At 37.7% G+C, this 72,089-nt stretch overlaps 2 protein-coding genes and 1 pseudogene across 2 annotated transcripts; all 3 read left to right on the top strand.

The window, feature by feature from the left end:
• Positions 1-7,512: 7,512 nt before the first annotated feature.
• LOC114637269 (olfactory receptor 7A17-like) lies at positions 7,513-8,433 on the top strand. The gene has a single exon (XM_028785480.1). The coding sequence runs from the start codon at positions 7,513-7,515 to the stop codon at positions 8,431-8,433; it is 921 nt and encodes a 306-aa protein (XP_028641313.1).
• Positions 8,434-30,104: 21,671 nt separating this feature from the next.
• Positions 30,105-32,438, top strand: LOC114637278 (olfactory receptor 7A17-like). The gene is made up of 2 exons (XM_028785491.1): positions 30,105-31,015; positions 32,420-32,438. Exons 1-2 carry the CDS (start codon positions 30,105-30,107, stop codon positions 32,436-32,438), a joined length of 930 nt encoding a protein of 309 aa, XP_028641324.1.
• Positions 32,439-56,059: 23,621 nt separating this feature from the next.
• LOC114637295 lies at positions 56,060-56,558 on the top strand (annotated as a pseudogene).
• Positions 56,559-72,089: the final 15,531 nt, after the last annotated feature.

The following is a 72,089-nucleotide window of genomic DNA, read 5'->3' as shown; positions in this document are numbered from 1 at the left end:
CACTGGGTGACAGGGATATGTTACTCAACTATTCATACCAGCATCCTGAGAAAAATTCAACAACTAATACAAATGTGAAGCCAGTCTAGACTTACCGGGTCATCATACAGATGCTAGAGGTGGGTTGAGTCCTGGACTCACAGAAAAAAAAAATGGCCCACCTAAGCTTAGGAGTCCCGTCCACCACCCCGTACAAAAAGCCTGAGAGGGAGGGGTCACAAAAAACAACTTTGAGAGGGAAGTCACCCAAGGGTCAAAGTCCTATTTTGTGTGTCAGCTGAGAGTGATAAGGAGTCATACGGATTGTGGAAAGCCCACCTTCATAGAGGGTGGCTAAGACCTCTCTGGGAGAAGGAACCCTCCCTATTGACCAGAATAAAATCCTTACCAATTTGTTGATGCTTGTGCAAAGGTTTGGCTATCTGTAGGCAGAAAAGTGGGACTGTGCACTTGGTGTACCTGTCCAGGTCACCAGTGACCCCCAGTGATGTCTGTGGTCCTGGTGGTGCTGGAAGCAGAGTCGCAACCCACCTCGGCTGGTTGCTAAGGAATCCTCAGTTTCAACACCAAATGTTAGTTGGCAGGCAGCTTGTTTCTGAACAGATTACGCTAGGCTAGCACAATTCTCAGGAAAGGTTTTACTGAAGGGAATGATGTCATCGCTGGGTTTGGAGGCTGACTGTAAACCACTTCTGATGCTAACAGGGATCTTCTATAACTAAGATAGACAACCAAGTGAGCTTGAAGGCCTGATTTAAAGCACATTAGGGGAGTTTCGGGGTAGGTGACCTCTATCTTAATCTGTTGGGCCCATCTCTACAGACATTTCAGAGCCATTACTAAGGGTGGAAACTGTTTCTTGGGAAGTCTGGAAACTGCTGTTGACCCACTGTCTTTTCCTTAGGCCAGCTTCTGATAGCAGGGCAGTTTCTGACTAGCTGCCTGAAGCCTGGGTTTTTTCTAGTGACTGTCTTCCCTGGGGTTGCCTGGACTTGCCCAGTTCTTAGGCCAAGTCTCCTAAACTGCCAACTTGAAGCCTGTCATTATGAGCAAGAATCCTTTGGGTTTGTTCTTAGGAGCCAGTTTATGTGTTAGGATTACTTTTAGCTTTTTAAAAAATTTCCGCACTGAATTCCATACTGGCTCCACCAAAAGTAAGCATTCTCCCTTTCCCACATCTTCCAAGTGTTTGTTATCTGCTTTGTTGTTTATTTGTTTTGATTTGTTTTTGACCTTATTCATTCTGACCAGACTAACATGAAATTTCAAAGTAGTTTTAATTTGCACTTCTTTATCTGGAAGCCCTACTGGTAAGGTCAACATCTGACATCTCCAGTTATCGCTGAGCTCTGAGCTCAATGGAAAATGGCAGACTCCCTTTGTCAGAAGGGCTCCCTCTTCTCTAGGGGATCCCAGACCCCATGTTGCTTATCTGAGGAATGTCATGTAGTGTTGTACCTGAGATTCCTTGAATGCATCCCTGTGCTAATGAGGCATTTCAATGCCTTAGCCTCCAGCCAGGGAACTTTGCCCACTCTTGTTATTCTCACCCTCTTCCCCAAAACTATATAACCTTTGGTTCACCTCAAATACAGTGTATGTGTATAAGCCTACCCCAAATAAAGGTATATGTGCTTGCTAAGATTGTCTCAGAGCTATTTCATTGAAGGTCACTGAAGAAGGCCTTTACCTAAAAGAGCTGTGACACTAAGATCATTGGAGAAGGCCCTCCCCGGTCCCATTCCTGCACTGTCTCACAGCAGGACTGGAATCCTCCTCATTTGGCACACAGCCTGGTGTGCAGTGGCATCTGGACACCCTAAGAGAAACAGAGAGAGGACTCTAATTGTTAATATTTTAACTATTTTAAAGCTATTTTTATTTCTTCTGAGCCCATTTTCTTTCTTTCTTTCTTTCTTTCTTTCTTTCTTTCTTTCTTTCTTTCTTTCTTTCTTTCTTTCTAATGTTTATAAATTTTTTATTTACAATTTTTAAAATTAAAATATAAGTAAATAATTTTTCTTCTCCATTTCCTCTGTTCAACCCCTCTCATGTCCCTTATCACTTCCTCATTTCCTTTCAAATTCATACTTTCTTTTTTCTTTGATTATTAGTATATGTGTATACACAGTATTTATATATGTACATAAATATATAAATACAACCTGTCATTCCCTTTATTGTTGCTTGTATGTTTTCAGGATTGGTCACTTGGTACTGGATAACTAATTGGGGGAAGGAGGTCATCCCTGGGAAAGATTAATTCTACCTTTCTTAGCACTCATTAATTGACTAGGTCCTCATCTCTGAATGGGGCCCTATAAAATTTCCCCCTTATGCATTAACGTATCTATTGATGTCATCTTGTTTAGATCTTGTTTTGGCAGTCACAGTGTTCAGATTTCATGGATGTAGCTTCCCTGTCATTTCTAGAAGCCACAATCTCATAGCAGACTTTCTGGAGTCCTGGCTATTAAAATCATTTTGTCCCTTCTTCTGAGATGTTCCCTGAGTCTTAGGTGTGAGGATTGCATTATAGACATATCAATTTGGGTTGAGTAACCTACAATCAGTACTCTCTGAATTTTGACCAGTTGTATCTTTTTGTAATGATTGTCATCTTCTGCAAAAAGAGCACTCTTTGATGAAGGGTAAGAGATACACTTATTAGGCTGGGCTCTGGCACAAGGTGTAACAACAATCCATTGCCTAATTGTGTCATTTGTTTTCTTAATGCTACATGTTTTGTATGTTATATAGTCTTGATATTAATCCTCTTTCTGTGTAGCTGTCAAACATCCTGCCCCATGCAGTAGGCATCACCTGATTGATTCTTCTTTTTATCCTCCTCCTCCTCCTCCTCCTCCTCCTCCTCCTCCTCCTCTTCTCCTTCTCCTTCTCCTTCTCCTTCTCCTTCTCCTTCTCCTTCTCCTTCTCCTTCTCCTTCTCCTTCTCCTTCTTCTTCTTCTTGTTTTCTGTACAGAAGCTTTTTAATTTTATGAAGAGACATTTGTCAACTATTGACCTTTATTCCTGAGTGAATTGGATCCATTCAGAAAGTCCTTTATTGCACTTATATCATATGGGAAACTCCCTATTTAGTCTTTTTAATGTTTCAGCATTTCAGATTTGGAATTCAGATCTTTGATCTATTTGGAGTTGGTTTGTTGTTGATGTTTTTCTTGTATATTTGCTTTTGCAGGGTGAAAGACATAGATAGGTTCTATTTCATTCTTCTACATATGTACATCCAGTGTTGTCCCAACACCACTGATGCTGATGCTATCTTTTCTCCAATACGTACTTTTGATAGCTGTATTTATATACATTCATGTTTTGACTTATTTTCTTCCATTGGTCTACATGTCTGTTTATGTGGCAGTATTATGCTTTTAAAAATACTACTGCTCTGTAATACATCTTGAAATCTGGTATGATAAGCCCTTAAGCCTTGATCCTTTTAGTCAGATTTTCTTTGTCTCCCTAGAGTCTTTTGTATTTCTACGTAGATTTTAGAATATTTTTTATGTTTTAGTGGAAAATGTTATGGGGATTTTGGTATGGATTGCATTGAATCTGTAAATTGCTTTTGGGAGGCTCATCATTTTACAATTTAATTCTACCAATCCATGAGGATGTGAGGTCCTCATGTTTTATAGTGTCTTTACTCAAAATTTTATAGGTTTCTTTACAGAAGTTTTTAACTTCCTTGGTTATATTTATTCATAGATATATTTAAAGTTAATGTAAATGGGACTATTTCTATGATCCTTCTCTCAGCATGATTGTGATGGGAATATAGGAGCTACTGATTTTTGTAGCTTTATTTTTGTACTCTGCCCTCTGTATCTACTCTATTTGATGCGTCATCTTACATTATTTCTCTTTCTCCCTTTAAATGATTTCATTCTATTTTTCCATCCTTAAAAAACCTTCTCTCTTGAAAGCCTCCCTTCCCACAACCACTTATCTAATTTTCTGACCTCTCTGGGAATTCCCAATAAGACACACATCTAAAAATCCTAAGATAACATCCACAAACTGTAGAAAATATGTTACATTTATCTTTCTAAGTCTTAATTACTTCACTGAGGATGACTGTTTTTAGCTCCATCAATTTACCTCTGATTTTTATTACATTTTTCATGACCGGTGAATAATATTCCATTTCATCCATTGATAGACATCTATGATTTTTCCATTATCTGGATAATATGAATAGAGCAGCAATGAACATGGATGAGCAAATATCTCTGCAGTAGGATATAGAATCTTTTGGTATATGATCTCCACATGCAGGTTCGGAACTAACATATCACACTCCTATACAAATAAACAAATAAATGTACTAACTTATCTCTAATGTTCTAAGAATAAGTGATGTTGAATTGTTTACCCCAAATGGTACATCTATATCAAGGGATGTATCAAGGGATCATGGATTAGTTTGTTGTAGAAAAGAATACTAAAACATAGATTTATCAGTGGTTCTCTACCAAACATAAATGAAGTCTTTGGGGTACATGGGACCCAGTAAAGATATGTTCACTAATTAAAAACTGGAGAAAACTTTAACTGATGTCCCATGTGCTGGGTTAGAATTTTAGATCTCTGGACACTAGGAGAGTCCATGGAGAAGTAACAACATAAACAATGATTCACCTGACAATAATCAGGCATCTCAGGGAAAAGGGAATCTGCAGGAAGGAAATTGGTTTCTATGAAAAGCACACCCCATGGGGAAATGATTGGCTGAATTGTGGAATAATAAGACAGAAATGTACCTAATGAGAAGACGTGCAAAGTTGTAAGTACTGACCCTGCTATTGTTTCTTTGCATGTGTAGTTTTGATTTGCACAGGGTGTAGTTATTTCCTTTAACATACTCAGATTTCAGGGTGTGATAATTGACTCCCTGCCAATAATCACACCTTGCCTGTCTCTTCTGTCAGCCTTCCATGTAGCAGATTGTTCTTCCACACAGAAACCTTCTATTTAGACATCTCACCCAGGTAAGTCTGAAAGATGCTACAGCAAAGATTGTGGGGGGTAGAAGACTAGAGCACTTGATTAAAGTCAACTGAGAGCCAATCCAGTCCTGCAGATGTGCGGAATGATTGAGAGGTGCCTGTGGATGTTTTCTTGCTCCTTCTAGAAGATAGCCAATGTCCATATTAGATACAATAGAAGCAGAAGTGAACCTTCAAGTTGGCAATTAAACATTATTATTGACTGGAAGTGGGAGCAATGTGAGCCAATTAAAACAGAAATGGGGACTGGGGGTTGGGAAGCTTTTGTATAAGTAGAACACAAGTCAAATATCCTCACTCTTCACTGTGGAGGCAGGGGCAGGAGAAATACATTACGTCTGGTGAGTAGCATGAGTATGTTAGAGCGTTATTTATTTCTGAGTTGGAGTACCACTCTGAGTTGATTATTATTATCCTATAACTGTTTCCTACTTACATGAATATTAGCAAAATTTTTTTGTTCATTATTTATAAACTTTTGTATCTGCTACATATTTTGGCCATTCATATTAAAACAGTTTTCAGAGAATCACCTCTATCTAATTTCTTCTGAGTTTTTCATGTCAACCAGCCCACCTATGAACTTTAGCATATATTTAATTAGTCAAGTTTTTAAAACTCAACCAAAATAAGCTCTTGACATATGCTAAATGCTCAAGTAAATAAGGTCATTGCATAGTAACCAAGCTGCTTCAGTGGGCCCAAAGATTAGGGGATCATTGTTCATTGAGTATAGGTTATTTGACATATATGTCAAATATATATATATAACTTTTATTTAATTCTTGATGACCAATCCAAATCTTTAACATATGATTGTTTGAAACTTTTTACTTTGTAGCCCTTGTCATTATTTGTATACCATTATTTTTAATTTTCTTTTTATGTTTTTTTATGTTTTTGTAGTATATAATGCACACATATTCACTATCACCGTGAAAGTACAAAGATTAGCATGGCAGATTAGGTCTGCTCACACGGATCTTGCATCAAAATGTTCAGACACAGAACATGGTAATGATTGTACAATATGATGCCAGCGGTATTAACTACACACAGAATTGAATTCAATATAAAAGAGATGTTTTCTGGTGAATGAAGAATTTCAGAGAACATGCTCTGGGATGGAGAGTGCATGTTGGATGAAACAGAATACAGAACTGGAATATGCTTATTGGATTGAGCAAAGATTTTAAAGCTGAAAATTCTAGAATAACTCAAGGAAAATGTCTGTAGTGTGATAGGAGCAATAATTACATATTTGTTGGAAACCAAGAAGCATATGAAATCATGAAATCATGGTTTGTGACTTGTTTTCAAGAAGTGTGTGCGTTCATATATGTGTGTGCTTTATGTGTATGTGTTTGTCTGGTTTGTCTGTCTGTAGGGGCAAGAGCAGATATGATAGAACAAATTTGGCTCAATATTTTACAAAATAAAACACACATTACAGAAGCTGGGACAAAAAGTGACACATGTAAATAACAAATTGTGATTTCAGTTGACAAAATGCCTTTCAGCCTCATTAAGATGCAAATGAAATACTTCTGACTAGAGTCACTACTGTGGTATCTTCATGTTTCAGCATCATCAAGGGCTCTTTGTTTCTCATCGTTTTTCTCTTGCAACAAGTTCTGCACATTTGTACCTTTAAAGACTCTATTTTTCAAATTTATTTTTACAGTTTTATAGATTATATTGTGATCCTATTTTTCCCCTTCCAAATATCATCCCCCCCTACACACAAACTCATCTCCATGTTCTTTGCCTTCTTTCATACTTTTGGCCAGAAGGTTAGTATATCCTCCAGTGTCTTCCTTCTTTTTTCTAGTGTGTTATTTCTTCAGAGTCATAAGTCACCACATGTGCTGCAGAACATGTGGAATAACAAGAGGCTGAATCTTGGTTGCTTTGACTTCTTACCATCCTTGTTTAAGGACTTTCTGAGAACTTATTGGTAAAAACCATCTTCTTTAGAGATATTGAAAAGGTTTTAAATTCTGTTATGCCTTTGGGGCCAGAACTGCTAAGCTTCAGACATCTTTCTTATACTATAACCACCTGGTCAGAGAGGTACCACATATCTTACATGGAGTTGCCACACCCATATCGGTCACCAATCAAGAGAATGCACCACAAGGTTGTTCACAGGTCTTGTGGAGGCATTTGTCCAATCTTATGGAGGCTTTTTTTCCAGTTAATATTTTTCTTCCCATAAACATTTAGGTTTAGTGTTAAGTTGACAAAGCTCATTGAGACATGGGTTAGTGTTTAAATATGTCAATATATAACTTATTGAGAAAATTCTGAGAATTAGTGAAGATTTTCACATCATAAATTGGTAGGCAAAAATACTACGGTACTAGACTTACATGAAAAATCAAAGAATTTAGGTCTTAACTGTAGAATATCATAGTGTTTCTATATAATTTCATAATTACATTTTTCTGTTTTATTTTCAATTTTTAGTTATTTTAACCACATGGATGCAAAGAATTACACACAAATTTCACAATTTCTTCTCCTGGGAATTTCAGAGGACCCAAGTATACAACCTGTTTTCTTTGGACTATTCCTGGCCATGTACTTAGTTACAGTGCTTGGAAACTTGCTCATAATTTTGCTAACAATCTCAGACTCTCATCTGCACACACCCATGTATTTCTTCCTCTCCAACTTGTCACTTGTGGACATCTGTTTCTCATCCACCACTGTACCAAAGATGCTAGTGAATCTTCAATCACAATGTAAGTTCATAATGTATAAAAACTGCATCACCCAAATGCTTTCCTTCATATTCTTTTCAGGACTGGACATTTTTCTACTTACCATAATGGCTTATGACCGATATGTTGCCATTTGTAAGCCTTTGCATTACGCAGTGGTCATGAATCCCAGACTCTGTGTGTTAATGGTTCTGATATCCTGGGCAGTCAATGTTCTGCATGTCTCATCACAAGGCTTCATGGTTTTACAATTGTCCTTCTGCACAGATTTGAAAATTTATCACTTTTTCTGTGAGCTTAATCAGGTATTACAACTCGTCTGTTCAGATAACTTCCTTAAGGTTCTTGTCATGTATCTGTTACCTGTGTTGTTGGCAGCTGGATCTCTCATTGCTATCCTCTGTTCTTACTCTGAGATACTTTCCTGCATATGTGCCATCTCATCAGATCAAGGGAAGTACAAAGCATTTTCCACATGTGCATCTCACCTCTCAGTTGTCTCTTTATTTTATTGCACAGGAATAGGTTTATACCTGAGTTCTGTTGTAACAGAAAACTCAAAGTCTACTGCAAGAGCCTCAGTTTTATACAGTGTGGTCACTCCTATGCTGAACCCATTCATCTATTGTCTGAAGAATAAAGATATAAAAAATGCTGTGAAAAAGGTTTTGGCATAGAAACACAATCACACCTGTTGAGCTCCATGAAATCCCCATGAGTGCAGGATTCAGACCCCCATAGTGAGCTTTGAGATACTCTGACATGGTGGTGGAAGTAGAATATGCTCTTTCTATTATATTATTGGAAGTTCTCTTTCTCTAAGTTCAGCTTCACTATTCAATTGATAATCCTATTTATTTATACTTTATGATGAGTAAAGTACCCAACAATCTCCACTTTGTCATTTTCTATATTTTGTCCAGAAAAGCTTTAAAATTATAAGACCTCTACTACAATATTTAAGTGTAATTTAACTTTAAGTGGCATATATAACAAATACATTTTCTGTTCTTTAAAATAGTAATAAATGTTACCACTGTTAGGTAAAACTACACTCAGCATACAAAGCTCTGCATATACTTTTATAGTAAGGAAAAATCAGAAACTATAGTTTCTCCATATATATTCTTCATCTCATGTTATGGCATGAGCGTAACTGCCCTTTTGGATAATATATCTGGATAGTAATAATAATATAATCTAATGTTTCAAGTCTTAGCTATAACAATAAGACAAAAGAAAGTTTTAAAAGGGCAAACATGGTAAATAAAGAAGACAAACTATTCCTGTTTATAAATGAGATGATTTTATGCTTAATAGAATCCAAGAGTGTATCAGAAAACATCTTTTATGAATAATAAAATCATCAGTAAAGGGAGAGGATAAAAAAATTTCAGAGTAAAATTCAGTAGCTTCTATATATACCAATAATAAATTTCATTGAGAAACAAATTGGGGGAAGTACCATATTCACAATAACTTCAAAAATAAAGTGCCTAGGAATAATGATAATGAAAGGTATGGAAGACCTCTGCAATAAATCTTAAGACACTGTGAAATGAAACTAAAGAAAGTTTAGATGATGATGAGACTTTCCGCGGTCCAGGATTGGCAGAATTACTATTGTGAACATTGACAAAATTCTAATGTAATTCCCATCAAAATTCCAATACCATACTTCATAGAACTGTAAAAAAATCAAAAATTTTATGGAAACAGAAAATGTCACATAGACAAAGCTATTATAAGCAGAGTAAATAATGGTAAAAGCATGACAATACATAGCCTCAAACTATACTATAAAGCTATAGTGAAAAAGGCAGCATTGTACTGTCATAAAATAGACATGTAGACCAATGAAACGGTGGAGCAGTTTAAATGAAAACAACCCCCCATAAGTTCTGGCATTTGAATATCTGATTCTTAGCTAGTATTGTTGTTTGGAGACGCTTAGGAGATCTGAGCTTGCTGGAGAAAGCATATCATCAGGGCCAGGTTTTGAGGTTTAAAAGATTTGTGAGATTTTCTATTTGCTTTTATTGCCTCCTGCTTGTGGTTCAAGATGTGAGCATACAGCCTCTGTTCCTACCATAATGCCTTCCACTTGTTACCATCATGGAGTCTTAAACCCTCTAGAAGTATAAGGTAAATAAACTCTCCTTTCTCTAATTTGCCTTGATTGTGCTGTTTAACATGGCAATAGAAAAGTAGGTAACATAAACAGAATAGGGGACTCAGAAATGAACCCATATGGTTTTAGCAGGAGTATTTGGGCATTGACTTGTTTTAAAAGACAGCCTACTCTCACAACTACTGTGGTTCATATGTGAAACTTCTGATGCTATGCAGCAAACATCATCTTGTAGTCACAAACAGTTTCTGGATTTTATCATCTCTATACCCCTTCTTCTGTGATGATGTCTGGGCCTTAGGAGGGGGACATATGATATAGATGTCCCATTTAGAATTATTCTTAATTCTTTATTCTTCAGCCTCTTCATCTCTTCACTTGGCCAACTGAAGATCTCTGTGTTCATTGCCATCTACTGCAAAATATCCATGGATGTGTAATGAAGGTGGTGCAGATAAGGGTTGAATTTCTGAAGAGGGTTAATATGATCAAAATGTATCATATGAAATATTCCAAGAACTGTTTTTTTTATAAAAGAGAAAAAAGGCAAAGTCTACTCGACAAAGGGTACTAACAAATATGATATTCACTTGTAGAAGAATGAAATTAAATCTGTTTCTCCCCCTGTATAAGTTCAAACTGAAACAAAGACCTGAATTTCCAAGCTAAAATTATGAAAATTGAAATATAAAAATTTACAGAAAAAAAGGAAAAAGGCCAGGTAACATACAAAGGCAGACATATCAGAATTACAACAGACTTCTCAACAGAGATTCTACAAGCTAGAAAGCACTGGATAGATATCCTGTAACCGCTAAAGAACCATGGTGCCAACCTAGACTATTATACTCAGCAAAACTCTCAATCACAATAGATGGAGAATACAAGATATTTCAAGACAAATCCAAATTCAAACAATAGCTATGCACAAATCCAGTCCCACAGAAAATGGTAGAAAGAAAATTCCAACCCAAGAAGGATAACTTCATCCAAGAAAACACAGGAAATAATTAATTCCATACCAGCAAAAATAAGGAAAGCACACGTAAACAGACACACACACACACACACACTAACACTGTCAATATCAAAATAAAAGGAAATATCAATCAGTGGACTCAATTTCCCAATAAAAAGCCACAGGCTAAAAGAATGGATGCAAAAATAAAGACTCATCATTCCACTGCATACAAGAAGCACACCTCAACCATAAAGATAGATACTGCCTCAGAATAAAGGGGCTGAAAAAAAGTTTTGCAAGCAAACAGACCCAAACTGAAGTAGCCATCTTAATATCTAATAAAATAGACTTTCAACCAAAATTAATCAAAACAGACAGGGAAGGAATCTACCAGGATGATGTCTCAATTCTAAACATCTAATCCCCAAACACAGGGGCACAAACATATGTAAAAGAAAGAATAGCAAAAACCCAGGATAGCGAAAACTATTCTCAACAATAAAAAAACATCTGGAGGAATCACCATTCTTGATCTCAAGCTGTACTACAGAGCAGTAGTGATAAAAATTTTATGGTATTGGTACAGAGATAGGCAAGAAGATCAATAGAATAGAATGGAAGACCCAGATATGAGCCCACATACCTACAGTCACTTGGTCTTTGACAAAGAAGCTAAAACCACACAGTGGAAAAAAGACAGCATTTTCAACAGGTGGTGCTAGTTGAACTGGAAGTCAGCATGTAGTAAAATGCAAATCAATCCATTCTTATCTTCTTGTACAAAATCAAGTCCAAGTGGATCAAGGATCTCCATATAAAACCAGACACATTGAAACTAATAGAAGAGAAATTGGGGAAGAGACTTGAACATATGGGCACAGGGGAAAAATTCCTGAACAGAACACCAATGGTTTATGCTCTAAGATCAAGAATTGACAAATCGGACCTCATAAAATTGCAAAGCTTCTTCTGTAATACAAGGGACACTGCCAATAGGACAAAATGATCACCTACAGATTGGGCAAAGATCCTTACCAATCCTCCATCTGATAGAAGGCTAATATCCAAAATTTACAAAGAACTCAAGAAATTAGACTCCTGGTAATCAAATAACCCTATTAAAAATGGGGTACAGAGCTCAACGAAAAATTTTCAACTAAGGAATATTGAATGTCCATGAAACACCTAAAGAATTATTCAACATCTTTAGTCATCAGGGAAATACAAATCAAAACAATCCTGAGATTCCACCTCACACCAGTCAGAATGGCTAAGATTAAAAACTCAGATGACAGCAGATGCTGGTGATGATGTGGAGAAAGAGGATCACTTCTCCATTGTCGGTGCGATTGTAAGCTTGTACCACCACTCTGGAAATCAGTCTGGCGGTTCTTCAGAAGATTGGACATAATATTACCCGTGGATACAGTGATACCACTCCTGGGCATATAGCCAAAAGATGCTCCAACATATAACAAGGACACATGCTCCACTATGTTCATAGTAGCCTTATTTATAATAGCCAGAAGCTGGAAAGAACCCAGATGTCCTTAAACAGAGGAATGGATACAGAAAATGTGGTACATTTACACAATGGAATATTATTCAGCTATTAAAAACAATGAATTCATGGTATTCTTAGGCAAATGGATGGAACTAGAAAACATCACCTTGAGTGAGGTAACCCAATAAGAAAAGAACACACATGGTATGTACTCATTGATAAGTGGATATTAACCCCAAATCTCACAATACTCAAGACATAACTCACAAACCACATGGAGTCCAAGAAAAAAAAAAGACCAAAGAGGGGGTGCTTCAGTCATTCTTAGAATGAGTAACAAAATACTCACAGGAGCAAATATGAGACAATGTGTGGGGCAGAAACAGGAGGAGAGACTATGCAGAAACTGCCCCACCTGGAAATTCCTCCCAGATGCAATCACCATAAGCAAGCACTGTTGTGGATGTCCGGAAGTGCATGCTGACAGAAGCCTGATATACCTGTCTCCTGACATATACAGAGGCGGATGCACACAGCTAACCATCAAACTGACCACAGGGTTCCCAGTTGAGGAGTTAGAGAGAAGATTGAAGGAGTTGAAGGAGCCTGTAGCCCCATTGGGAGAGTGACAATACCAATCAACCAGAGCTCCCAGGGTTTAAGCAGCTATCCTGAGAACACAGACGGAGGGACTCATGTCTCCAGCTGTATTTGTAAAGGAGGATAGACTTGTCAGGCACCAGTGGGAGAGGAGGGCCTTGGTCCCTTGAAGGCTGGATGCCCCAGTGACGGTAAATTTGATGGAGGGGAGATGGGAGTGGCTGGGTAGGTGGGGGCACACCCTCATAGAAATAGGAGGAGGGAGAATGAGTTAAGGAGTTTCTGTGGGTGAGGAATGAGGAAAGGGGGTAACAGCTGAAATGTAGATAAATAAAGTACCCAAGAATAAAAAAAGAAAAAGAAAAACAAACAAGCAAACAAACAAACAAACAAAGCAACTGGCTATGGCAGAGGAACATTTGAGACTTTAGCAGCAATTTAACATTACCATACTTTTGAATAGGTGAAAGGGAAGGATCCACTTACTGGCATAAGGCATGATCCTGATCAGGTACTAAATATGGGGAAGAGGGCATGTTTGTATTTTTTTCTGCAGGGTGCTGAAGGAGCATGGTGGCCACCAGAATCATGGGTGAGACATGCTGATGCCAGGACAAAGAATGATGCTGACCTGAGTTCTTGCTGGGTGCCCTGACAATGGTGACTGGGAAGCTGTACTGGACATACATTCCCAACCCACCATTGCTTACCTATAACTCTGATGGAACAAGCTGCCTTGCCTCAAGTTCTTAGACCTGTGCAACAGAGAATCAAATAGAGAAGTTATAATGCCACTTGTATTGTTCTTAAATGTGACCAGTTATTCAAACTCAATTATGGACTGGTTTAGAAATTAATCCAATATTGGAAATAACAGTCTTCATTTGGAAGTGTGGTTCTGGACATTTTCAGAGACATATATGGAAATTAGCTGCAGTTCTCTATGATGTTATGTTAGCAAGAGATAAAGTTGGGGCATGATCTGGATTTCAAACAGGTGTTAGCACATGTGTTAAGGCTCTTTTAATTGTTAAGTTAAAAATACTTTTGTTCTTCTACAGTATTTAATGTAAGTTGCATTGATTGTACACCTTCTAATTGTGTTTGTGTTTTGAAATCCAGCATGTCAGTTATGGAGGTCTATCAATCAGCTTTTGTTTTAGTGCCCTGAGTACCACAGAATCTTGGTATTCTGCAAATAGCTTGCAAGTATTGGAAGAAATGACTCATGCTTTAAGCAGAAGCAAGAGCTTGTTGCTGGTATAATAGCTTTAATTACATTAATTGCTAGCACCACTGTTTCTGCAATTGCTTTGACACAAGAAGTTAAGACAGCTACTTTTTGTTAATCATTTAGTAAAAAATATTACTAATGTGTTGAATATATCAGAGGATTTAGACACACATTTGGAAGAATGGATTGATGCTCTTTATCCTTTCCACATTACTGGAAGGAGATTAAGAAATTAAGGGTAAGGAGCCATCTTGAGTGTCATGCCAAATACCATCGATTTCATGTTAGTTCTACAATTTACTGTGGTAGTCATTATAATTAGGAAGAAGTTTAATGACACTTGCAGTATATTTGGCATAATTCTAACACCCCTCTGGATGTTTTAACAATACATAGGGAGCTTATGAATTTTAAGAATGCTGCTCTACTGACCATTGATGAGGTAGAAACTCCAGATGAAATTACCTATAGCCTTAGATCAGTATTTCTATTTTGGTCAAGCTTAAATACTAGCATATATAGCTTGATCATGCTAGCCCCTTTTATTCCTGCCCATTGTGTTAAAGCTTTTCTTCAACAACATCAACATGTTGGCAGCCAAGTACATGACTTGAACCTGAAAATGGACCCCCAGACAGAGTTATTAAATTATCAGGCTGGCAAGCCAAGGACGGGTAAGATTCTGTACAGAGCTTTACCAACCTAAGACTTAAGTGCATTGCTTTTGATAATGCATATTCCATGATGGGTAAGGAAGGCATTATTGTCAGAATGACCTAAGGCATGCTCAGTCTTGTTAATGAAATAAAAAAGGGGGAGAGGCAGAGAGCATTTGTGGTTGCTTGGCAAGAATCTGACATGGGCCAAGGACAAGGAAATGGGCTGCTTGGTAGGAATATGATATTGGCCAAGGACAAGGAAGTAGGCTTCAGGCAGGAATTTGACATTAATCTAGAACATAGAGGTAATTTCAGGCAGGAATCTAAATCTTAGTCTAGAACAAAGAAGTAATCTCAGGCAAGAACCTAAATATTAGAATAGAACAAAGAAGTAATTTCAGACAGGGATCTAAATTTTAGGTTAGAACAAGGAAGTAGGCTTCAGACATGAAAATGACCTTGAGTTAGGACACGGAAGTAGGTTCAGATACTTTGGTCATCCTGATAAGCCCTTAGAAACAGCGATCATGGGAGTGCTCACTTAATTGAGTTTAATTCCTTGCTTTTTCTTTGACTATTTGTGTTTATTGTCTTGCTTGTTCCTTGACTATTTGTATCTATTGTATTGCTAGACCCTCAACATAGAAATGACTTTAATACATGCATGTAATCAAAATGATATAAAAGCATAAAGGAGGAGGTGGGATGGGATAAGACATTCTAGGGAGGGGAAATGTGGAAAGGGGATGACATATGTATTATAAATAAATAAAATATCCAATAAAAATAAATAAATAAAATTAACAATAATAATAAAGAAAATATTGCTAAATTTTAAATTGCACATAGAACTCCACATATTAATAGTGAGTGACTTCAACACTTTATAATTGACAGGTCATCCAGACAAAAACTAAACAGAGAAATTCTGAAACTAACAGATATTATTAATCAAGTGGACATAATAGATAACTATAGAATATTCTACCCAAACACAAAATGATATATCTTCTTCTCAGCAACTCACAGATGCTTTTCCAAAACTGACCATACGCCTGGTTACAAAGCAAGCCTTAACAGATAAAGAAATTGGAAATAACTCCATGTATCTTATCAGAATGCCATGGATTAAAGCTGGGCTTCAACAAAAACAGAAAACCTGGAAAGCCTACACACTAATGGAAATTGGAAAACTCTACTCAATGATCTCGAGATTAGGAAAGAAATAAATCACTGATTTTCTAGAACTAAATAAAAATGAAGATACAATACACCTAAAGTTATGGGACTCAAAGAAAACAGTTCCAAAGGGAAATTTTATAGTACTAAGTGGCTTTATAAAGAAATTAGAAAGTTCTCATATGAGCAATTTAAAAGTACACTTGAAAGATCTAGAAAAAAGAAGCAAGCACAATAAAGAGGACTAGAAGGAAATAATCAAAATCAGGGCTTAAATCAATCAGCTGGTATAATAACTGTGGAAATCAGTCTGGTGGTTCCTCAGAAAATTGGACATAGTTGCCTGAGGACCCAGATATACCACTCCTGGGCATATAGCCAAAAGATACTCCAACATATAACAAGGATACATATTCTACTATGTTTATAGCAGCCTTATTTATAATAGACAGAAGTTGGAAAGAACCCAGATGTCTTTTAACAGAGGAACTGATACACAAAATGTGGTACCTTTACACAATGTAATACTACTCAGCTATTAAAATCAACAAGATATATAAACCCCTAGCCACACTAAATAAAGGTCCCAGAGACAGTATCCACATTAACAAAATCAGAATTGAAAAGGGAGACATAATAACAGAAATGGAGGAAATTCAAAAAATCATCAGATCCTACTGCAAAGCCTATACTCAACAAAACGGGAAAATCTAGATGAAATGGATGGTTTTCGAGACCTATACTACATACCAAAGTTAAATCAAGAGCAGGTAAACTATATAACAGGCCCACATCCCATAAGGAAATAGAAGTCATTAAAAACTTCCCAATCAAAAAAGCCCAGGGTCAGATGGATTTAGTGCAGAATTCTACCAGACCTTCAAAGAAGGACTGATACCAATATTCCTCAAACTATTCCATAAAATAGAAACAGAAGGAACACTACCTAATTCTTTCTATGAAGCCACAGTTACTGTGACACCTAAACCACACATGGACCCAAACAAAAAGTAGAACTTCAGATTAATCTTGCTTTTGAATATCAATGCAAAAATGCTCAATAAAATTCTTGCAAAACGAATGCAAGAACACATCAAAACCATCATTCACCATGATCAAGTAGGCTTCATTCCAGGGAAGCAAGGTTGGAAGCAAAAATCCATTAACATAATAAACAATATAAACAAACACAAAGAAAAAAAATCACATGATCATCTCCTTAGATGCAGAAAAAGTGTTGGACACAATACAACACTCCTTCATGTTAAAAAGTATTGGAGAGATCAGAAATTCAATGCCCATACATAAACATAATAAAGGCAATATTCAGCCAACCAACAGTCAATATTAAATTAAATGGAGAGATATTTGAAGCAATTCCACTAAAATCGGGGACAAGACAAGGATGTCCATTCTTCCCATATCTATTCAATATAGTATTCAAAGTGCTAACTAGAACAGTAAGAAAACAGAGATCAAGTGGGTACAAATTGGCAAAGAAGAAATAAAGGTATCACTATTTGCAGATGATATGATACTATACATCAATGACCACAAAAGCGCTACCAGAGAACTTCTACAGCTGATAAACAACTGCAGCCAAGTGCAGATATAAAATTAACTCAAATAAATCAGTAGCCTTCCTTTACACAAATGATAAACAGGCTGAGAAAGAAATTAGGGAAACAACTTCCTTCACAATAGCCACAAATAATATAAAATATCTTGGAGTAATTCTAACCAAACAAGTTAAAGATCTTTATGACAATAACTTCAAGTCTCTCAAGAAGAAGTCGAAGGAAATCTCAGAAAATGGAGAGATCTCCCATGCTAACGGATTGGCAGAATTAACAAAGTAAAAATGGCCATCCTACCAAAAGCAATCTACAGATTCAATGCAATTCTTATCAAAATCCCAACACAATTCTTCAAATGCATGGAAGGAGCAATTCTCAAATTCATCTGGAAAGGCAAAAACAAAAAACAAACAAACCTTTGAATAGTGAAAACAATACTTTACAATAAAAGAATGGCTAGGGGAATCACCATCCCTGACCTCAAGATTTACTACAGAGAAATAGGAATAAAAATTGCACAGTATTGGTACAGAGACAGACACATTGACCAATGGAACAGAATTTAAGACCCAGAAATAAAACTACCCACTTATAGACAATTGATCTTTGGCAAAGAAGCCAAAGATATACAATGGGAAAAAGAAAGCATCTCCAACAAATTGTGCTGGTCTAACTGGCAGTCTGTATGTAAAAAAAATGAAAATAGACTTATATTTGTCACCTTGCACAAAAGCTCAAGTCCAAGTGGAACAAAGACCTCAACATAAAACCTGATATACTGAATGGAAAATGGGAAAGAGCTTTAAAATCATTGGCACAGGAGGAAATTTCCTAAACAGAACTCCAATGGCTCACACTCTAACATCAAAAATTGATAAATAGGATCTCATGAAACTGGAAAGTGTCTGTAAGGCAAAAGACATAGCCAATAAGATAACATGGGCAACCTATAGATTGAGAAAAAAATCTTCACTATTCTCATATCCAATAGAGGGCTAATATCCAAAATACATAAAGAACTCAAAAAGCTAATCACAAAAAACAAACAACCCAATTAAAATCTGGAGGTTCCTCAGAAAATTAGAAATAGATCTACCTGAAGACCCAGAAATACCACTCTTGGGAATATACCTAAAAGATGCCCCACCATGCTAGAGGGGCATGTGATCCACTATGTTCATAGCAGCCTTGTTTGTGATAGCCAGAAGCTAGGACCAACTCAAATGTCCCAGGACAGAAGAATGGATACCAAAAATGTGGTTCATTTATTCAGTGGAATACTACTCAGCTATTAAGAGCAAGATATCTTGAGTTCTGCAGGCAAATAGATGGAACTGGAAAATATCATTCTGAGTGATGTTACTCAGATACAAAAAGACATGCATGGTATATACTCACTAATAAGTGAATATTAGCCAAAAAACCCCACCATACAGAATACCCAAGATACAGCCCACAGAACTCAAAAAGATTAACAAGCTGACAGGCCCATGTGAGGACACCTCAATCCCATTTGAGAGGGAGAAGAATCCTATCACAAATGGGGAGGGAGGAAAGAATCTGGATGGTCTGGATGGGAAAGGAGACAGGAAAAGAAAGAGGGGAACATGGTCAGGTATTGGGTGGGGACAAAGGACTGAAACCCTGAGGGCCAGTAGAAAGAATGGAAACAGGCAACCTCAGGAGGTAGGAGATGGGGGGACTCTCCAGAATGTACCAGACACCTGGGTGGTGAGAGACTCTCAGGATTCAAAGGCACCTTAGATGAAATGACCTACAGTGGAAGAGGGAACTGTAGAGCCCACCTCCAGCAGAAAGACAGGGCATCAAGTGAGTGATGGGGTTGCCATTCCACAGTCAAATCTCTGCCCCATAATTGTTCCTGTCTGAAAGCACTGCAGGGGCAAAAATGGAGAAGAAAGCAAGAAAAAGGAGGTCCAATGACAGGCCCAAAGTAGGATCCAGCTCAAAGAGAAGCCCCAAGGCCTGACACTGTTACTGAGGCTATATAATGTTCACAAAAAGTGACCTATTATGTCTGCCCTCAGAAAGACCCAACAAGCAGCTGAAAGAGTCAGATGCAGTTATTTACACCCACCAATGGACAGAAGTTGCTGAGCTCTGTGGTTGAAGTACAGAAAAGCTGGAAGAAGCTGAGGAGGAGGGTGACTGTGTATGAGAACCAGCTGTCTCAATTAATCTGGCCCCCTGAGATTTCTCAAACACTGGACCACCAACCAGGTAGCATACACCAGCTGATATGAGGCCCCTAACACATGTACAGCAGAGGACTGCTGGATCTTGATTAAGTCAGAGGAGATGCACCTAACCTTCAAGAGACTGGAGGTCCCAGGGAGTGGGGAAGTCTGATAGGGTAGTGGTGGGGGTGTGTGTGGATAGCCTGTTGAAGATAGGGGAGAAAGTATGGGATAACAAATAGTCAAAAAGGTTGACCAGGAGTGGGATAAAATCTGGAGTGTAAAAAAAAAAGGTTAAAAAAGAACAAAATGAATCAGATGGAGGGGTGAACTGGGAAGGAGGGGCCATGATTAGGGGAATGGTTGTTTCAGGATCAGGTGTTGGGCAGGACAGAAAAGAAAGCTAGATGGCCATGAAAATGAATGGAAATCTGCAACTGATGGGAGTGAGGGGCCATTTCTGGGATAAAACAGAAGCATCCAAGGGAAGCATCCAAGAATCAGAGGAGGTGATCTTAGCTGTGACTTATTACATTGAGGATATGGAACTTGAATATGCCTTCTCCTGTAGCCAGAGAGGAACCTCAGTGGAGTGATACAGACACCAACCCACCCCCAAAGTTCAACCCAGTATTTATCCTGTCTACAAGAAATGCAGGCATGGGGAATGGAGCAGAGGCTGAGGGAATGGCCAACCAATAACAGGCACAATTTGAGGTGCATCCCATGAGCAACCACCAATCTCTAACAAAATCAATGATACTGTGTTATGCTTGCAGATGGGAGCATATTGTCCTCTGAGTCTCCACCCAGCAGCTGACTCAGACAGGTATAGCCAAACAGTGGATGGAGTTTGGTGACTCGTATAGAAGAATAGGATGAAGGATTGCAGGCCTTGAATAAGATAGGAATTCTACAGGAAGATCAACAGTGTCAACTAACATGATCCGTTGGGTCTATTAGAGTCTGAACCAGTAACTAAAGAACATGCCTCGGCTGGACCTTGTCCACCCCACATATATGTAGCAGATGTGCAGCTTGGTCTTCATGTGGGTACCTAATCACTGGAACATGGCCTATCCACAAAGCTATTGTCTGTATGTGGAGTATGTTCTGCTAGCTGGGCTGCCTTGTCTGGCCTCATGAGAAGGAAGTACCTAGCCTAGCACAGTCTTCAAGTGTCAGGATGGGAAGGATACCCAGGGGGCTCCACCTGCTCAGAGGAGAAGAGGAGGAATACTCAGCCCAGGTGGAAGGAGTGTGAGAGCGGAGGACTGGGGGCAGTGAGTGAGATGTAAAATGAATAAGAAAAAAAATAAATTAAAATTTTTTAAAAGAAAAAAGGACACCTACTTACTCCCTTTGAACTCAATTTCGGAAATAAAATTAAAGACTTTCCCCATTAAAAATAGTAGAATTGCTAAAGAAGTTACATTGTTGGATACAAAATGAACACAGGAAAATCAGTATCATTTTTTTTTGTATACAGCTAGTGAAATATCTAAAAAAAAATCAAGAAAGCAATATCTTTTTAAAATAGTTACTTCAAACTACTGTTGTAAATCTCTATTTTCTGAACTGTACTGTCTCATCTTCATGAGATCAACCATACTACTCACAAGAGACCATCATGATCAAGCTTATGGACTACTGACATTGCCCCCTAGAAATAGAGGGGAGGGAGGGTCATTGTACCCTTAAGTTTAATATCAGGCCTCTTCTTCTAGCCATATGTATTAAATTCTGCCATAATTATGTTTGGTCTTAGGACCTTTGGGAGTTGTTTGAGTTCTTGGGATGTAGAAAGTTAACTGAGAGGAGCTCTCCAGCCATAGGGAAACCTTTATCTATATTCTGTACAGATGATTTAGAGCCACCCACACTTTTATCCATAACTCGTTACCTATGTTTTATAAGTCAGCCTAATTTACTCATAGATTTTCATAGCAAACTAGAGTGGAATTGAACTTTGGTTTATCCTTGGCGTCTTAGGAGATGCTTACTATTGCCTGGCACTGCTAACCCATCAGGGATAAAGAATTCTTAAAATTGCCTAGAAATTAAGGTCTAGAAATAAATGTAGTCAGCAAATAGAATAATATCTACAGTGAAAACCACAAGACATTGAGTAAAGAAGCTAATGAAGCATTCCACATGCTAATGGATTAAAAACAGTAGTATTATTGCACTGCACAAAAATATCCTCACAGTCACTTCAATTTGCATCAAACTACCAAATCTGTGATATAAAGATGACAATGTTAAAATTCATATGAAGTATCAAATGATTTCAGATAACCAAAATAATTCTGAATCTAAAATAGAAAGCAAGGTACAAGAAAATATCTGAATTTTAAGTTATCACAAAGCTATAGCATCAAAAGAAGCATGGTACTGTCAAAAACTTGGACCCAAAGACTTCCGTGTAGAAATTACTTCAAATCCTTGCCATGGGTTGCTATCCCACCTTTCATTATTATATAAATTTTTTATGGCTAAGCTACTCTATGGCAGCTTCTTCTTCCTCCTGCATGTTCTTCTCTTCTTCTGACCCCAAACTTAAATTCTAGTTATGACTCCTCTGCTCAGTAATATTACGTGCATGTCCCCAAGACCTGGAGTCTGTACATAGCCCCTCTGATCCTGCCCCAAGTTATTACTGATTGGTGAATAAAGATGTCAACAGCTAGTAGCTGGGTTATACATAGGAAAATAGATTCTAACAGCATAAAGGGTAGGCATCTGCCTAGCTCTTGTGTTATTTAAGGCTTGTTGTAAATAAAGATTGTGTGAAGTAGAAACTAATTTCTTTGAAAAGTCAATTATATCAAATGATATTTTGCTGGAGCACACAGGTAAAAGGATGTCTTGCTAAGGCAGACATAGGAAAGAATGTTTTTCTGAAGCAGACACCAGTGAAAGGATGTTTAGCTATAGCAGGCATGTGAGAGGATGCTTGATGAATGGGTATAAATATGACCCCAGAGACAATGGGAGAAGAGCACTGAGTATTGATTTGGTTTGCTCCATGTTGCTGTTCTTCATTAATGATATATGTATATTAGTTTTGTTGAGCTCAACTTTCGGTAATGCCATCACTTAGAGACACTCATCCATGCACTGCTAGTGGGGTTCCTACAGCACTTGCCACCTCAGGCTGGTTGGAGAGCCTTGTGGTTTCTTCAGGATTGAACTACAGCTGATGTTTCATGCCTGGTATCTGCCTGCCTACAGGACTGTTTTGCAGCTGCTGGGTCATATTTGGTGTTTGCTATGAGACTGAACTGCTTCCAATGAAGATGGAGCTCACCCCCGAAGAACTATTGTTGAACAGGTCCACTTCCCCTTCCATCCCCATATCCTAATAACTTTTCTCTTCTACTACCTCTGCTAGGTGGTAGTCTAGAGGAGAGCTTGAACCTTTATTAAAAGTAGGTTGCAAAAAATTTATGCCTACAGTTGTGTTTTTTTTTAATCTGGGAAGTCAATGATCAAGGTTGTGTAGAAGCCCCAGACCAGGGTTTAAATCATTTCTACAATACTTCTGGGTAAGAAGGATGATTAGAAACTATGGCAGAAGTGGTTGATCAGTTGGGGAATCTGCCTTCATCAGACTGACCTGTAAGCAAGTCTGTAGGGCATATTCTTGATTAATGACTGATTTGGGAAGGCCCAGATCACTATAGTGGTACCACTGCTAGACAAGTGGTCCTTGGTTTTAGGAGACATAACAAGCCATGGGAGCCAGCCAAAGAGTAGCATTCTTCCATGATCTTTGCTTTAGTTCCTGCCTTTAGTTTCCTGATGTCCTGACTTCCTGCCTCTGATGGACTGTGATTTGGAAATGTAAAATGAAATGAACATTTCTTTCCAAACTTGATTTTGGTCCAGGTATTCATCAATGCAACAGAAAGCAAACTAGAACGTCTGGTATAGGTAGACAGTAGAATATTCCTCAGATTTAAAGAAGTACAACAAAATCCTACATCTGAAGTGAGGTGGATGAAATTAGATGGCTAAGTTAAAAAACAGGCATAGAAAAAATAAATAAAAGTTGTTACTCAAAGTGGAAACTGACAGGCATTGTTGATTTCATATAAGAAAAGAGAAAATAGAGAGCACAGTTGCAGGATAAATTGGGTACAGTTCTGTGATTCAATGCATCAATACAGTTAAATTAGATGGGACGTGTTCAGAGTGGTATGGTTATATGCTGGCAATATATTTAGACTGCTTTCCTCAATGTAGTAGAATGATGGCGATTAGTAAAATTTACCATGGATTTCAAAATAGGTAGAAAAAGCTACTTTAAATGTTCACAATAATAGTAAGTAAAAAAACAATTTGAGATGATGGGTGAATGTGAGAGATATAGATAATTATAATTTGGTCTGTCATTGTGGCTCTGTCTGGGGAGAGTAAACATCCATTCATGTCTTTACAGGAAAAGCACAATCATTGGGTCTGGTCATCAGAGCAATATCTGAAGTTTATAGTGTAGCTAGCTGTTCTGCAGCTCCGGTCTGCAGGTCAGGGAGCAAGAGAGAGAGTGGGGACAGGGACGCAAAGAATGGAGACAAGACGAAGTCTGGTCAAAGACGAAGTCTGCCTGCTGGAGACGGAGTCTGAGTCTGTCTGCTCTCTGTCAAGTCTGTCTAGCCGAAGTCTGTCTGGAGATGAAGTTTGTCTGCTCTGACTAGTCTGTCTGCTCTCTGCCTCTGACTCTCTGTCGAGTCTGTCTAGAGTCTGACTAGCTCTGACTCTGGGTCTGCCCTGGCCTCTCCTTTTATATCTCTCCTGAGTCAATCAAGTGCTGGGATTAAAGGCGTGTGCTACCACTGCCTGACCTTGACTGAAAGGATCAAGATAATTATCAGAGTGTGCTCAGCCATTGTAAACAAGTCTCTTGTCAGGGTATATGGCTCAAGATGACTGCAAAGATAATAGCCACTTTTGGCTCAGAGTCGGCTCCCAATATTTGGTTACATTTTCCCAAGAAAATCTAACACTACAGTTTGAATTACCCCAACTATGCACACCACACTACCATTTTGAATCTCATTTACACCAATTTATAATAAAGCTCATGGTGTACAGACCACAAGGAGCAGTATCATCTACAAAGCATAGAAAGAAAAGTTCCTATGAATAAAGTTCCTATCTCACTCTAGAAAATGTGAAGATATGTCTTTAATCTTTAAATATTTTCAAAATTAAATGTTTCATAAAAATGTATATGAAGCAATAATTATATTAGTCATGGTTTTGTATTAAGAGATCACAAATCAATCCTTGGCAGAAGAATTAAATAATTGAAATTCTGGTGACATCAGAGGCTATGTGCACAGCACAAGTGAAGGCCATGAAATCCAGTCAAAAGAGGTTCTTTAGTGTTAGTGTTTGAGCAAAATTTCATTGAGGCTGTTGATCTAGTGTCCATAGAAAACATCACAGAGAGGCAAAGGTTAAAAAACTGTCAGCAAGAAAAACAATTTTCTCTGTGGATAGAAATATCCCACAGGGAAATAGTGTGCTCAGATGTGAAATCATAAGAGAAATCTGTGCTTAATGAGAAACATTCAAAGATGTAGCTATATCCCTTCTTCTTTTGCTGAGCACGTACAGTCTCTGTCTGATCAGAGCATGGCTGTTTCCTTTGTTATCACCATTTATTCAGGGTGATCTTCATCTCTTCTTCCAATCTTGTCTCATTATATTATAACTTTTGTCTCCACTTTCAGCCATCTGGAGGAAAATTTTGATTTTGACACAGAGACCCCTTATATGTAAAGCACCCAGGTTAGGATGGTAACAGAGCTGATGTGGCAGGAAAAATCCTGAGGGAGGGAAGAAAAAACATTTAACTACAGTCATCTTGGAACCAATCCTGATCATGTCAGAGATGGAAGCTGGCTGAGACTGTTAACCAGCTTTTTCTAGTAATTCATTTGTATATTCAGCGTAAAAGAGAGGGAAATGAACACTGAACTCATCAATCTACCATTGATAATGGGCTGATAGTGATGGGGCTCAATTAGGACAGGAGTTGAGAAGTTTCAGATGGCTGTATGTGAGTAGGATGCTTGTCAAATGTTGCTGTGGTTAACTGAGTGGAAAAGAGAGTCAAGGTACTGCATGTGGAGAGTTGTGGAAAAGAAGGAAGGTATGTCTAAATTTTGACTTGGAAAACTGTTTGTCTTCCTTTTTATTGTATTAGGACTTTTCTAGTTGTCATAGCTTCTGTTTAATCTCTAGTATATGGTTTATGTACCTTTGCAGTTTCACACTTTAATCAAGATGATTTTTATTTATCTACTATAAACATGTTCCCCTCTAATGTCTTGTTTAACTTCATAATGCTGTTGTTTCCTGAGTTATATTAACCATAAGTGAAATAGAGGACCAATTTTATTTTCCTTTCACTCGAGAGCCAGTGATGCCAATTTTTACCTAAGCATGGAAGCTTTTCTAATTCCTTTAAAATACAACATTGTTATGTGTTAAATGTTCATGTGCCCTGAGGGAATTATGCATTAAGATTCTGCTATGGATCACACAGTGAGGGGACCATTCTTTAATGTGTAGGTAAATGCCAAGATAGTTGCCAAGTAAATATCAATCTGTACTGGGGACATTTGATTGCTAATATTATAGATGATGATATTATAAATGGTCTTTAATATAATTGCTGATGCCACAGTAAATTTTGATTAGTCCTGTTTTTTAAAAATTCACTGAATTTTTCATGTTTTTTGTGCTATTCTTACTATGCACCATGTTCTTTTCTTACTTTCTATTCTATATAATGCAGAAATATTAAAAAAACACATTGAAACTTCAAAGATAAGCAAAGCCATGGAGTGCCTGCTCATAAGGATCTTACTCTAAGAGGCTGTCACAGCACAGTGGAATAAATGAAGGTACATGTGATACCCTAAGTGTTAGCCACACAAAGTTTCACAGGAAATATTCAGGGGGTATCTTTGCATGTTGGATGGAGCTCCAGGCAGGACCAGACTGTTCCCTTTGGATCTGACCAAAGAGTTCAAGTTGCAAGATGCACAATAACACACTCACACACCCACAAATATATATTTATTATTTCCCGTATGTATATATGTATTATTTTTCCACATACATACATACATACATACATACATACATGAGAAATGAAGCAAAAGGTCCACTTTGTGTGCTATTGTGCATAAAAAATTTGTTACTAACTGCCTTGTGCCCATTTGGTTGGTATTGTTCCCCCCAGAAGGAGAAATACTAAGTGGGTTCCCCATTGACTCTAAAAGGTTGACAATAAAAGCAAAGTTTAGAATAGAACTTATCGGAAACAGGAATGTGGAGTAAGACTGGGAAAAGTTTTATCAGTGGGACCAAGGGAACATATATTCTGGTAGTTGTTTTTTGTTTTGCTTTGGTTTGCTTTGGTTTGCTTTGGTTTGCTTTGCTTTGCCCAGTAGAGAGAGAAAAGCTAAGATTAATATATTAAACTGCATGTGAAAGACCTGTACAAGATCAAATGAGGCAAAATTCCAGCACACAAAATACCTCCCTAGCTGAGGAGCTAGTGACCATTGGCTATCAATGTCTACTAGAGAAAGAAAAGTCAGTCTTCTTTGGGGATTTTATCCCTGAGAGGCTATCCATGATGTAGTAAATGATCCCACACCCATGCACAAACTTGCAGCACCAAGTGCAACTGGTAGGATTCCTAAGAGAGCATAGTGACTTGAAAGGGAGAAGCGAGTGTAGAGATAGTGGAAAAGTCAGAGGGAAGAGAATAAGGGTAGAATTCGACAAAACAGATTATATATTGCATATATGAAATTCTCAAACAACAAAAAACAATGTAGAGTATATTTCAGATTACATACAAGAACTTTGCATAGTCTTAGTATAACTAAACAATCGGTGGTTGAGATGATTTGTATGCTCATTAGCTTATTTGGATCACCACACTCATAAACATGTCTTCACATCCCAAACTATACAGCAATAAAAGTCAAACGCTATAAATTTCAGTTACTCAAACTTATACAGAAACTATACAAAAGATGTTCTTCTAATGTTTAATAAATTCTTTCACCTTCTAATACTAAATGTAACCTTTCAAAACTCTGTAGATATTTGTATATTTCTTTTCTGAATTTTGTTTTATTATCTTTTATTTAAAATTTGTTCAATACAATCTATTTTCCTCTTTTCTGAATTTTGTTTTATTATTTCTCATTTAAAATTTGTTCCATACAATCTATTTTCCTCATGTTTTTTCCTGACTTCATTTTTTTGGGGGGAAATTTTATTTTGTTTTAATATTATATATCTTATTGATTTTTGGTTCAACAATTATTGTATCACACACACAAAAAGTTTTACTTCTATATTTTAAGTGTTTTATTTTGGCATTTCATTGTTTTTCTGATCTTCTAGGAGATATGCTTATAATTGAAGTGCTGATGAAATAGAGATTTTTTTATTATAAAATCTCTAGAAACACATGACTTTGTAGGACCTACTCGAGACTTCCTTCATAAGAATATCTATCTAGCTTGCCTTTTGCCTTACTTCTGTCTTTGTCTCTCCTGCTCTCTCTCCATCTCTCCCCCTCTCTGTCTCTGTCTCTGTCTCTCTCTGTCCCTTTGTCTTTCTCTCTCTCCATATATATGTAAATATATATATATTTACACACACACACACTTATACATGCAAACTTTGTGTACCTTTTTATTTGATGTGTCAGCTTTCTATCCTCTTCGAAGACTCGTATGTCCTTTGAGCTCCCTTAATGCATCACCTAATATCACCCCTTCTAAATTCCATGCTTGTCCTTAACTTACAAGTGATTACATATATAAATATATTTTTTATGGCCCAACATCCACACAACAAGGAATCTCTGGGTCACCTCACTTAGTATTAGACTTCCCATACCTGTCCACTTCCTTGAAAGAAGTGCAACTTGATTCAAGTAGCTTGACTGTCATATCTTCTTTCTAACCTTGTGACATAAGTTTGAAGAACATATCAGTGTGGTACTCATAGATCACAGCGTAATGCAGACACTCAACCATTAAAGTGACAATAGCAAAAAAAAATCAGTGTTCAAGGATTTGTGGGGATTAGTCTTACTAAGTCGGAAGGGTGTAGACTAACCTACAAAATAAATCTATCAGCCTGTAAGAGAGTTGGACTTCTAGATTGAATTAACTAAGATGGATCAGATTTCTTAAATGTGGGTGGCACCAGTCTGTGGGAAGGCTGCCTAAAAGTGAAGAATGTGAGCTAAACACCAGCATTGACCTCTGTCTGCTTCATGACTGTGAATGAAATGTGACAAGCCATCTCAGGTTCCTACCTGCATCCCTTCTTGGCTATGATGTGCCCTAAAAGCAAGAGAAAATAACATTTCCTTCTGTTAGCATTATTAGGTATTTTGTCATGGTTATGGGAAAAACAATAAATTCAAAGGCATTTTTGAAGCTAAGTTAAAATAAAAATGCAATGATGCATGACCACAGAAACATCATGGGATCTTAATATTTCAGCAGCAATAAATCCACTTCATTCTGTAATATACTCTCCTATTCATTATCCTTACACCAGGTTAGACTTATACATTAAAATAATCACCTTCCTTGGGGCACTTCATCAGCTGTTCCTCCTATGAGGCACATACTCATTCAGGTAACATAGCTCCCTTATTATCTTTCGAGGGATCTCTTTTCACTTTTTGCCTATCTTTTCTCCCCCTAATTCTCAGTACAAAATCAATCAATCTCTCTCTCTCTCTCTCTCTCTCTCTCTCTCTCTCATATATATATATATATATATATATATATATATATATACATATATATATATTCTCATATGTAGCTTTGTCATCTTTCTTACACAATCACTTTAGATATTTGTTTTAATCTGCTTGTGTTATTTCATTCTCCTTTGATTAAAAAATATTTGCTTTCTACACAGATCATTTATTGCCTGGGCATTGCCTATGGCATTATCATAACTACTTTATATTCCCCAAATGAGGAGAGAGTTAGCACTCAAAACTCATGACCTTTTGGGAAAAGTCTGAGTGTGGCAAGAGGTGTTTAAATCATTCATGGAAATGTTCTGAACTATTGCAGATTCCATTCATATTTACACTCTTGTAATTCACGTCTTGGGTACGGGATATATGTGGCAGCGTTTGTCTAATGTGCAATTGTTTCACATATTTTCATGCTCTCTCTCTCTCTCTCTCTCTCTCTCTCTCTCTCTCTCTCTCTCTCTGTGTCACAAGACTAAATGGGGTCTGAGAACAACTCACAAATTTCACATTTTATCCTTCTGGGAATTTCAAAGAACCCAAGACTCCAGGCTTTCTTATTTGTGCTGTTCCTGGACATGTACTTGGTCACCATGCTTGGGAATCTGCTCATTGTTTTGGCAACAATTTCAAGCTCCCATCTGCATACACCTATGTACTTCTTCCTTTCCAACCTATCCATTGTGGATGCCTGCTTCACTTCTACAACTGTCCCAAAGATGTTGGTAAATATAAACACAAAAAGTAATATCATCACATATAAGAACTGCATTGCCCAAATGCATTTCTTCATACTCTTTTCAGGGCTGGAAATATTTCTGCTGACTTTGATGGCCTATGACAGGTATGTGGCCATCTGTCACCCCCTGCATTATACTACCATCATGAGCTCCCAACTCTGTTTGCGGATGGTCCTAGCATCCTGGATCATGAATACCCTCCACTCCATAACACAAAGCTTAATGACATTGCGACTGACCTTCTGCACAGATTTAGAAATCCCACACTTTTTCTGTGAACTTAATCAAGTGGTGCAAAGTGCTTGCTCTGATACCCTTCCCAATGATGTGGTTATCTATTTTGCAGCTGTGCTGTGGGCTTGTTGTCCCCTGATCGGAATTCTTTACTCTTACTCCAAGATATTTTCCTCCCTACGTGCAATCTCATCGCTTCAGGGGAAGTACAAAGCATTTTCTACCTGTGCATCTCACTTGTTAGTTGTCTCTTTATTCTATTGCACAGGACTTGGGGTTTACCTCAGCTCTGCTTCAACAAAAAACTCACAGTCAACTGCAAGAGCCTCTGTAATGTACAGTGTGGTCACACCCATGCTCAACCCCTTCATCTATAGCCTTAGGAATAAAGATATAAAGAGGGCTCTGAGAAAAATGTTGGGCTGGAAGAAAGAGAAGAATCCTTTACTAAGTTGCTAAGCATGACTACATGTCTATGATAACACAGCATACTGCTCTCTGATGGGACCTTGAAAATAGAACATGCTTCTTCTGATTTATTGTGGGTTTCTCATTTTCTTATTTCAGTTTCTGTATACAATTAAATTGTGTGATCCACTTTATTACCTTCTGCATGCACTATGACTTTCATTCTTCTCCATCTTTTCCTTTTCCATTTTTTCCAACAGTTAAAAAATTGGATCAAAAAACACTCAGAAATCCCCACTCATCAAAGATAAAAATGCTTAGATATAATTTCATCGCCAGAGACATGTGTCAGACTCAGAATTTAATAATTTTATTTATTATTCAAGGGTGTGTAACTGTGTTGTACATGCATACTGGCCCACATGCTATAACAAGTGTGTGGATGACAGAGCACAACATTCTGGAGTTAGTTCTCATTTCTCATTTTTATATGTGTTTCCACTTCTTAAAATATGTGTTTCAAATCATCAGGTTTTCCCAGCAACTGCCTTTACTTATTCAGACATTTGCTTTCCATAGACTCAGTAATTTTAAGTTGTAGTAAAAAATAGTCATGAATTTTACTGCTATGAGGAAACACTGCATTTTGCAATTACGGTCCTATATATAACTTTATGGTGGAATTGAGACTAGATTATTTCAGTGTTTGGTTTATCATTTCATGGTGTCTCACTAGCTTAACCATCTTTCTTGATAATGTTAACATATTAATAGGCATGTATAATGGTTCGTAATTGAAAGTTTTCACATATTTAGGATCTTGTGTCTATTTTGACTCAGTGTCTATAGTTCCTATTGAAATGTCTGGTTAATGACCTAAAAATTGTCTAATTCAAAGACTTTCACAGGCAGTTTTTTACATGTGTGTGATTCAGATAGAATTTTAAGTAATAATATTGATATATAAATGACAAAAAGATCAGTGATATAGTCAGCTTTCTTTCTTATCCATTCACCCAATAAATAACTACTCAGATGGTTTCCTTATCATAGTGATTGTGAATATTACCACAATAAGCATGTGTGGATATGTGGCTTTTTTGTTGATATCATTTACTTCCTACCATTGCTAAATGTAACATTATGACACTGTATCACAACTTTTCTTGATGTTGCCATTGGGAAGCCAAGTAATGAATTTATTTTCTGTCGCTTTTTATTCTTATAAAATTTTTGCAAAATAACAAAGTATAACACATCGCTACATATTAAAAGATCACATGAGACCACAGACTGAAGTGCCATGGTTTTATATTCAAAGGAACACAACACCTCTCCTGTATAATGCAGTATAAATTTTCTAGAAATGAAAAACTGCGTACTAGAAATACTCGAAGTTTCAAGGGATCTAGACTTAAGGGAAAACTTTAATTGGCTCTAGTATTTATTATAAGATAATAGAAAATTCTTGAGTACATAAAAATTGGTGGATAAGAAATAATGAAAAGTGATTCCCCTGCCTTATATTCAGATCATCTGGGAACAGACTCTTCAAGAAACATTTTCATTGCACATATAACAATGTCCCACAGGGTTTGGAGTGTGAAGGAGGTAGTTTAAGAAGAGAAATGTACCTAATGAGCAAATTTCTGTCTCTCTGATTGCTGTCCCTTAGATTGTGCAGCATTGTTCTGGATAGGAAATAATTTTTTCTTGTAAAATCCTAATAGTGGCTTAGCAATCATTGCCTTCATTCAGAAGTCAGAGAACAACTTGGAGAAGTCAGTTCTCTCTTTCTACTATGTTGGTGGGACTTGAGGATCAAACTCAGGTCATCACACTTGGTGGCAGGCAACTTTACCTGCTAAGGCACTTTCTCAGTTGGAGAATATAGATTGTAAGTTGTGTGTCTCTATGGCTCCAGTAGCCTGCTTCCAACCAGCTGTCCTGGGTAGGTATCCAGAGGCTTCAGGTTAACTCTAATTCTCAACACTATCTCTCTGAACACAAATGGATTTAATGGAGAAACTGAGAGGGCAGGGAAGTGAAATAATGAGTTTACTAGCATTTGCAGAGATATGACAGAGATCATATGCATATAGCTTGACTGTGGTATTCCCAGGAACAAAGACGTATGAACACATGGAGACAGTCTATCATTGCAAAAGAAAGAGTTGTATTTAGAATAGTCATTTTTAGAACAAGCAAGATCCACTAGAAAGAGCTAGTATAGTCTATAGGCAGGAAAATAGAGATGTAGAGTCTAGATCAAGAAGCATTGGTCTAATGTCAGGCAAAATTCCATCTAGACTCTGACTAGAAGTCCGTCTTTGACCTAGTGCTCACTCTGTTTACCCAGGCTTCCCTGTCTCTAAGGTTAAGTGCAGGCTAGCTCCATGAAGTAATTCTTGTAACTTATGGTTCCTCCAGTCTGGGTCTTAGCAGCTGCATGATTTCTGGCAGTGGGCAGAATCTGCTTCTCTGGGATTTAGCCAAAAACTAATCTTCCTTGTACTGTATCTATACACAGGAGCTCAGTCATTGTAACATTAGATTTCATTAGGCAGCCTATGACATGATACTGTGCTCCACCCTCTACTGTCTTCATAAGACAGAAGGACACGTTAAGCTTTTATGGAAGATAATATCTGTAATCATGGAATAACTGGAGATCTCAGAAGATTACACATATGATAGAAGGTCATGGAAGTCTTTTGTTAGAGGATAGTACACAGTGAGACCACATATCACAGGGCATCAAAATTCTCAACTAAAAGTGGGATATTAGCAAACCATTTAGATTGAATCAAGCATGGCAGCTCATGCCTGTGATCTTCACACTTGAATGGCTGAGGCAGAAGAGCCATTGTTCCAAGGCCATGCAGGGCTACAGACTGAGATCCTGTCTCAAAACTAAAATAAATTACTTGGATCTTAATTCCATTTCTATTATTTTCCAGCAGTGTGATCTTTTCCAAGTGCTGTTCCCTTTCTGAGATACTATTTTCTTACTTACAAAATAGGGAGTAAAGTTCATGCTCCATGAGGCAGGTGTGAGATTAAAAATGAGAGCCTGTTGGCACAGACTTGGCTATGTAAGTTTTAATTACAAAGTTTTTGTAGTGTAACGCTACTGTAATTCAGGAATTTTGGAGCTGGAAGCAAGATGAGTCCAAGATGAGTCTATCTTTACATGTGTGTGTGTGTGCGTGTGTGTGTGTGTGTTTGTGTACGATAATCAAAGACAAAGAGGCTATCTATTTGAGAGAAAGCATTGAAGGGTTTGGAGAAAAGGGACATGGGACAGGCTAGAAAAAGAAAATAAAAGGAGGAAAATTACTTAAATGTTAAAAGAAAGTGAACAATTTTCCCAGAGTTTGATCTGAAATCATTCTTCTTTCTATGCTCTTCAGTTATAGATTTTAACTTTTAATGGTGTTCCAAAGATGCTCTGTGTTCTGTTCCTGTGTCAATTTTCAGATTTTCTTTGAGTGCATGATCTAATTCCTCTATTTTATCTTCAAGTTGAGATACTCTGTTTTCCACATGGTCTAGCCTGTTGATGAGGCTTATCACTGAGCATTTTATTTACTAATTTTTATTTACAGCTCCATTTATGTTTAGATATTCTGCATTATTTCTATACAATTACTGAATTCTACAACTCTCATGTTGTTCACATGCACATTGATTTTTTTTTATAAAGTGAAGACAATTGATATCAATAGTTTTTTTAAATCTCTACATATTGGGAAAATATGATTACCATCTTATTGTCCTAGATCAAATAGATGGTGGCAGATTTGGAATTGCTATAGAAAATTTAAAACTGTGATGCCACTATTCACTGCAGACAAAATGGAGCATTATTATACCATAATCCAACATATGATAGTACAATGGATGATTGTGATGTCAGAATCTAGCATTTTAATGACAATGTAAGCATTAGGATGGAACAATGAAATACTGTGAGATCTCAATGTAATTTTCTGATATAAAGATATAGCACTGTAATATTATTATGAATTGTGACGTTAAATTCAGCATCATTGTATTACACTCAATATTGAGAAATTAGAATGGAGTACTGTCAAAGATGAATTTTAACACTAAAATACTGTATTGTAATTGTACTACAACAATTATGATATCATAATACATCACTGTGGCAATGTCATAATGAAGAATTACAATGTCATATTGAGCACTGTGATATCATAACATGCATTATAGTATCATACTGTGGTTCTGTGATGTCAGAGTTGAGCATTGTGGTGTCACAATGGAGAATTATGAAGATACAATGAATATTATGATCTCATAAGACTTTGTGATGTTATCACATGAAAATTTATATATTCATATATCAAATGGAGGGTTATGTCACAGCTTTTGGGATAGCTCCCATTCCAGTTATTTGGAACTCACATAAAAGCCAAGCTGCACATATACAATATATAAGCAGGGAGGCCTCAATCTAGCCTATGTATGTTCTTTGGTTGGTGGTTCAAACTCTGAAAGCCCCAAGGGTCAAGGTTATTTGACTCTGTTGGTCTTCCTATGGAGTTCCTATCTTCTTTAGGGCCTGCAAGCCTGCCTCCTGTTCTTCCATAAGAATCCCTAAGCTCCATTTCCTGTTTGGCTGTGGGTGTCTGTATCTGTCTGAGTCAGCTGCTGGGCGGAGCCTCTCAGAGGACATCATGCTCCCATCTGAAAGTATAACATAGTGTTAGGGACTGGTGCTTGCCCATGGGATGGGTCTCAAGCTGGGTTGGTTATTGTTTGGTCATTCTCTCAGTCTATGCTCCATTCCCTGTAACTGCATTTCTTCTAGTCAGGAAAAATTTTGGATAGAAAGTTTTGTGGGTGCCTAGTTTCATGTTTATTGGATTCTTCAGAATGTTTATTCTCAGAAGCTGCATGTGAAATTAGACTTATTAAAATCTTGATAACTTAAACATCCCCCAGGTGAAAATGTTTAGTAATTTGTATGCAGATCTATTTAACACATAGATGTAGAACTCTTGTTGTAGTCTTAATTTATTACATAGTAAATTGGTGATATGAGCCTTCATGTTACCATCCTACTCTTAAGGAATTTCTTACCCTGTGTTTACCATATATTTCCTTTCTATTGTTGCCTAAATGTCCATGAGTTAATCTTAGCCATGTCCCCTGTTTCATATAGTCAAAGCCATGGAGTATATAAAACATATAAAATACTTTATAGAGGTTTAAATATACAATTTTCTAGATAAATGCTCCTCATTCTTATGAGATTTTGTTTTCAACCATTCAGCCAAACATTCTCAAATGAACTAAAGCACTAATGTTTGAGTTTCCTCTTCCAGAAACAGTTTTAAATTTTATTATTAAACTATAACTATACCAGGTTTGATGTTGACATTTCCTGTTTCCTCTGATGTATACATGTAACATGTGCAGGAACTTATCATATCATCAATGATAGAAAGCATCTATATACACAATAAGTCAACGATTGTTCACATAGCCATTCTTATTAGTCACATTTTCAATTAAGCAACTTAAAACACCCAACATATTAGAACATTTTCATGTTCATAAAGTAATTTTAAAATCTTTGCATGCCTTGGAATAATTATATTATTAAAAGTGTTCAAGCTAATAAGACTTTCATTGGCCAAAACATTTAATGGTGGGGTATTCTTTTCAGTTTTCTCCGTCTGTTGATGCTCATCAAATTCACTATTTTCAATCACCTCATGTCTTTTTCTGTTGGTTGGATATATTTTACATAAGGTTCATCTATTATTCACAATTTAACCTTGAAAATGGATTCTTCCACTTCATTCTCTTGAGTTGTTCTGAGAACAGGAGTGTGTGCTTATTGATCTTAATGTTTTCAACAGTGCAAATGACGTGTGCCATTTCGAACACTTGTGAAAAGATATTACTCAATGATTTATCTATTCTCAGTTCAACAACACACTTCATCATTGCATGCATCAATGCATTTATCAGATATGATGCATGATACAAAATAGAGTCATTTGCATACAGTAAGAAGATGAGCAGTAATAGATTCTTTAAACTTAAGTTAATCAAATCACTACATTTATAGCAGCCTTATTTATAATAGCCAGAAGCTGGAAACAACCCAGATGTCTCTCAACAAAATAATGGAAACAGAATGTGTGGTACATTGACACAATGGAATACTATTCAGCTATTAAAAACAATGCTTTCATGAAATTCACAGGCAAGTGGATGGAACTAGAAAATAATCGTCCTGAGTGAAGTAACTCAGACGCAAAAGGACACATATGGTATGTACTCACTGATAAGTGGATATTAGTCCAAAAACTCACAATGCCAATAATACAACCCACAGACCATATGGAGATTAGGAGGAAGGAAGACCAGGGTGTAGATGCTTCAGTCCTGCATTGAGAGGAAAACAGGATGATCATGGGAGGTAGAGGAAGTGGGAGGAAATAAAGAGGGAAGTATCAGGTACTGGAGGGGACAGAAGAGAGGTACAGAGGGCCATAAAGTTGAATAAAATTTATCACTGGGGGATGAGGAATTGAGGATAGCCACTGGAGGGTTCAAGACACCTGGGAAAAAAAGCCTCCAAGGACCCCACAGGGATGATTTTAGCAGAGAAGGGGAGATAGAACCTGTAGAGACCACCTCCAGTAGATAGGCATGACTTCAGTCATGGGATGGGGCCATACACCCATCTTGAAATTTTTTAATCCAGAAATGTTCCTGTCCAAATGAAGAACAGGGACAAAAAGTGGAGCAGAGACTGAAGGAAGGGCCATCCTGGGAATGCCTCACTAAAGAATCCGTCCTATCTGCAGACCCCAAACCTGACACTGTTTCCCTTGCCAAGAGGCACTTGCTGACAGGACCCTGGGGTGACTGCTCTGTGGGAGGATCAGCCAGCAACTGACCAATAAGATGTGGATGCTTGGAACCAACCATCAGACTGAGCTCAGGGACCATGGTGGAGGAGCTGGCAGAAGGACTGGAGGAGTGCAGAGGGATTGCAACTCCATAGGAAGAGGAATATCAGCTGGCTGGACTACCCAGTGCTCCCAGGGACAAGAACACAAGACAAGAAGGGTACAGGGAGGGATTCATGGCTCCATATATATAGAAACAAAGAATGGCCTTGTCTGACATCAGTGCATGGAGATACCCTTAGTCCTATGGAAGTTTGATGTCCCAGTGTGGGAGAATGCTGGAGGGGGGCCTGGAAAGGGTGGGTGGGTGGGGAAGCACCCTCATAGAGGCAAAAAGGAGGGAGTAGAGGGAGGTTGTGGGATGGGGGCTTTGTGGAGGTATAAATGGGAAGTGGGATATCATTTGAGATGTAAAGGAATGGAATGATTAATAAAAAATAAAAAGCTCAGAAGTGAGAAAGATGTAGGTTAAATTTCATTATTCATGTGGGCTTATTCATTTAAAAATGATTTCTTTTCTCAATGAAAGAGTCCCATGACAGGCTTCTGACACCATTATTTAAAGTATATTTTGGGGTTCATTCATATTTTGGGAAGATATGATCTTTGTTGTAGATTGAAATTACTCTCTGGAGATACTATGTAGCAGGATGGCTCCTTTATGTGCATTGAAATGGAGGAACACAGCTAAGAAAATCTACTTATTAAGATAATGTCAAATTATATTTATGATAAATATCAAAAAGGTCAAGGCTGAGTAAGTTGTTTGGTACAGCGCAACTGTTACCCTTAAAGAGAACACATATTCTGATAGAAGCATGATCAAAGTGGATGAACACCTTCTGTAATTCAACAACCAAGGGATCTGATGGCCTCCTCTGTCTTCCACATGAACTAATCAACCAAGCCCTTCATTCACGTACTTGCCTGCAACAAAACACTCACAGACAAAATGCTATGTATGAATCTTACTTAAGACATTTAAAAATATAACTAAGCTAAATCAAATACATTTCTGATCAGCTTTGATGAAAATAGTAATGAAGGAAATTATGAAATAGGAATGATAATGATACAATTAATTTGTGCTAACTAGAAAATAAATACACTTTCATAAACATGAAAAGCTGATATTTCTTTTTCTATGTGTGTTAAAGGTCATAGTAAATTAAGTAAAATACTCTGGGATTTACAAAGTTGTTTTCTGCCAGGAACAAGTCTAGCAAGGGCAAAATACTGATCAAGTATAAAGACTAACAGCCACTGTAAGTGATGATATAATACACTAAATATTCTTTACTTTTAAATGTAAGAAGAACAGAGCTTATAACTGCTGTTCTTTCTAAAAAATTTCCAGGTGCTTAAGCACTGAAGAAAATTATGAATAGTTTGGAAATTGCCCAGTGACATTTACCCGTTTCATTAGAAATCTCATTATTTGCATAAGAAGTGCAATCATAAAAACAGGCAGGCTTGCCTTCTTCCTCGAGGGATTTTCTGAATCCAGGAATACAGGTCTCACTGCACATAGAATGAGGAATCTGAGAAGTAAATATACAATAGAAAAATACTTCAGATTATTGATTATTCTAGTATAAATTAAAATGTCCTACCAGGTTCCCTGTGTTAAAAACCATCATTCATAGACAACTCTCTGAACATTTGTGGGAGTGTAAGACATAGGGTAAAATATTAGAACATTATGCCATGGAGTATATGTCTAGAAAGGCAACTAGAATGCTATCTTGATCCTACTGTGTACTTCCCAATCACTAAAGGGAATGGCATTTTTATTAAGGTGATAGTTAATATACATTTAGACATAAACTTAAAAATATTCATAATTAAAATGCAAACAAGTATTTGGTCCTGCCTGAAATAATCCACATAAGGTATTTAATGAGGAAGATATACTCTAAAAGAAGGTACATACATTTCACTGGATGTTGTCTTGGACCAAATGAAAAAAAATCAGGATTGTGAACAAATTATTTACCTAAATCTATTTCTTGACAGAAAATGAATCATCTTCTCAAGCTTTTGTATCCATTATCACCTGAATATTGATAAACTGCTCTGCTGCTACATGAGACCTAAGTAAAGTCTATGTTCTTGAATTGCTTCTGTCTGCTCTGTGTTTTTGATTGTTTGGTCAAGTGCTTCCTTTTTCAACAGGTAGACCTGCAATAAACGCATGCACATGGATCTTCCATGCTACTGGGCATTTCCAGGGCCTAAATACAAAAGGGTAAATGACCATGCACTGATAAGTCCTAATCATGGAGTCAAAATATTATCATGTTTTTATCATAGATATTAAATACAAAATATAGATAATATATTTATGACTTGTATTAATTGCTAGTGGACAAATGTATGGAGAAAAAGAAAAAATCCTGTTGTTAAGAATCAGGCAACAAAACCTTCATATGGAGAGGATTTTTTTTGTAAGGATGTGCCCTGTGTAAGGAAGCAAAAATCATAGCACTCACAAACAAATACTTATTCATGTAGAGATAAATGCAATGAGATATGATCAACATAACAATAAAAACAATTGTTGACCATGTGGAACTTTTGGAAAACATTATTCAACTTTTATATGTTGTCTGAGACCATGTGGGAAATTATAGAAATTTAGAATATCATATTCTGCATCTGATTTCATTTTTGAACCCCAAATCACTTGTTTTCCAGTACCAGTTTTAAAATGATTATTCTTGATAAAAGTATGTAGCTAAGGAAGGTACAAAAACCTTATGATAAATTTAGTTCCAGAAATACTCAACACAATCCAATGAAGAAAAGTTTCTCACTGACTTTAACCACTGAGGAGACATGCAAGCTATGTGAGGTAATAACTGATTATTATAATGAAAGCTTCCAAAATGATACTCTCATAAATTTTCTAGATGGGCAGTCTGTGTCACAACGAAACATTCATTCATACACACCAATGAATAAGAAGTAAATTTAACCATGAAATATTGATTGAGGTAAATTTCCACAATCTTGAGATGCTAGTCAAACACAGTTAAGTAAAACACTCAAATATTACCTTGCAAATTTTGGTGTTGATTTCCAAAGTGTAATAGAATGGTCAGTAAGGTACCATAGCCATTGTCTCAACATGCAGAATTTAAAGGTCTAGTAGCATATGATCATTTAAAATCAAGTTCTCCTATATCTGTTATAAAATGTGCTTAGAAAATATTGGCTTTCAACTGAGTATATTACCCAAATTCTGTGATCATTCATGACGTAAAACAAATATACATATACACATTTAATCCTTGTTATTATCACACATTCATCAGCAATAATGACACTTTGTCTGCAATATTTTTAGAGTGGAAACTGTATACAGTCTGTCATGTCCTTCTTGGTAAATGCAACAAAATAGATAGTATATTGAATAATTTTGTAAAGCTTCAGCATGTCACAACGCTATTGTTAAAATATAAAGCAAGTCCAACTACCTTCCAAGGGTATGTATTCTCCTTCCCATTTTGAAGAAATTGAATTTGTACTTGTTCAAGAGTCATTGCATATAGACTATGAGCCATGGCATATAGAGCATTATATACAACTGTCCTCAGTCATGACATAACCCACATATTTGCAGGCAAATTTTTCAAAGAAACATTGGGTATACAGTTACCTGATGTTTTACAATCAGGTAAGAAGGGGAACAGTTAAAAAATTGTTTCCACATAACAGCAAGTTTATCATCTTCTGGGTATTTGGAAGGGTTGTATGTCCAAATAAAATGTTTTAAAATCAGATATCTCATCATGGTGGTATGCAAAAAAGAGACTTCCATGGAAATAAGGAAACAGGAGATAATTATGACCATTGTTTATATCAAATTGTGAACTTGTAATTCATACTTTTCATTTTATTTACAATATCATATGGCATAGCCCTCTAACATGTAAAGCTTCAGTATCATCATAAGCAATGATAACATTTGCAGATGATAGCATGATTAGTTTGATGGTTTCTTTGGATTCAAAGTAAAAATTATCCAAGCTTTCTGGCATCATTTTCACAAAAGCCAAACACACTCTATTTCTGTACACCTCTACTCTCAAATCTGATAGAATCTGAATTCCTTCCTGGTTATCTATGATGACCAGTCCCACCATGGTCCAGCTAAAGTGAAGCATCAAAGAGACAATGCCAAGTGACAGAAGTATGTCCTTGGGGGCTGTCTGGTACAGAGATGAGAAATGAACCCATACACCTATGGTCACTTGATCTTTGACAAAGAAGCTAAAACCATCCAGTGGAAAAATGAAAGCATGTTCATCAAATCGTGCTGGTTCAACTGGTGGTCAGCATGGAGAAGAATGCAAATTGATCCATTCTATTTTTTTTTGTATTTTTAAAAATTTTTTATTGGATATTTTATTTATTTACAATACAGATGTCATCCCTTTTCCCCTTTTCCCCTCCCTAGAACTCTCATTCCACCCCCATCTCCTTTATGCTTTTATACCATTTTAATTACATGCATGTATTAAGGTCAGTTCTAGGTTGAAGGTCTAGCAATTCAATAGATGCAAATAGTCAAGGAACAAGCAAGGCAATAAACACAAATAGTCAAAGAAAAAGCAAGGCATTAAACCCAATTATGTGAACACTCCCATGGTCACTGTTTTTAAGGGCTTATCAGGATGACCAAAATATCTGAGCCTACTTCCCTGTCTGTGCCCTTCCCCCAGCCTTGAGCAGGCCTGAGAGACCTTGTTTACCACAATAGACCAAACAATAGAACTCCCGAGGCATTGCCTGCCTTGGCATTGCCTGCTTTGGCGCCTCTTTGGCTGTAGCCTGGTACACAAGCTGAGAAGAATAGACTGCCTGTTGAGCTTGCCTTGACATCTCTGGCCCACAATTAAGTATGGATTCCCCTCACTCCCAGCAGGATGGATTCCTCTCACCTCCAGCAGGATGGTTTCCCCTCACCCCCAGCCAGCTGAAGCAAGAAGGAACTCTGGGGTTGTGGGTGGGTTTTCCCTTTTAAAGTGAAAGCTGAACATTAAAGCATTGAGCCTCAATCAGAAACCTTTGTCCTGGCTTCATCTCTGTCCCTTATTCCATTCCCAGCCTCTCTTTCAGGTGAACCCAGTTGACTGTGGCCGCTGGCCGACAATACCTGTCCTAGCCCAAAGTCGTTTTCATGTCTGAAGCCTACTTCCTTGTTCTAGCCTAAATTTTAAATTCCTGTCTGAAATTACTTCTTTGTTCTAGCCTAATATTTAGATTCCTTCCTGAGATTACTTCTTTGTTCTAGCCTAAGATTTAGATTTCTACCTGAAGCCTACTTCCTTGTCCTTGGCCAATGTAATATTCCTACCAAGCAGCCCATTTCCTTGTCCTTGGCCCATGTCAGATTCTTGCCAAGCAGCCCCAAAGGCTCTCTGCCTCTCCCCTTTTTTATTTCATTAACAAGACTGAGTCTGTCTTAGTCATTCTGACAAGAATGCCTTCCTCACCCATCATAGAATATGCATTATCAAAAGCAATGCACACTTTCTTAGGTTGGTAAGGCTCTGTGCAGAATCTTACCCATCCTTGGCTTGCCAGCCTCTTAATTTAATAACTCTGTCTGGTGGTTGATTTTCAGGTTCAAGCCATATATTTTGGCTGCCAACATGTTGATGTTGTTAAAAAAAAAAAGCTTTATCACAATGGGCAGGAATAAAAGTATTCCCAGGACAAAAAGGACTAACATGATCCAGCTATATATGCCATTTTTGAAGCTTGACCAAAATAGAAATACTGACCTCAGGTCATGAGTAATTTTATCTGCAGTATCTACCACATCAATGCTCAGCAGATCAGCATTCTTGAAATTCATAAGCTTCCTATGTATTGTTAAAACATCCAGAGAGGTGTTAGAATTATGTCAAATATACTGCAAGTGTCATTAAACTTCTTCCTAATTATAATGACTACCACTGTAAATTGTAGAACTAACACAAATCCAATGGTATTTGGTATGACACTCAAGATGGTTCTTTATCCTTAAATTCTGAACCTCCTTCTAGTAATTTGAATAGGATAAGAATAGGCATTTGGAAGAAATAAATCCATTCTTATCTCCTTGTGCAAAGCACAAGTCCAAGTGGATCAAGGACCTCAACATAAAACCAGATACACTAAATCTGATCGAAGAGAAAGGGAGGAAGTGGCTCAAACACATGGGCATAGGAGAAGTTTTCTTGAACAGAACACCAATAGCTTATACTCTAAAAGAAACAATTGACAAATGAGACCTAATAAAATTGAAAAGCGTCTGTAAGTCAAGGAACACTGTCAATAGGACAAAACAGAAACCCACTTATTGGGAAAAGATCTTTACCAATTTTATATCTGATAGTGGGCTAATATCCAACATATACAAAAAACTCAAGAAGTTAGACTCCAGAGGACCAAATAACCCTGTTAACAATGGAGCACAGAGCTAAACAAATAATTCTCAACTGAGGAATCTTGAATGGCTGAGAAGCATTTAATGAAATGTTCAACACCCTTAGTCATAAGGGAAATGCAAATCAAAATGACCCTGAGATTCCAACTAACAACAATCAGAATAGCTAAGATCAAAAAACACCAGAGACAGCAAATGCTGGTGAATATATGGAGAAGGAGGAACACTCCTCTATTTTTGGTGGAACTGCAAGCTGTTAAAGTCATGTTAGAAATCAATCTGCCAGTTCTTAAGAAAATTGGAAATAGTGCTACCTGAAGACCCAGCTATATCACTACTGGGCGTATATCCAAAAGATGCTCCAATATATAAAAAGGACACATCCTCCACTATATTTTTAGCAGCCTTATTTATAAGAGCCAGAAACTGAAAACAATTCATAGGTCCCTCAACAAAAGAAAGAAAACAGAAAATGTAGTACATTTACACAATGGAGTATGACTCAGCTATTAAAAACAACTTCATGAAATTCTCAGACAAATGGATGGAACTTAAAGATATCATCCTGAGTCAAGTATCTCATGCACAAAAGAACACACATGGTATGTACTCACCGACAAGTGGATATTAGCACAAAAGCTCACAATGATACAATTCATAGACCATATGGAGCTTAAGATGAAGGAAGACGAGGGTGTGGATGCTTCTGTCCTGCACTGAGGGGGGAACAGGATGAACTTGGGAGGTAGAAGGAGGGGAGACCTGGGAGGGAGAGAGGATTGGGAGAAAATAAGGAGAACAGTATCAGGTACTAGAGGAGATGGGAGAGAAGTACAGAGCATCAGGAAATCAAATAAAAATATGTAGCAGTGGCCAATGAGGAACTGGGGATAACCACTGTAGGGTCCCAAATACCAGGGAAGCAAGAGGCTCCCAGGACACAGTGTGTATGACTTTAGTTGAAATGCACAGTGAAGTGGAGATAGAACCTGTAGAGAACATGTATTTACCTCCAATAAATAGATAAGGCCTCCAGTAGAGGGATGGAGGCACCCACTCATCTCAAAGTTTTAAACCCAAAAATGTTCCTGTCCAAAGGAAAGGAGGGGACAAAACAATGGAGCACAGACTGAAGGAAGAGTCATTCAGGGACCACCCCACCTGGGGATCCATCCTATCTTCAGACACCAAATACCCTGAGACTGTTGCTGTTGCCAAGAGGTACATGCTGACAGGAACCTGGGATAGGTGATCCTTGGGAGGTTCTGCCTTCAGTTGACCAATGCAGATGTGGATGCTTGGAAACTAACCACCAAACTGAGCTTGGAATCTCAATGTGGGTGCTGGCAGAAGGATTGGAGGATCAGAGAGGGATTGCAACCTCATATGAAGAATGATGTTGGCTGGCCAGATAACCCAGTGCTCACAGGGACTATACAACTAACCAAGGAGTATACAGGGAGGGATCCATGGCTCCAGATACGTATATAGTAGAGGATGGCCTTGTTTGACATCACTGGGTGGGGAGGTCTTGGTACTGTGGAGATTTGATGCTCCAGTATATGGGGATGCTGGAGCAGTTGGGCAGGAAAGGTGGGTGGGGGAGCACTCTTATAGAGGCAATGGGGAGGGGGAGAGGGCATATATGGGAGGGGGTTGGAGGGGTACCTGGAAAGTAGGATATCATTTCAGATGTAAATGAATGAATGATTAATTAAAAAATGATCAGCATATAAAGCAACTGATCATTTATCTAAAGCCTCAAGTCAATCTATAATTCTTGACAGGAATATTGTATTAACTCTGCATCATCTGTGGAACCCACTAGCATTTTCTTCTCTAAGGAAATAATCAGTAAGTTGAATCATCCATCTCCAAATCACACATGTTTTGTACCGTAAAACTACAAACACCCCAGACCATCAGTACAGGCGTGGAAGGACTGCTGTTCTTCGGATTGTGTTTTTGTATGTTTTTGTTTTTGTTTTGTTTTGTTTGTTTGTTTTTCCTGATTAAGAAACAATGTTGCTTCTGGAGATTTCTTCCTGTTTCTCTTGTTTCCATGATACATCCTTCAATCCTAAATCTATATTTGGATCTGAACATAGAAGGGGTTTTAGAGTATCCGTTGACAGTAGAGTACTCTGAAAAACCTTTCCTCTCTCCCATTGCCATCTCCATCTCCTTTCACAGATCCATACAATCAAGAGCAAGGTAGCTGAGTGAGCTTGAATGGTTTTATAGCCCACAGTCATGACTTAAATCCAAGGGTGTTTTGTTGGAGTATGTGAAATCAGTCAATTTTCTTTGTTCATCATCTGCCTCCATCTTGCTTTCTCACTATACTTTACCCACCAGAAAGAATGTAGACTACACATGGACTAAGAATTTCCTGATAGGACATATGTTTCCTTTTCTGTGTCCTGAGTTCCCATAGAACAGAAAACAACTACTTGACTGCTGTATACTTTACATGAGGATACTCACCAAGATGGAAGTAACAATGATATTTGGCTGCCATCTTGAATAATGATGTCATAAGGAAGTCATATGCCATGTGGCTTCACTACATTCTTTGTTAATGCTACCATGAGGTAAAATTTAAAATGTCCCACCAAGTCCAATTGAATACCTATACCATATTTATATTTGATAAATAACAAAATATCATGTTTCCAAAGTGATAACAGAAATACTTCAGATATCAAGATAATACTTAGGCCTGAATTTTCAATAGGCCTTAACAAAACTATAATGGCATTTAATCTTGCTAAATACATACACTTAAACATGAATCAATAATATGTGATTACTTTTAAAATGGTCAATATGACTCCTTAGCAATTGAAGAATTTTCAAACTTTTGAAAATTATGTTTAGCAGGGCAATGGTGGCACACGCCTTTAATCACAGCCCTTGGGAGGAAGAGGCAGGCAGATTTCTGAGTTCGAGGCCAGCCTGGTCTACAGAATGAGTTCCAGGACAGCCAGGGCTACACAGAGAAACCCTGTCTTGAAAAACAAACAAACAAAAAAAGAAAATTATGTTTAATCATATAAAATATTATCTAAACACCAATTTTGCACAACTTATTCTCTTTGTGATATATGTATAAAGCTTATTATCACAGATAGAAAATAAGTTCTTGGCTTTCTTCAGGCTACAGTGTCTATCAACAGATGAGGTAAAACAGTCTATCTCCTTAAATACTCAGGAAAAATATAGTTCTATTTAACAACTATAGAATACCATGTCTATATTAAAATATTTTCAAAGCTAGAATGTGTCTTTCAGTACACAAAACATACAGCTCCCTTAATTAAATGGGATGTAGTATCTTTTGGCATCAAACTCACAAATTTGAGACATTGTTCAAAAATTCAACATAGTATTTTTGGCCTTAACCTGATTTCTATTTCAAAGCCCAGTCACTTCTTTTTTTATACAGCAGGCTCGATTAACAAATAGCTGATTTAAGTAACCTTTTTTGAAGGGTTCATCCTGTGGGTCATCCCATGAAAAAATTAAATTTCATTATACTAAATATAACTCATGTAAACAATTATGCTAAAATATTTTCTATAGCTTTACCTCTTAATGTAACAGAGGTGGAAGAATGGCTGATTATGAAGTCATGATGATTAGTTCAAGTGTCTCAAGTGTTTCCAGCAAACTTCCTGCCTTACAACAATAATAAAAATCATCAGTCATCCAACACAGAGCACAAAACCATGCCAATGGTTATTCAGATGCTATTCTTGCCTATTCTCTTCAAATAATAAAAGGAGAACCTCTTCAATTATGCTCTTAACTACTCTCTCAATAAAATTATGGAAGTTCTAACAATCTGATTTTTGTGTGTAGCAGATGCTACCACATTCTCATAACATACTCCTACAATGAATGCTATCATCACATGGCTGTATTATGTTCAGAGTCTTTGTTATCTCTTTAGTTTTATATTGATTCCTTAGAAAGCCCTTCTATAAGGCACACTGATTTCTACCCTATCTAGTTCAACCTCTGATCAGATCAAAAAGTTAAAAGAGATGCATTGCATAAATCTCTAAAATAATTTCCAATGATCTCTGGAAGGGTCCTAATGGGTCAACCCCTTCACCATTCCTCTTGCAGTCAATGAAACAGAGGAACACATATGAGAAAAGAAGACTGGCAATCAACAAATGGGGAGATGACAAGAATGGATTATGTTCAAAATAAACACAAGCTGTTAACAGGCATTTTAAATGTTTTCAAAGTCCATAATCATAAGGTAAATAAAAACCTGAAACATTTAAGAAGTGAATGTGTTTAGTGTTTAGGTCAGAACGATACTTGTTCAATATACACAGATATATTTCTATAAAACAATGATGAGCAAAATTACATTTGTGGATCTCTTAATTCTACCTGAATCACATCATTTCAAGTAAAAATAAAAGAACACACGCTACTTTAGCAACTCTGTTAAAATAAAAGATGAAAGTGTAGTCAAATTAATGTGTCTTTAAGCCATTGATATTTCAAAAATAAAACCCCTCAAATTTGCCTAGTGTTTAAATTATTAGTGATGGGACATTGAGTTGAATTGGCGTAATTATTTCTGTAATTTCCATTTCAAATCTCAATACATGGATCCTAAAGCTATGGAAAAATTTCCATGGAATGAAATGAATCTCACGTTCTTCACAAACAACCCTTACTAGTCACTTTCCTTCATCAGAGTCCAAATTATTTACCAATTTATGTGTTGCTATCTTCTAATCCTATAGGTGTTAATCTGCTTTTAAAAACTCAATGGCCAGTATCAATATCAATGTGTCTTTCTAGACATATATGAATCAATTTGCAAAACCTTCAAAACTAGAATCAAATGCCAGAAACAGGACAATATTAGAACCTACAATACTAATAAAAATTAAAAAATGTGAGTCCATTGTAATATGAAATGTGAAAGCATTGTAATAAAAGAAGTACCAACTTGCCACACTAACCCCTGTAGAATCTGTGTGACAAGTTCCTCAGACCGAGGCAAAAACTTCAAAAGAAGGCTGCCTCCTGGAACTGGTTGTGGAATTCTTGGCCAGAACAAAATATTGAGCCATAGTTCTCATGGCAATTTATCTGTTTTCTTTTCTTCTATTTCTTTTCTTATTTATGAAATATTCCTGATAGCCTGGGCTAAGATTTTAAATGAGAAAAATGGAAAAGGAACCATCTCTTGAGATGAGGTCAATAGCCATGACCTTATTGCCAGGAAAACAAGTGCTTCATTTTATAAATCATTTACAAATTATGTAATAGTATTACTCTTATGTAATAGTGTTATGCTAGATAGAAAGTTTCCTAGCAATAAAATTTCACATGGCTACACATGTGTCATCAGAAGTGGGCATATTATATGTTTGGTATATGTTAAACCTTAAATATAAAGAATTAAAATAGTTTAAATTTACACCTTGAAGATTCACAAAAAATCAGGTACTAGATGTTAAAAAATATTGACCATAAAAATTTATTAACCTGCTCTTGGAAATATGCCACTAACCTTGCATGATGTTTGTGCTTTACTGTACAAAATGACAATGATGATATATATCAGTGATTGCTTCATTGAACACTTCTTCTCAGAGATGTAATACTTGTTTCTTTATGTATAGAAACCCTTGCTTGAGAGCTGCAAAGTACACTCAGATTCAATCTGCCCCTGTGTTTGTTTCTGTTTGTTACCACTGAATACTTACCCACCTAGCCTTTGAGGACCATCATTCCAGGGACCCTCATATCTGACAGGATGGTCCACGGATCCAACTCCAAATTCACAAAATACTCCTCTTAAATAAGGAGCAGCTAGCACAAGAAATCTAAGTCATATTAAAACCACATATGTGACTTCATAGTTACTTAAGTCATATGTATTATTTCTCACAAAAGAACTAAACTTAGAAAATTGCCCAAAAAAACTTGTCAACTTTTTTTCAATGTTCTTGTTGCAGAGAAAAGCATGAAATATTTCACCACTATTTGTTAAATGTTAGGCAGAGCAAGAGAGGTTCACAATATCAACTATATAAATAACATAAGAATAAACTCTTCCTCTTTCCTTGAGAGAAGAAAGTAGGTGAACAGGAAGACATCCATGAAAAGAAGTTAGATTTCTACAAGAGAGGAAAGCCTCAATGAAAAGTAAAGTTTACACTGATATGTATCCAAACTTACTTGAGGGCAATGAAAACTGAATTCCAAAAATGCATTATTTTTTAAAACTACTTTGTGTATTATGCTGGTTTAACTTCAGAATCAATCTCTGTGTGGAAAACCAAATAACTAAAACTAGGAACAACCTCAGTGATCACCATACTCCCATCACTTTAATGATTAAGCTTTTCCTTAGATTTGCAGGGAAAATAAAGGAAATAGCACACAAGAAAGGAGTCTGCAGGAGCCAGAATATAAGAATTCAAGATATCATTATAAATTAGGAGTGTCTGCCACAGTAAAAGGATAGAGCTCATGGATCTCAACGTATCTATCATTTATATACATTGCTTGTTTCTTTGGGAACCATATGTAATATTGATAGTGAGTGAAGTAATCACTCTAATTAGATATATTGACAAGCTTCTTGTACTCTATGGAGAAATCTAGAAAATTTTCTTCTCTGAATCTCTCATATGGAACCCTAAATTGAAATTTTTAAAAAGGAGCTTCAAAATATATTTGAAGATTTTTTTGCTTCAGGTTGCATAATTTCATCTAGAAGAACAGAGAACAAGTCTCTAGGGTGACACCTCTTGAGTAGACTTTTGTACCGTAACAGTTACATGCAACAATCTCCTGGGATTATGCAATGTCTTTTGAGAGTGGATGCCATGTAGAGAAGAGGTGAAAAGGAAACATGATGAAAATAGCCAAGCCAGAGTGGCCATATGAAAAACACTAGTCATCCTGTTCTCCAAAATTGATTATTGCCTATGCCATTCTAACTTGCCAATGGCCTAGAGGAGTCTTAAGCCCCTTCCTATATGAACCACACATGTCTCCAAACCAGTATTTCTTCAATATTTCCACATATTCTAAAAAAGTTTTTGTTTCACTCCTTGGAAATTGATAGGCAGAATTAATGAATGCCAAATCAATATTTTAATGTCAATGCTTAGATTATTTTTCCATTATATCCTAAATTCTGACTTACTGTGCTAATGTGTATTTTTCCCAATGGTGAATCATTGATTCAGTATAAAATCCTGAGTCATCTACATAGCCATAGAAATAGCTTTACCCTCTATTCATGCTTTGCTTCAGATGGGAAGTATTGAATAAGGCTCTTCCATTTTTCAAAAAATCATAACAGCTCGTATAGTCCACAAACCACTTGGTAGTTCAGAATACCTAAATGAAGTTAATCTGAAGAGTGGAAACTGCTGTAGTTGCACATTTAAATTTTGAATGGTTTTACATGCACATGTATGCTTAAAAGCTCAGTCATGGCTTTACATGCGTTTTATTCTGTAAAGAAAGCATTTTTTTTTTTACTTATTAACATAACCTAAGTGAAAAGGGGGAATACAGAAGATAGCTCCTAACTCGAGTATTGCCACAGACACAAAATTCACATCTGTTGTATAGACAGGAGCTAATTCTAAAACAACAACCAAGGCATTTACTGACTGTCACAGAGACCTGCACATCATTACCTTGAGGTAGGTTATAAAAGACTCCAGATGTGATTCTTCATAAAGGCTACAACAAACCTCAAAGCCCTGAAATCTGCTACTCTTGATTGAAAATTGATTGTTTTCTAATGTCATCTCTGTGTAATTGGTCATTATTGTTGCACCTCATGTGGTAAGTAAGTCATGTCAAAGTAAAGTTCAGAGCACAGGTAGGACCAAGAAAACCTTGAGCTTGAAATTTTTGTTCAAGAATTGAGGAAGAACATATTTCTTAAGTTTTAAAACATTCAGTTTTGGTTCTTTGTTGTATCATTACCAGAACAAGGCAACACTCTATAAATGGGAGGGCTGTTGCAAATAGTTTTCAGCAAACAGTTTCCTGAGTAACTCAGAATGAGCCTTATAATTCTTCTATATGACTGAAATACTTTTAATTCTCATTTCCTGTTTTGGTGTTTGATACTTGGGTATTGATATTAGCACTAAAGATTCAGATTTCATCCAGTGTTCTCTCACTGATTATTGCCTATGACAACTTAACTTTACAGTAGTATGGAGTGATTTTAAAACAATTTTAAATGTATTATACAGGTCTGCATCCCAATATTCCATCCATATCTCACTTCTGAGAAACTGATAGGCTGAATTTTTGAATTCCAATTCAATAGTTTAATATCAATGTTTACATTGGGTTTCTCATTTGCATTATGAACTCAGATCTATTGTATTACTTTGTCTTTTCTTCAGTGCTTGTCCATTTATTCAATATAAAATTCTGATCATTCCCCACATCCATAGAACGAGCTTCACTATTCATTCATGCTTTATTTTGAACATGAAGATTTAATGAAATCCCCCCAAACCAAAGAAGCTCATAATATCCACACACCATGTTGTAGTTCACAATTTTTTAGATGAAGTTAACCTGAAGAGGACAAAGTGCTGTGAATGTAAATTTAAGTTTTAAAGGATTTCATATGAATATGTTTGCCCAATTGCTCAGCTCTAACCTCACAAGATTAAGCGATGTGATTGAAAGCCTTTCTACTACTTGTTTACATAATCTGTGACCAAAGTGAGTATATCATGGTTCTTCTAATCCTAGCCCTGCTGCTTTCCTGAACTACACAGCTCTTGTGTATAGAGGCAGGAGGTTTTCCCTTATGAAGATAAATGAAACATTTACTGATCATAACAATGATCTGCACTTCCTTTACCTGCTGGAGAATTATAAGCGGCTGTAGACTTGTGTCCTCCTGACAGCTCTTGTGTTAAGACTTACTATAATATATAAAGGCTGTGAATGTATCTTTCATTTAGGAACTTAATAACCAAAGGCAAGGTAGAAACCATGGGTCAGAATTTAAATATTTAATACAATATGTGAAACCTCAACATCTGGCAAAAACTCACTTTAAAATATTAGAGATTCCCAAATGGAAAATGCATGCTATCCCTTTAAGATTAGGAAGCAGAGAGAATTGTTTTTTTTTTAAACAGAGCTATGCCCTGCTGGTTCAGGACAAAAACAAAATACATGTTAAATTTACACACATAATTCTTGGGTTCATGGTATAAACTAGGACATCACTGTTCCCCCCATGCCAAGCTGGGAAGCACACTGGGCAGAGAGCTCATACTCCAGCCTGAGGTCTTCCCAAGTGAAATGAGGCAGGTAGCTCAGAGGGCAGAGAGCAAGGCAGAATGCCTCCCATAATGAAAAAAGAATAGAGAATAAATGAAAATGTAAGAAGTCAATGCTATCAGATGTGACACGTAGGTCAGCCTGAGAATAGGCTCATAGAGTAAATAGAAGGGAATTTAATTAAAGTTACATAGAAAAGAATATCAAATCAATTTATGTAAAAAGAAAGAATATACAATGTAAAAAGAAAGAATACACACACACACACAGAGATATTAATCCTCATAGAATGGAGAAAATGCTTTAAATGTTTTAAGTACGCATGGATGGATAAATAAATCTAGGCCTTTGATCTCAATGTGTAGGAAACAAAGGCATGAACACTGATTTCTTGTGAGTCTGAAGCTAAACTAATCTACAGACAAATCTGGGTCAGCTCTAGTTACACAAAGAAACCTTATTTTAATAAATAATAATAACTGTTTTAATTATTTTAAATTGTTTTAATTATCAAAATCAAAGTGGCTATAAGTTCAGTGGTTATAATGATATTACAAATCCTCTCTTAGAGAGGTCACACTAGAGCAGGCCTAAAGAAAAAAGAGGCTTCCAAATTGAGTCAATCTATACATTTGATGACTTCAGATTGCTGGACCAAGGACATGCTATTATGAGAGAGAGAGAGAGGCTCTGTATTGGTGTTGAAAACAAAGAAAAAGGGTGTTAGACTCCGTTCAAAATAATATTGATCAGCTATGATACAGGAAGACCCCCCCTGAAGATTTTGGCTGCTTCCAGAAAGGAAAAATATCAAGAAAGCCAAACAGGACAGGTACCATGATTTGCTGAACCCTCTACATAGGAACAGCCCTGAAACTGGCTGAGATAAAAAAATGTCTCTAGTCAAAACTTCACCTATATACAGCCTATAAATCTTGTTGGCTACAGAATCCTCAACATTCATCATGCCATCCTTTCATGTGGCATTAATGAAGAATTATTATAATTATGTTAATAATCAAACTAACTCATAAGAAAAAAAAATGTCTTTCACCTGTTCAAACAAGGAGCACAAATTCATCCTTTCCTGATCTATGCACCTTGTACATTCCATACGAATATCTTTATAGAAATCAATATTGGTTGTAACGTTCATATATTACAGCATGAAACACCAAGATGAGAGCTCTGACAAGATTCACCCTTGGGTATATTGAAATGACTTGCTATTCCAGTTCCCTGCCTGATCCTATCCCAACTAATGCTGTTTTCATAGACTTGCTTCCAGAACAGCATCAGGAATGGCTGCTAATCTACAATGACCTCAGTCCATCCAGCCTTTAAGATGATTCTAGTCAAGACTTCAGTTAAGTCGTGAAGCTTACAGCATACTGAAAATGAACAACAAATGCTACAGCTAACTTTCTTAAGACTAACCTAATTTTCTAATTTTTGCCCCTCTTCCACCAAAAGGGTATTTATTCATCCCAATTCAACAGGAAAAAATCATAGAAAATTGTCTTCCCAATCTTTTAAATTGGGGTGAATGGTTTTGGTCACTTTATGAATTATATATATGTTGTCATTTTAAGAGATAATTTACAAATAATTACAGTTTTGGACAGGGAAGGAACTAAATAGAGAGCTTAAACTCAAGGATTTCTATCTTTACTTTCTTCTTCTCTATTCTTTCTTTTTAGGTAAGGAAAGGGGGTTGGAAAGAAAAAAGGGAGATATAGTAATATTATAAGAAATTAGACAAATAAGGATGGATTATTAAATTTACTCTTAAATCATTTTATAGGAATAATCTTACATTGGTAGAAATATTCATATTTTATGCAGAATTGAAGTGATATTTTCTTTCATTTGTGCAGAATTTATACATTGATACAACTTTAATGTTTGCATTGGTATAAATCTTTGTATATTGATACAAAAATTAAAATTAATTTTGTTACTCTCAGATAGGGATTATGCCTATGAAAATCATTTAAGAAGACAAGGCTCAGACCCATTCTTTTAATAGCTGCTATTGCAAACTGTTTACAATGATTATAGCAATGCAAGTTAATAGTCAGATAGGAAAATTTGTGGTCATATTAGATTCTAACTTAGTTAACTACAATATAGTGTTTTCAAGGTTATTCAAATAGTAAATGGCTAAAAATAAACAATGTTTAACACTTCTATTATGCTATACATAGGCAGATAGTCTTCAAAAGCATCAGAGATCCACAGAATATAGCATTTAAAATAATTTTATTGTTAAAAGATCCTTTGAGGTACATGCCCCTTCCTTTCCAGTCTCCACCTCAGACCCTGCAGCTGCTGCAATGTTGATGTCTAAGAAGAATTGGACTGCCATCTTCAAACTCCCTTTTAAGAAAGGAATGATGGTTGCCAAAACAGATGTCCACATGTCCAAACACTCAGAGCTGGGAGACAAGAATGTGCCCAACCTTCATGTAATGAAGGCCATGCAGTCTCTCAAGTCTCAAGGGTATATGACAGTATAGTTTGTTTGGAGACATTTCTACTGGTAGCTTACAAATGAGGGCATCCACTATCTCTGAGATTACCTACACCTACCTATGGATATCATGCCTGCCACCCTGTGCCACAGCCATCCAGAGACTGGCAGGCCTTGGCCCAAAGGTCCAGAGGGTGAGCAGCCTGAAAGAGTCACAAAAGGGGAGGCACACAGAGACACTTAGTGAAGAACACAGTGCTATGGCCCCTGGAGCTGACAAGAAAGCTGAGGCTGGAGAAGGCTCAGCAAACAATTTCCAGTTTAGAGGTGACTTTGTTCGTGGACATGGTCAGCCACCTTGAATAAACTTTTAAAAAAAGATCCTTTGATAATGAGACATATCTACTCCTGGCAGTAGCCCCATTTCACTTCAAAGATGATGATGAGCATCAACACCTTGATCTGGAGTTGCTTTAATTGTGGCAGACTAACCATGGGACAAGACATGTCCTAATTTCATCTGCAGACAGAATGCTGTCCAAAAATGAGGAAAGAATGCAGGATAGTCAACTGCTAAACTCTGCCAATACAGGGTAAGCTAGATCTTAATAATTCTTGCTTCAATTAAAGTCTGTCACATGTTATGGGCCAGAAGACTGAAGGTAGATGCTCTAACCTTATAAGTAATATTAGTGGCTCACCAGGGAGTTGGCTGTCTCTGTCAACTGTTTAAATTTTGGAAGCCACATTCCTGCATATTCAAAAATTATTATACTCAAAAGATTCTTATAAAAAATTCTTATACTCAAAAACGATTCTTAAATCTCTGATGGTGTTGAAGGCTAGGTAGTTACAGTCTCACAACTGAACTTAGTTTTAGCATTAAAGAAGAAGTTTTATATTCAAAAGGATGGTTTTTAGGTGGTAATACAAATTAAAATCAAGCATGATTGAGGTACAGAATTATAAGCTCATTCAGTAAGATAAATGGTAGAATACTTTATCTTAATTGCCAAATATGATGGACTGGACATTATAAGTGTATATTGTGCTTTATAATTTGCATAATTGTTATTATTGTGTTCAATTAATATCTGAGAGAAAAGAGCCCTTTTAATTTAATCATTTATTTATTTATTTATTTATTTATCTGTTTGTTTTTTAAATTTGCATTCCAGATTTTATTCTCAACCAGGTCTACCCTCTGACTGTTCCACATCCCATACCTCCTTCCCAATCCCCTGCCTCCGTGAGGCAACCAACCACCCCCTACCCCACCAGAACTCTAAACTCCCTGAAGCCTCCAGTCCCTTGAGGGTTAGTTACATCTTCTCTGACTGAATCCAGACCAGGCAGTCCTCTGCTATATATGTGTTGGAGGCTTCATATCAACTGGTGTATGCTGTCTTGTTTGTGGTCCTGTGTTTGAGAGATCTTAGGGGACCAAGTTACTTGAGACAGCTGGTCCTCCTACAGGGTCACTGCTGGGAATGATTAGCTGACACGTGGGCATGGGCCTGGGTTCTTGAATTTTGTTGGTTCCACGCATCCAAAGAGACTGGAGCGTGGGAGTCTTGACTGAGTTCACTCCCCGCACGGCACTGGGTGGGTGCTATGGGGCCCGGCACAGCAGAAGGAAGTCTCACCCAGTCTGAAGTTCTGCGGGGGTGCAGAGCTTTTGGATTGGGGATCCCCAGGCCAGGAGCTGGACAGGGACTGACTAGTCTCAAGCCCTTGGGCTCTCAGACGCTGCTGAGAGGCCACAGAAGGATCTAGACTGGGGGCATGTGGGCACACAATTGGCAGCCCACAACCGAGAGAAATGAGGCCCAGGCAGCACCCATGGGAGAGATTCAGTTACTGTACTCGCTTAGCAGACTTGGCAGTCCGGCTAGCTTGCTTGAAGATGTGGGTCCCTGTGGCTGGAACACACAGAGGTCCTCCAGGTGGGAAGTTAGGTATGGCGGCTGCAGTTACAATGGGTTATTAAAGGCCTTCTCTGCGTTTCCCCACAGTGGGCCCCAGAGAGATGAGAAGTCCATGGTTCTGAAAGGGTTCATTTTCATGGTGGATGTAGATGGATATTGCAGTACCCCTCTGAAGCTCAGGGCAGACCTGGCCTTGATTAGTATGTAAATCTCTCTAGGGCCTGAGGCCTGTAGTCATGCCCTCTACCTGTGCTCTTTGGGAGGGGATGCATTGCCTACATGACCAAACAGTGCAAGTCAATAGAGACCTTAGACCGTGTGTTAGGAGCCTGGATTCTGGGAGCATGGCAAAATGGATGCCCATCCCTTGCAGGGTTTCTGGGCTACTTCCAGCCAGCACTCTTCCAAAAACCAAGACCCCTTTCACGGCCTGACATGTCACCCTCCTCCTCAGCTTCTTCCAGCTTTTCCCTAATTCAACATTTTCCCTCACTGAATACCAGATCAGGTTCCCCTTTCTTCTGCATCCCATTCCCTCCCAGATCTCTCCCTCCTCACTCCCTGCTATTGCTTTATTCTCTCTCCCAAGTGGGACAGAGACATCCTCACTTGAGACCTCCAGCTTCTTCCAGCTTTTTCCTAATCCAACCATAGGGGTCAGCAGCTTCTGACCAATGATTGGGTGCAAATATCTCCATCTGATTCTTTCAGCTGCTTGTTGGATTTTTCAGAGGGCAGTCATGATAGGTCCCTTTTTGTGCTCAATAGCCTCAGTAATAATGTCAGGCCTTGGAGTCTACCCTTGAGCTGGATCCTACTTTGGGCCTGTCACTGGATCTTCTTTCCTTAGGCTTCTCTCCATTTCCATCCTTGAAGTTCTTTCAGACAGGAACAATTATGAGTCAGAGTTTTGACTGTGGAATGGCATCCATATCCCTCACTTGATGCCCTGTCTTTCTGCTGGAGGTGGGTTCTATAAGTTACCTCTCCTCATACTAGGGCATTTCATCTAAGATCCCTCCCTTTGAGTTCTGAGAGTCTCTCACCTCCCTGGTCTTGGTAAATTCTGGAGGGTCACCCAAACTCCTACTTCATAAGGTGGCTTGTTTCCATTCCTTCTGCTGCCCTTCAGGGTTTCAGTCCTTTTCTCTCACCCAATACCAGATCAGGTTCCCTTCTCTTCTGCCCTCACATTCACTTTCCCTCCCAGGCCCCTCCCTTCTCACTCCCTGCTATTGCTTTATTCTCTTTCCCAAGTGGGGCAGAGGCATCCTCACTTGGCACTTTCAGCTTGTTGATCTTCCTGAGTTCTATGGACTGTATCTTGGGTATTCTGTACTTTTTATTGGCTAATATCCACTTATTAGTTAGTACATACCATGCTTATCCTTTCGGGTCTGAGTTACCTGACTTAGGATGATATTTTCTAGTTCCATCCATTTCCCTGCAAAACTCAGGATGTCCTCATTTTTAATAGCTGAGGAGTATTTCATTGTGTAAATGAATCACATTTTCTGTATCCATTCTCCTATCATGGGATATCTGGGTTGCTTCCAGCTCCTGGTTATCAAAAACATGGCCACTATGAACATAGTGGAACAAGTGCTCCTGTGGCATGGTAGCACATCTTTTGTGTATACTACCAAGAATGGTATTGCTGAGACTTCAGGTAGATCTATTTTCAACTTTCTGAGGTACCGCCAGAGTGATTTTCAGAATGGTTGTACCAGTTTGCAATCCCACCAGCAATGGAGGAGCGTCCCTTTCTCTACATCCTAGCCAACATGTGTTGTCACCTGAGGTTTTGATCATAGCCATTCGGATAGGTAGAAGGTGGAATCTCAGGTATATTTTGATTTGCATTTCTCTGATCAGCAAGGACTTTCAACATTTCTTTAGGTGCTTCCCAGGCATTAGAGATTCCTCTGTTGTAAATTCTCAGTTTAGTTCTATATCTCTACTCAATGATAACTTAGGGAAGAAACAAAGAAAGATATTAAAGACTTCCTGGAATTTAATGAAAATGTTGATACATCATCCGGAAACTTATGGGAACATAATGAAAATGTGCTAAGAAGAAAACTCTAAGTGCCCTGGTAAAGAAACTGGAGAGATCTTAAACTAGCTACTTAATTGCACACCTGAGAACTCTAGAAAAAAAAGAAGCAAACACACCCAAGAGGAGTAGACAGCAGGAAATACTCAAATTCAGGGCCTAAATCAAGCAAAGAGAAACAAAGAGAAGAATACAAAGAATAAATGAAACCAAAAGCTAGTTCTCAGAGGATATACAAGATAGATAAACCCCTAACCAAACTAAATAAAGGGCCTAGAAACAGTATCTAAACTAACAACATCAGAAATGAAAAGAGAGACATAACAACAGAATTGGAGAAAATTCTAAAAATCTTCAGATCCTACTACGTAAGCATATACTCAACAAAACTGGAAAAATCTAGATAAAATAGATGGTTTTCTAGACAGATACCACATACCAAAGTTAAATCAAGTGCAGGCAAACTATCTAAATAGGCCCATATCTCATAAGGAAATAGAAGAAGTCATAAAACTATCCCAACCAAAAAAAAAAAAAAAAAAAAAGCTCAGGGCCAGATGGATGTAGTACAGAATTCAACCAGACTTTCAAAGATGACCTGATACCACTATTCCTCAAATTATTCCATAAAATAGAAACATAAGGAACACTATCTAATTCATTCTATGAAGCTACAATTACTCTGATACCTAAACCATACAAGAACCCAACCAATAAAGAAAACTTCAAACCAATTTTATCTATGAATATCGATGTAAAAATATTCAATAAAATTCTTGCAAAATGAATGCAAGAACACATCAAAACCATCATTCACCATGATCAAGTAGGCTTCATCCCAGGGAAGCAAGGTTGGTTCAATATACAAAAATCCATTAACATAATAAACAATATAAAAAACACAAAGAAAAAAAATCACATGATCATCTCCTTAGATGCAGCAAAAGAATTTGATAAAATATAACACCCCTTCATGTTTAAAGCATTGGAGATATTAGAAATTAGAGGCCAATACCTAAACATAATAAAAAACAATTTACTGCAAACCAACAGTCAATATCAAACTAAATGGAGAGACACTTGAAGCAAATTCACTAAAATCAGGAACAAGACAAAGATGCCCATTCTCCCCATATCTATTTAATATAGAACTTGAAGTGCTAGCTAGAACAATAAAACAACAAAAGGAGATCAAGTGAATAAATATGCCAAAGAAGAAACAAATGTATCACTATCTGCAGATGATATGATAGTATACATAAGTGACCACAAAAACTCTACCAGAGAACTTCTACAGCTGATAAACAACTTTAGCAAAGTGGCTGGATATAAAATTAACTCAAATGAATCAGTAGCCTTCCTTTGTACAAATGATAAACAGGCTGAGAAAGAAATTAGAAAAACAACTCCCTTCACAATAGTCACAGATAATACAAAATAACTTGGGACAACTCTATCCAAACAAGTAAAAGACCTGCTTGACAATAACTTCAAGTCTCTGAAGAAAGAAATCCAAGATCTCAGAAAATGGAGAGATCTCCTTTGCTCATGGATTTGCAGAATTAATATAGTAACAATGGCCATCATACCAAACACAGTCTATAGATTCAATGCAAGCCCCTTCAAAATCCTAACACAGTTCTTTAAATGAATGAAAAAAGAAATTCTCAAATTCATCTGGAAAGGCAAAAAACCAAGAATAGCGAAAACAATTGTTAACAATAAAAGAATGACTGAGGGAATCACCTTCCCTGACTTCAAGTTATACTACAGATCAGTAGTGATAAAAAAAACTGCAGGGTATTGGTACAGAGACAGACATGTCAATAAATGGAATAAAATTGAATACCCTAACTATCAAAAAAAAAAAAAAACCCAAACAACCCAATGAAAAAATGGGGTATAGAGAAAAGAGCCATTTTAATTGACTAAAATGGGGGAAATGTAGTGGTTCAACCTAATGCTGCTTGTATTCTAATGCTAATTTGTGGTCCTCGTGACTGGTGCCCCAGAGAAGAGAGTGTCTGCATATAAGACAATGAATGACCCTGCCACCATTTAATTGTGATTGGTAAATAAAGATGCCAACAGCCAATACTTGTACAGAAGAGACATAGGCAGGGTTTAGGTTTCACAGCCTTGAAAAGAGAGGACCATCAAGAGGGAGGGGAAAGAGAAGCTGTCATGAAAGTGGAATAACATGCAGGAGGGAGAAGGAGAGTTGCCATTGGAATGCTGAGCCATAAAACTATGGCCATGTGGGTTGGCCAATTGATGCTAACAGCAGCTCAGATGGAACATAGTAAATAGTAAGTAGTAATTCAGTGTTATCTATAGGAAACTAGATTCTAACAGCACAGAGAGTAGACAGCTGCCCAGTTATTGTGCTGCCTAAAGGATATTAAAAATATAAAGGCTGTATGTGTCTTTCATCCTCTAACATAAATAGTCGAAGGTAGAAAAGAAGCCCCAGGCTGGGATTTTTTAAATTTTTTACTACATTATCAGTTTTCAGAGTCTGGGATATACTGATTTCACTAACAGATTGTTTGGTAGTGTTCCTTCCTTTATTATTTTATGCAATCATTTGAGAGGAATTAGTGATGGTGTTTTTTTTTTTTGAGGATATGGTAAAATTTACAAGTGAATCAGTTCATTCACACTCTCAACTTTTAAATAATATTTTTAAAATTACTCTTTCAATCTTACTTTTTCTTGTTTGAGATCTACTCTAATTACTGCTTTGATCATGGAATATAGCCATGTGTACGAATACACACTTTTTCCAAATTTTAAATTTAGTAAATTATGTTTCTCAGGTTTTTCCTTCTACTTCTCTAGATTTTTATGCTCCTGTATCTTAATGATTTTCCTTCCATCTCTCACTTGCCAATTTGGGCATGTTCTCTCTTTCTTTTGGCTACGTTGGCTGAGAGTTATCGATGATGTTTATGCATTCAAACAACTTATTGTTTGTTCATTGATTACGTGTATCATTTCCCACAGTTTTATATAATTAATTTCTTCTCAATCCTTTCTTTCTTTCTTTCTTTCTTTCTTTCTTTCTTTCTTTCTTTCTTTTCTTATTGTTAATAAAAACATTTATTATTTTTCATTTTATACAGAACAACCTGTAGTCTGCATCATGATTTTAATGGTTACCCGGTGGTTTACAGTGTGTTCATCTCAACAGTGAAGTCGGGTTCCATACAAATACAGGCAGGGATTTTGGGATAAGGAGGGCGCATGACAGGAGTGTATCTCAACCCTTTCTCAAAGAAAAGGCAGTAGAGCATTCTGAGTCACTGAAAATCTGTACAAATGGGGCTGCTGAAATAAGGGCCAAGCTATGAGCTCTTACTTAAGGGAAGAGCAAAAGACACTGATAAATAAAGGACCATTTCCTTGACACGGGATGAGAAGAAGGCTTACTGTTTTGAATGCCCCAAGCCCTAGGTCTATCTAATATTCAATGAGAACTACATGTAATTACTGTTCAAAAAGAAGGCTGGAACCCCTGGGACCAGACCCCAAAGAGGTTGGTCATTACAAGCCTTTGTTCTGTGCCAGAGCATATTAACAGAAGAAACCAAGGTCAGAAGATAGTGGCTTATGTTCCCTGGAAGTAAAATACCTAGTTCACATTAAGTACTGGTAAAGCCAGACGACCCGGAAGACCACAGATCAGACAAACCTGCTAAGAGAGGACCCTAGCAAAGTCCAGGACAGAGAGACCCAGAGCATCCTCAAACGAACTCCCCCAGACCTTTGACTTTAATGGTATAATTTAAAAGGAGAAATATATTCAAATGTTAGTTTCTGGTCACAATAAATACCATGCTGTTTATGGTCACTTGATAGAATAAAAAGTTGCCAAAGCACCTCCATCTAACCAATAGATTTTGCTAGGTAGGAGGTACTTGTGTACAGGGGGAAGGCCCCAGCGTTTGACACAGCCGACATTCAACATGATTTCTATGGACATAAAGGGGCTCTGGTCATGGCCTAAATTATTTAGGAGCCAGAAGAGTAGAAATAAAAGTTTCACTGAGTGAATGCATTTTTTCTGTAACTTGCTTTGACCTAAAGAAGAGAGGAGCCAGACTCTTACTCTAGAGATGGTGGGTAGCCATATCTAACCCCGACCACATGCATCAGTCCCAGTCATCCTACAGCTGATGGGCAACTCATACCAATTGGGGGAGGTGAGCTGGTGAGGGGAGAAGGGAGTCACTTTGTCTTTCAAGTCTTAATTTATATTTTACCTTCAAATGTATTTTCTGTGCCTCAGATACAGTTTAATCTTAAGTCTTAAAGGCCCGTGAAACAAAACAATATTATACTTTATTTTTAAGCTTCCTCATTTTCTTAGAGTCAATTTCCCCCAGTCTCCCATTTTACCTTGACTTAGAGTCCACAAACTTTATCAGACCATCCATGCTCATGGACTTGGGCCTTTTGAGAGGGAAGCCAAGATCTCTGTTCCAGATGAGCTGGGTCAGCACACTCAGTTCCCTTGACACTCCGAACAGAGCCAAGTACTGGGAGCTCATCTATGAAGACTATATGGACGTGATTGTCAAGCTACCATGTGTTGCAGCAAAGATTTACCAGAATCTGTACCGGGAGGGCAGCAGTACTGGGGCCATTGAATCTAAGTTGGGCTGGTCCAACAATTTTACCAACGTGTTAGGCTACACGGACCCTCAGTTCACAGAGCTCATGCGTTTGTACCTCACCATCCACAGTGACCATGAGGGAAGTAATGTAAGTACCCACACAAGCAATTTGGTGGGCAGTGCCCTTTCAGACCCTTACCTATCCCTTGCAGCAGCCATGAATGGGCTAGCAGGACCTCTACATAGACTAGCTAATCAGGATGAATTCTTGGCTCCCAAGAGTAGGGCTGCCACAGTGAGTAGAGCCATGGCAGGCGAACTCTGGGACCTGGTGGGAAGGGATCAAAGAGATAGAGCTGCAGCTGCAGCTGCAACAGGAACGGCCGCCATTGTGATGGAGACTTTGCCAACCAGCTGACAAGATTGAAAGGAGGCAACCTTTTTCTCTCTTTTTTTATTTGGGGTATGATTTGTAAAGGTTTTTCTAATGCTCTAAGATGAACCACTAAGCCGTTTATTTGGGGCCTCTGTGACTTCTAAATGTAGGCACTAAGAGGTATAAACATCCTTCTTAAAGTACTAAAATGGCATACCATAGGTTTTCATATTTTTTACATTTTTTTTATTTCATGTGTGTGGATGTTATTTGTCTTTATATCTGTGCACCAAATGCATGCATTGCCTATAGAACTTGGAGCTACAGATGAGTGTAGGCCTCCATGTGAGGGCTGAGAAATAAACCCAGGTTCCCTGCAAGAGTGGCCAGTGTTCTTAACCACTGAGTACATGTGAGGCTTTTGTTTGTTTGTTTGGTTTGGGGTTTGGTTTTGCTTGTTCGCTTGCTTTAAATTTATCAGCATGCATGTACTGGAAACTCAGCACAGGTTCCTTTCAGGAAGAGCAAATGCTCTCTCTTAACCCCTGAGCCGTTTCTCCATCATTTACACGGTTCAGAGATATCTGCTTATTTTTAGCTCAATTTCTTCAGGGAAATAATAGTTTTCAATCCTTTGATTAAATGAGTGTCAGTCTTTATTTTGCAGGTGGTGGTGTGTGTATGTACATGTTCACATGTGTTTGTTGTGTGAAAGAAGATATGTTGCATATATTTTTATTCTTCTGTCACATATTACCTCCAAACCAAAGACTCCCCTTCCACCAGCCTCTCTCCCATCCCTCTTTCCTTCAACTATACCCTGAGTCCATCCTATACCACCCAACCCAATCATCATGCCCTGCCTCCCTTTAGAAAAAACAGGCCACCCAGAGATATCAACTAAACAAGGTATAACTAACTATAATAATACCAGACACACACCATCTCATCAAAGCTGGACACAGCAACACAGTAGGGTGAAAAGGATCCCACAATTAGGCAAAAAATCAGAGAATGCTCCAGCCCATACTTTTCACATTTCCACAATAACATCAACATACTTAGCCATACTATATATGCAGAGGACCTAGGTCAGAACCCAACAGAATCACTGATCTCTCAAGTTCCAAGAAGTACAAGTAAGCTGATTCTGTGGTCCATGTTCTCATAGTGTGCCCCTGACCCCTCTGATTCCTCCAATCCCTCCTCCCTCTCCTTTAAAGAACTTCCTGAGCATTGCCTAATGTTTGGCTGTGGTTCTCTGAACTGTTTTTAATAAATTATGCTGGCTTATCTGGATGCTGTTATGTAGAAGAATGCAAATAGATCTATATGTATCATCTTGGACAAAACTCAAGGCAAGTGAACCAAAGACCTCAAGATAAAACTAGACACACTGAATCTGAAAGAAGAGAAGTTAGAGAATAATTTTTAATGCCTTGGGAAGGATACAATTTCCTGAACAGAACACCAACAGCTCAAGCACTAAGATTAAAAATTAATAAGTGGGACCTAATGAAACTGAAAAGCTTCTGTAAAGCAAAGGGCACTATCAATAGGACAAAATGGCAGCCCACAATGTGGGAAAGAATCTTCACCAACTCCACAATTGACAGAGGACTTATATCCAAAATATATAAAGAACTCAAGAAACTAGACACCAACAAACTAAATAATCCAATTTAAAATGGGATACAGATTTAAACAGAATTCTCAATAGAGGAATCTCAAATGGCAGAGAATCACTTAAAGAAATGTTCAACATATTTAGGCATTAGGGAATTGCAAATCAAAACAACGTTGAGATTCCATTTTACACCTCTCAGAATGGATAATGTCAAAAACAGAAGTAACAGCTCCTTTACCCATCATAGAATATGCATTATCTGTTTTGGTAAAGCTTCAAGAATGGCATATATAGCTTGATCAAGTTAGTCCTTTTTTTCCTGGTAATACTTTTATTCCTGCCCATTGTGTTCAATCTTGTCTTTAACAGCATCTACATATTGGCAGCCAAAGTACATGACTTGAACATGGAAATGGACACCCAGACAGAGTTGTTAAATTAATAGGTTGGTAAGCCAAGATCATGCACAGAGCCTTAAGGCATTCTTGTCAGAATGACCTAAGACAGGCTCAGTCTTGTTAATAAAATAAAAAAGGGGGAGGCGGAGAGCCTTTGGGGCTTCTGGGCAAGAATCTGACATGGGTCAAGGACAAGGAAATAGGCTTTAGGCAGGAATCTGACATTAGGCTAGAACAAAGAAGTACTTTCAAATAGGCATCTAAATTTTAGGCTAGAACAAGGAAATAGGCTTCAGACATGAAAATGACCTTGGGTTAGGACAGGGAAGTTGGCTCAGATACTATGGTAATCCTGATAAGCCCTTAGAAACAGTGATCATGGGACTGTTCACTTAATTGGGTTTAATGCCTTGCTTTTTCTTTGACTATTTGTGTTTATTGTCTTGCTTGTTCCTTGACTATTTGCATCTATTGAATTGCTAGATCCTCAACCTAGAACTGACCTGAATATATATGCATGTAATTAAAATGGTATAAAAGCAAAACGGAGGAGGGGGGATGGGATGGGGGTGTTCTAGGGAGGGGAAAAGGGGAAAGGGGATGACATCTGAAATGTAAATAAACTAAATATCCAATAAAAAACAACAACACCCCCCCAAAAAAAAGCAAAACCAAACACCAAACACCAAAACAAAACAAAACAATAACCAAAAAGAAATAACAGCTCATGCTGATGAGGATACAAACCAAGAGGAACAGTCCTTCATTGCTGGGTAGAGTACAGACTTGTACAAATACATTGGAAATCAATATAGCAGTTTCTCAGAAAATTGAAAATCAACTTAACCAACAATTTTGTAAGGGGTATGTGGTAAATGTTGATTTTTGTGGACACAATCTTATTGTAATGATTTCTTAATGATATTGGAATGGAGTGAAGTAACATCTGTCTTGTGAAACGCTGATACATCAAAGGGTTGCTTTTCTGACTCCTGAAATCTAAGCAAATTTCCTCTGGTAAGTTAGAAGTGTAAGCACTCTCCCCATGCTTTGGCTTTCTGGCTTCATCAATTGCAAATGATGCAAATTTGCAAAAGCTTTGTTCACAAGTCTCCCTTTTTGCATCTTTAAAGTAAGAATGAAAATAATACCAGAACTACTTATCTCACAGAGGTGACTTGAGAAACTCTTTCTTTTTAACTTTATAATTTATAAAAATTTACATTTTTATTACTTTAAAATTTTGGATATGCTTCCATTTGTAGGTGTGTGTGCATGTATGCAGGTGCCCACAGAAACCACAGAAACTCCCTGAAGTTGGAATTTTAGGTATACACAAACCACCTGACAAGTGAACTGGGAACCAAACTTTGGTCCTTCACAAGAACAGAACACACTTTTACCCACTGAATATCTATCCCACCCCCTTACTTTCTTCTTTTTTTATTTAATATTCAGACATGCTACGTAAAGTGTTTCAATCACTCACACCTCATTACCTCCCTTTCATTTTCTCTACTATCCCCTTCATGACTTTTCTCTCCTAAATTAATGGATGTTATTGTTGTTATTATTATTATCATTTAATATCCAGAAATCTGACACAGGGCTCACTATATTCCCATGAGTGTGAAACCATGTAGCTGAGTACTGGGCTGTGTGTCTGCTTCACTGCGTCACCGGCAAGCTGCTCAGGGGAGGCAGAACACCATCCATAATAAATATCTTTGGTCCATGTTTTCTCATGTGGGAAACAGCAGGATCTGGAATAGTTGTTCTGGTTCCCAGTATCCTGTATAGCAATGGGAGTTGGGTGACAGACCATGATAGGCAGCCTAGTTTCTGGTCTAGCACAGGCTGGAAACCATTGGAGACCCCAGGTGATCCTAAGGGAAGGCATGTGTTTCATCATGCTCTCAGACTCCAGGGTCCTGAAACAAGGTTGCAGCCCTCCATAGATTTGTGTCCTTTAGTCATTCCACAGTTAGAGGGCATGATTACAGGATATGGAGAGTCAAGACAGAGCTCCATATTAATGAGGTACCTAAAGGCCAGAAGGACCCAGACTCTCCTCCCTACAAAAGGAATTTAATCTCAGTTCAGTCCTTAGATACTGGGGTACAGTTTCTCATCTGCTTTCAGACATGACAATAAGCATCTTAAGACCATGGGCTCTTTCTTTTCATTGGAATCCGCCATGGGGAAGAATGGAGAAGACCTTTGCCTACAGAGTTGTCGTCTATTCTTCCACAGAAAACCTCTCTACATTCCCAGCCATGGCGACCACCAACCCAAGCCAAGATGACCCCACAACAAACCAAGGACTCTCCTAGTGGGACACAGCTGGAGCTTCTCTCCTTCAATCCCCTTCAGCCACAGGCAAATCCTGCCTGTGGCCCCACTTTGTTCTCAGCTCTTTTGCAGCTCCCAGCGATACCTGGAAGCCCAAGAGCCTGAGAATCAGCTGGTCCCCAGCCGCCTTTTAGCCCAGGGGACCCCCCCAGCCAGCTCTGGCTCTCCCAGGGACATCAGACTGCTCTCCCCACCTATGGAGCAGGATCCCGGGGCTTCCCATAGCCTGACACCCACCCAGTGCTGGTGTGGGAGAGTTCAGTCAAACTTCCCACTCCTCTGTCTCCCCAAGTGGTCCTAGCCCTTTGTCAGGGCAGAGGTGAGATTCCCCCACCCCTTTAACCCAACAGTTGGGAATGGGGTTCTGAGCTTCCCTTCAGGGCATTCATGTGCCTGACAAAAGGGGAAAGATATACCCCATGACTGGGGTAGAACCCAGTTTGGTTCCAAGTGAGTACTGAGAGTACAGAGTATGGAGGTGCTGCAAGACAAAAGGTCTTCTCCAGGAGATTTAGGCATGGTTGTTCCCTATGAAGGCCTCCCCTGTTGGCAATCCTTGATGAAGGAGATAGTTCTTGCTTGTCCAAACTGTTTTATTTGATGGCAAATGTGAATTCACACATTTTACTCAGGGTGAACCAGGGATTAAATACTTTTGGGGGGAAAGAATGTCCAGGAAGGGACCTCATTGACTAAACACCCAGATCCTATCTAGATACTTCATTAGCATGGAGATTTCCAGGTTTTTATGCTATGTGATTGATTGTCATTGTCCTCTCAGTGAAGTGTCATAGTTACATGTTACAGAACAGAGTTTGGCAGTGAGCTGGCTCCACTCCTGCTGTTTTTAATTCTGAGATTCCCCTGAGTATGTGTCTGTTCCACTTACTAGTTATTTTGTCTAGTGGCACAGTCCACTTGTCCCACAGTGGAGCATGGGTAACTCTTCAGGACTCAAAATTTTATAGTAACACATCCACCTAAACTCAAAGATTGCCAAGCAAGTGCAGCTAAACCCTACATGCCCTTGGGGGGTTGGAGGAGAGTAACTGCAGAGTCAATGAGAAGCAGGTAAGAAATGCTGTAGCAAGCTCATCTGAGTACTGCTGCAAGCTTCTTTAATACCCTCCACCAATGCCCCCATTGGTCCAAGAAAGAATTTATTCTGAACAGTAGTTTCTGATTGGGTGACATTATTTGCACCAGCAATACAAGCTCTCTCAGGCAGTCCTCAATTAGGTCCTCCTGCAGGAATGCTGATGTCCCAGGCAGTCCTCAATTATGTCCTACTGCAGAAGACTCTTCTGCAGCTTCATGGCCCTCAGCATTTACATAGAGGCAGCCCTGTTCTTCCTGCTGTTTCTGCTACATATCCACCCTTTCTTTTTTAGATTTTGACAGTCTAGTTGGAGCCAGGATATCACTGCTTTGACATAGTTGACCTCACTTGGGAGGATTCTCAGTATACTGGTCTGTGCATGTTAGGTTTTCCTGGCTTCCAGGATCTTACCTGTTATTGACTATCAGCCCTCAAAAAGATATCACTCTGGATGCATGTCTCACAAACGTGAGACAAGGAACAGCGTATATGGTGGTCTCACAGTCTCTGCTATGCTTTGATCCCTTCCTCAGAGGAGCCACAATCAGGATTTTTCAGAGACATCAGCACCTGGAGGGTCACCATAATTATGTAACACTAACTGGAGATATGCTGTGCAAGACACTTAAACAAGATAATTATTATTATGATAATTTCTCACATCATAGCATAAGTTGCTATCCACAAGGTGTCAAACAGCCTCTTAATATTGTCCAATTAAAGAGACAGCCACCCTTAAGAGAGTAAGGTGCAATTAGAGGGACCACATAAATCCCAGTTGTTTATAATGGCATCATATCAGAAATTAATGGGATCCCTGTAAACATAGAGAGTAATATTGGAAGCATCATGTGAGGTAAACCTCCACATACCAAGTGTGAGCCTAGATAATAATATTGAATATTCCCCAGTGAATTTTACACCTCTCTATCACACAGCCCCATCTACTTTGATATGATTGAGGAGGCAAACATGAGAAAATGTATCCACAGTTTTTCCTACAAGTGTATTCATCAGAGTTTGGAGGACAATAATAGATTTCACAAGTATAATTATGTTGTGGGTAATACTGACTATCTCATTAGAATCTCTTGGTAAATGAGCTTGTTCTCAAACAGAAGCAAAGATTTGAGGAAACGAGATTCAAATTGGACCACTCATTGAGTGGCACCAGTGGGCACAGGTGGCAAATATTTCAGGATTTACTGGGAACTGATCAAGATAGCCTTGATTTTGCCAATGTCAGTCTCATGTTGGAATTACTAGTGCAGGCTTGCAATGTTCCTAAGGGATAGGAAGCACAATGAAAGTGGCATGTGTGGAGCCCTTGGAGAGTGAAGCAGGAGTGGACATAATATACTTGGAGGATCCTTTGGGGATTTACAATTAGTAAGGGGAACATGAAGTTCCATGTCTAACATGGTGCCAAAAGTTAGAT

Source organism: Grammomys surdaster, unplaced genomic scaffold, assembly GCF_004785775.1.
Source record: "Grammomys surdaster isolate TR1022 unplaced genomic scaffold, NIH_TR_1.0 125243, whole genome shotgun sequence".
NCBI classification, from domain to species: Eukaryota; Metazoa; Chordata; class Mammalia; order Rodentia; family Muridae; genus Grammomys; species Grammomys surdaster.
This window is presented reverse-complemented; position numbering and strand designations above follow the sequence as displayed.

What these genes read in the sequence shown, in the direction of transcription:
- LOC114637269 (XM_028785480.1), top strand. Translation starts at nt 7,513, where the DNA reads ATGGATGCAAAGAATTACACACAAATTTCACAATTTCTTCTCCTGGGA.
- LOC114637278 (XM_028785491.1), top strand. Translation starts at nt 30,105, where the DNA reads ATGGGGTCTGAGAACAACTCACAAATTTCACATTTTATCCTTCTGGGA.